Here is a 70,204-nt window from a genome sequence, read left to right as displayed (position 1 = left end):
TACACAAAGAAGTCTTGTCTTAAAAGAGGAGGAGAAGAAGAAGAAGAAGAAGGAGAAGAAGAAGAAGAAGAAGAAGAAGAAGAAGAAGAAGAAGAAGAAGAAGAAGAGGAGGAGGAGGAGGAGGAGGAGGAGGAGGAGGAGGAGGAGGAGGAGGAGGAGGAGGAGGGGAGGAGGAGGAGGAAGAGGAAGAAGAAGAAGAAGAAGAAGAAGAAGAAGAAGAAGAAGAAGAAGAAGAAGAAGAAGAAGAAGAAGAAGAAGAAGAAGAAGAAGAAGAAGAAGAATCTGGTGTCCACACGAATGTGGTGGCACATGCCACTCACTTCACTTAACAAAAACAAAGAGGGAAGGGGACGGGGACACAAAGTAAGAGGAGAGAAAAGAAAAGACAAACAGAGGGAAGGGTGGCGCTTGGCTCAGGTGGTAGAGGACTCCCAGAGTATTCACATGGCCCTGGGGTCCACCACCAGCATCCCATAAACCAGGTTTGGTTCTGAACACCTATAATATAATGCCAGCACTCAGGAGGTAGCTGTGGGAAAACCAGGTATTCAAAGCCATCCTTTGTTACCTAATAAATTCAAATATAGCTTGAGCTACATGGAACCCTGTCTCAAAAAAAAAAAAGGCTTTTTTTCCCCCCTCTTGATTTTTTTGGGAGAGGGGCTTATGGTTCCCAGGCTGGTCTTTTAATCACTGCATAGCTGAGGTTGACTTTGAACTCGGGATTTTTCTCCTGCCTCTACCTCCCAAGCAAATGAGAGCCCTAAAGATGCCATCCCACAGAGTGGTGCCATCCACTGTGATGACACTGGTCACTCCCTGAAGTACTGAGGCTGGAGGGGCAGAAGCTTCTCTCCTGTGCCCCTCAGTGACCCACTGAGCAGCAGTGAGGCCGTAGGCATGGTGGTCAAGAACAGTCCGAGAGTCTTCTTGTGCCTCTCCTTCCTCCTCCCCGGTGACCTGGTTCTCCTTTGCGGTACCAAATCTGGGCCTTTGGCACAAACTGGATTAGGCAGCTGCCCCAGGAGACCTGGCCGGGTCATGGCCCCTGGCCGATGCTTGCCACACCCAGCCCAATGCCCAAACAGGGCCCCAGATCTTCTGTGACTCGATCCCTCCAAATTCCGGCGATCCGCCCCGATTCCAAATTGCCGAACGATCCCAGGTCCAGTTGCAGACGGAGCCAAGCCTCAACCAGGAAAGGGCCTCTGAGACCGGGACGCCATCACCACCAACCATCTCCGGCATCAACCTGGGGTGAAAGATGGCATTGGCCTGGTGCAGCTGGTTTTTCCTCAGTGGTGAGCAAGAAGGGTTTCCCACCCCACCCCCCAGGTCCTCAGCCCACTCCCTGGACCACCAAGGACCTGAAGACAGAGAGAGGAACCCCCTGCCCCGGGAGGGAACGTGTGAGCCGGAAGCCCAGCTTGCACTGTGTGGGAGCAGCTTTGTTTCAGGCTTGAGAGGGGGGACTGGAGACCGCCCCTGAGAGATGTCAGCAGTGGGGTGGAGGCTTAGAGAGTCCCAGAGCCAGAGAAAAGCGAGGTGACTAGTGGCAGGATTTCCAGACTCTTGTTTGGACTTGGTTTAGGTGTTTTTGAGGTGAAGTCTCCTATAGCCCAGGTTGGCCTGAAACTTACTTTGTAGTTGAGGGTGACTTTGAACTTCTGATACTCCTACCTTCAACTCCCTAGCGTTGGGATTACAGGTATGTGCCATCATGCCAAGTTTATACACTGGAGATTGAACTCAGGGCTTCATGCTTGCTAAGCAAACACTCTACAAACTGAGTTACATGCCCAGCTAATTTATGTTGTCTTTTGTTTTTGAGATAGGGTCTCACTGTTTCCCTGGCTAACCTGGGCTAAACTTGCAATGTTGACCAGGTTGGCCTTGAACTCACAGAGATCCACCTACCTCTGCCTCCTGAGTGCCGGGATTAAGTGTGTGTCACCAAGCCCAGCACTAGTGAAGTCTGTGTTGCTGTTATTGAGACAGGGTCTCACTATATAGCCCAGGCTGGCCTCAGACTTGAGACAGTCCTCATGCCTCAGCTTCCAGAGTGTGACCACTGAGCCTGGTTTGTGTTGCTCTTCCCTCAGCCTCAGTTACTCAGCCGTGAATAGGCCTAGCTGGCAGGATCACTCTAAGGTCCTTAGAAGCAGGACTAATTAACGTCTGCTGTTTACCGACTTGGAATCCTTTTCGCTTGCTAGCATCCACTCTGAGAGGGACATTCGCCTGTGGTGCCAACTTCCTAGGGAGGAAAACCAGGCCTTGAAGAGATGACTTGAAGAGATGGCCAGGGTCTCACCACACAAAGTGGCAGAGCTGTGCCCTAAACCCAGAGCCTGTCACTACCACGCACTTCCTTCCAATCAGGAAGGGGCTGCAGACCAAGCCAGGCCTGCAAGTGTGTGTCATATGAGAAGTGCCAGGGACACCTTGTGAGCCATGCACAGAGGAGAAGGAAGCAGCAGGGACCGGCCCTACTGGTTGAGACTTGTCTGTTTGCCCAGGATGGGGTGGAGGAGGCTGGGGTGTGGCTCAGAGGGTAGAGTGCTTGCCTAACACTGTGAGGCACTAGGTTTGCTTCCAGCACAGTGTAACTGGGTGTGGTGATACGTGCCCAGAGTCCCAGCACTCAGGAGGTGAAGGCAGGGAGATCAGAAGTTCAAGGTCATCCTCAGCTAGAGTTGTGACCAGCACAGAATCCCTGAGTCCTGGATAGAGGAGAAACTAAAGAAAGGAGAGAGAAAGGGAGGGAGAGACTCCACATATCCTGCTCTCTATGTGGGGCCCTCGTGCACACAGAGCGAGTGCCCCTGGATCGGGCGACAGACTTAGGCAGTTCCTGGCGTTCCTACGAGGTCACAGACTCACTGAGTCTCAGCCCAGTGCCTCTCATGGGAAATGTCCTGAGCCCCACGTTGCTCTGCAGAGACACAGTCTGTGTGTGCACAGTGTCAGGTCAGGTGGCCCAGAACACAGAAATCCCCTTTGTATCATCAACCTTGAGAAGATGGAGGTGTGTGCAGAAAGAGGCATCGCCGTGCACAGTGTGCAGACTCTATGAACGCTCAGGTGTTAGAGCCTGACTTGTTGGTGCAGGCCTGCAAACCCTAGCACCGAGGAGACCAAGACTTCCAGATAAGACTTCTCTCCTCCCTGCCTCAAAATTAGGTGATTGAGGGCCAGAAGTTGGATCTGTGTGTCAGTAGCAGAGTATTTGCCTAGAATCCCCCAGTGAGGGGCATGGATGAGGTCCTGGGTTTTATTCCAGGAGGAAGTGGGGTTGTGGGATGCACACATCTTGCTTGTGTCTGATCTTGCAGACACTGGGGATGTCACCTCTGAGTCAATCCTATCCCATCCAACCTGCCCCTTCTGTTCTTCTTCAGTCTGGATGCTGAACACTAGGGCTGAGATCTCCATCACTCCTGATCCCGCCCAACCTGCAGAAGGAGACAATATCACCTTGGTGGTCCATGGGCTTTCCGGGGAATTGCTTGCCTACAATTGGTATGCAGGGCCTACACTCAGCCTGACCTTCCTGGTGGCCAGCTACATTGTCAGCACTGGTGATGAGACCCCTGGACCAGCCCACACAGGGCGGGAAGCTGTGCGCCCCGATGGCAGTCTTGCTATCCATGGTGCCCTGCCTGGGCACACGGGCACCTATATCCTACAGACCCTTAACAGGCAGTTTCAGACGGAGGTGGGCTACGGACACATGCAGGTCTATGGTGAGCCATCCCTTGCAACAATCCGGGACTTTCCACCCTCTTCCTTCACCCCTCCCTTGAAAAGAGAAGCGGAAAAAAAATTCTTTATAATTGCATTTATTGAATGTGTTTATGTGTGTGCGTGTGCGTGTGTGTGTGAATCTGAACGTTCATGTATTTTAAATAAACACATGGAGGTCAGAGGACAGCTTTCAAGAGTCAGTTCCTTCCTTCTACCATGTGGAACCCAGGGATCGAACTCAGGTTGCCAGGTTTGGTAGCAAGTGCTTTTACCCACTGTACCATCTTGACAGCCCCTTAAAACAGGGTGTGGGGGTGCCTAAAATAACACTAAAATGCTCACCTTCTCCATTCTGGCTTCCAGGATAATGTCTGTCTTCTTTGTCACTGTGGCTGGGGGTACAGAAGCACAGCTTGGCGGTGCTTCTTGCCCCGGGGACAGGAGGTGCCCCTCCCCTCCCCCTCTGTCTCTTGCTCCCCCTCATAGAGATCCTGGCCTCTCCCACGGTCATGGCCAACGACACGGCGCTGGTGGAGCGTAGGGACACCCTTCGTCTAGTGTGCAGCAGCCCCAGCCCCGCTGAGGTCCGCTGGTTCTTCAATGGCGACGCTCTGCCTGTTGCTGTCCGCTTGGGCCTCTCTCCCGATGGCAGAATGTTGACCCGGCATGGCGTCCGCAGGGAGGAGGCAGGCGCCTACCAGTGTGAGGTGTGGAACCCTGTCAGCGTCAGCCGCAGCGAACCCCTGAACTTGACCGTATATTGTGAGTCTTCCAAGGCACCCGGTATCCCCATCTCATAGATGGAAACAGAGGCCAAAAGAAGGAGTTCACAGTCACACAGAAAGCAAGTTGGGAAGGTGCATGGTCCCTTTTAAAATACAACTTGACTTGTTGGCCACTCTATGAAGTACACAGATTGTAGCTAATAATGTCAGGTCGATGTAGATGAGTGACGGAACAGGTGTTCCTTATCAGGGTGTCCAGAGGTAGAGGAAGAAGGCTCACCATTAAGGCCAGCTCGGTTAGAAAGATTTGTCTCAAAAAAAAAAAAAAAAAAAAAAAAAAAAAAAAAAAAAAAGCTGGGCAGCTGGGCGATGGTGGCACACGCCTTTAATCCCAGCACTTGGGAGGCAGAGGCAGGCGGATCTCTGTGAGTTCGAGACCAGCCTGGTCTACAGAGCTAGTTCCAGGACAGGCTCCAAAGCCACAGAGAAACCCTGTCTCGAAAAAACAAAAAAAAAAAAAGAAAAAGAAAAAGAAAACAAAAAAAAAAGAGCTGGGCAGTGGTGGCACACGCCTTTAATCCCAGCACTAGAGAAGGAGAGGCAGGCGGATCTCTGTGAGTTCAAGGCCTGGTCTACACAGTGAGTTCCAGGACAGCCAGGAATGTTACACAGAGAAACCCTGTCTTGGAAAAAAGTGGGGGGGATATGTGGCTGGGGAAGCTGGGATATAACTGAGCTGGCAAGACATTTGTCTGGCATGTGTCAAAGCCCTGGTTTCCATCTGAAGAACTCTAAAGTGTTCATGTCAGTATAGATCTACAGTCCTAACACAGGGAAGTGGGGGCAGGATCCTGAACTTCAGCCTTGTCAGCTGTGTATTGTTCAAGGCCAGCCTGGGCTACAGGAGGCCCTGTCAGAAAAGAAAAACATCCCTAAATAAGATGTCCAACAGGGATGTTTGGATTTGACAGGGTGGAGGATAACGTCACCAGGATTTAGGGCTCAGAGGGGACAACACAAAGGCTCATCACAGAAGCACATAGTAGTACCTGGGTAGCAGCTTGGTGGTGTGGAATCCTGAGAAAATGAATCACTACTGTGCCCAGCTTTGATGGAGCAGTCCCTTTAATCCAGGAGGCAGAGGCAGGAGAATCGCTGTGAGTTCAAGACCAGCCGGGGCTACATCATTATGTTAAAAAAAAATCAGGCTGGTGTATAAAACCTGAAGTCCTGGAGCCCTAACCAGAGGATGACAAATGCCAGCACCCTAGCAGAAGAGGCGAGGCTGTGGAGTCTAGACGGCAAAGCCTAGAAACAACCCTAGCAGCAGAGACGAGGCTGCGGAGTCTAGACGGCAAAGCCTAGAAACAACCCTAGCAGCAGAGGCGGGGTTCCGGAGTCTAGACAACAAAGTCTAGAAACAACCCTAGCAGCAGAGACGAGGCTGCGGAATCTAGACGGCAAAGCCCAGAAACAACCCTAGCAGCAGAGGCGGGGATCCGGAGTCTAGACGGCAAAGCCTAGAAACACCGCCAGCTGAAGCGGCATCCTAGCACCAAGTCATGACACCAAAGCGTGTAGACCAGCGGGTCTCAACTTGTGAGTGGTACCTCATTAGGGTTGAACGACCTTTGACAGGGGCCACCTAAGATCATTAGAAAACACACTTATTTACATTATAATTCATAACAGTAGCAAAATTGCAGTTATGAAACAGCAATGAAAATAATTTCATGGTTGAGGGTCACCACAGCTTAAGGAACTGTATTAAAGGGTCGCAGCGTTAGGAAGGCTGAGAGCCACAGCTCTAGAATCTTAGACACACAGATTTCTGGGGTCTGACATAGAATGTAGATTTGTTTCATTTTGTTTTTCGAGACAGGGTTTCTCTGTGTGGCCCTGGCTGTCCTGGAACTCGCTCTGTAGACCAGGCTGGGCTCGAACTCACAGAGATCCACCTGCCTCTGACTCTTCTCGCTGAGATCAAAGGGGTTCACCACCACTGCCCAGCTCCACACATTCTTTTTCACAAATGAGAAAAAAACCTGAGTTCTGAGTTCTTGTGGGAGGGGAAGTGAGTCTCAAGATTCCACAGTGGGTTAGAGATCAAGATGCCACCAAGAGAGGCGCAAGTCCTTTCTCCCTGTACTCAGGCCTGCCAGCCCCAGGGACCCAATCTAGTAGACAAGAAGAGGTGCATGCTTCTGTCCCCTCCCAGCCCACCACCCCGCCCCTCCTGTGTCTCTCCCTCCTGCCCTACAGTTGGCCCTGAACGAGTGGCTATCCTCCAAGATTCCACCACCCGTACGGGCTGCACCATTAAAGTGGACTTCAACACGTCCCTCACCCTGTGGTGTGTGTCCCGGTCCTGTCCTGAGCCAGAGTATGTGTGGGCCTTCAACGGGAAGGCTTTGAAGAATGGCCTGGATCACCTGAACATCAGCAGCATGACGGCAGCCCACGAGGGCACGTACACATGCATTGCTAAGAACTCCAAGACTCTACTCTCCGGCTCTGCCTCTGTGGTGGTCAAGCTGTCCGGTGAGTCAGCCCCAGCCTAATGACCAGATGCTCTCCACAGAGGCCCAGCAGGCCTTTGATGACTGGACCACCATTTTCCCAGAAGAGAATTAGATTCCCAGCACATGCACTGAGCGGTTGGGATAAGGTGGCAGGCATATTGGATTGTCCCCCTCTTGTCTAGGTGTAAAAAGAGTCAGGCAAAATCTGTCACATCAGAAAATAAATGGTGACTCATATCCTGTGCCTTGAGGTTAGAGTGAGTGACATGTGAGCCCAGTGTCCCCTTCGGGGGGTGGCAGAGTGGGACCCTGGGGTCCATGTCCTTCCGTGTAATTATCCCTGTTGGTGGAAAAGGCAGCAACAGCTGGGAGCCCTGCCCAGCCCAGGACACGCAGGCCTGAACTGCACACTCTCACACACCACAGCTGGAAACCCTCGGTTCTACATAAGTGTGTGGGGTATGGGAGGAGGTGTTGGGCATTGAGAAACCTCAGAGAACACTGCCCATGCCCCAAGGACGGTGGCTTTGAACATCAAGTTCTCATCTAAAATCACAGTGTTTGAAAGGTGAAGGCAGGAGGATCAGGAGTTTGAGGCCATCATTGGACACAGACAGTTCGGAGTCAGCTTGGGCTACATGAGACCTTGTCTCAAAAGAAAATAAAAGCATCAATAATTCTACCTGGGTTTCTTTTCAAGCGGCCATTGTCCCCTAGGGACAGTGGGAATCGTCCTCCGCCTCCTCCCTCCCTTCTTCCTCCACTAACAGGCTGGGTCTCATGAAAAGGGTGGGGATGGACCCCTCTTTCACGCAGAACAAAGATGGAAGTCCCAAAGGTAAGTGAGCCTCCTGTATTACCTGTGAGGGCCCTTGGCTGGAGACAAGGTGGACCAGAGGACTTCGGGGACAGCATGGGGGGTGTCCAGGGTCTGCAGGTACGTGTAGGGTGTACCTAATGCAACACCCCGAGTTTGCTTCCTCCCAAGCTGCCAGAAATTGTGTGGCAGATGCTGGGAGTAAGATAGAGGCCAGAGAGACATAACTGTTACCCTGCCTGGGAAACAAGCTGATCTGATGGAGGAGGCACAGTCTTTCTCTGATCTCAGGGGAATCAGGGAGGGGAGCTGCCAGTCAAAGAGAGGAGGCACAGCCTGAAAGAATTTCCAGGTCATTATGAGATACTGCTTTACTTTAAAATTCATAGTCTGATGGGGGAGACACAGGTCCCACTATAACTGTTATAGAAATTTTCTGATACAATTGACATAATTGCTCCCAACTCTTGGGGGGGCAGGTCTCTAACTTGATCAGAGTGTTCCACTTTGATAATTCCCATTTCTCAGTCTGATGGAGGAGACGGGGGCTTCCACCTTGGAGAGAATTTCAAACCAATGGGGTAGTCTTCCCAGCTTCTAGGGTCCCAAACCTGATTAGAAAAAATCTAGACTTTCCCAATCTGATGGAGGAGACATAACCCACACCTTGTGAGGATTTTGAATGCAATACAGGATGCATGGCTTCTTCCCTCTAGAGGCTTCTGATCTGATGGAGGAACTGTCAGCCCATATTCTCGGGTCTGCTACTTTCACAGAAAAGACATGCAATGGGAAGAGAAGTTCCAGACATCCTATGGGGGAGACACAGCCACATTTTCTGGGATTCTCAACCTGATAGGAGTGTTTGGAAGTTTCCACTCTGATGGAGGAGACATGGCCAGATTCTCTAGGGTCTCCTGATTTTTAGGAGGGACAACCTGCACCGTCACCCAAGGCTGAAATCTAGAGAGGGAGATGTGTCCCTGGCAAGCACCACTGAGAGAGTCTATGTGATCACCCATGAAGTCACCTCCATCCTTGGTCTCCCCAGCACCTCATGAGGAGCACTTTCCCTGGAGGAGTTGGCCAAGGGAGGGGGAGGACTCCACCCCACACCCAAAGCAGACCTGGCTGACAGTGGTGGTGGCTCTCTCTCCAGCCGCAGCCATGGCCATGATGATTGTGCCTGTACCGACTAAACCAATGGAGGGCCAGGATGTGACCCTGACCGTCCAGGGCTACCCCAAGGACCTGCTAGTCTATGCCTGGTACCGTGGACCCGCTTCAGAGCCCAACCGATTGCTCAGCCAGCTGCCGTCGGGGAACTGGATCGCCGGCCCTGCACACACGGGCCGGGAGGTGGGCTTTGCCAATTGCTCACTGCTGGTGCAAAAGCTGAACCTCACGGACGCCGGGCGCTACACACTCAAGACCGTCACACTGCAGGGCAAGACTGACACGCTGGAGGTGGAGCTACAGGTGGCCCGTGAGTGAGCGGCGTGGGGGGGGCACAGTCCCACAGGTGGCCTTCTCCTCCCTCACAAGCCTGAGGGACACGGGCATGTGCCTCTCCCATCTAACCTGAGTGTCCCCATGTGTGGCACTTGCCTTGCCTCTCAAACGATGATGAGCACCAAGGGTGGAGGGGCCTCCATCAGACTGAGGTCTCCTTGTCCATGTAAGGTATATGTCAGATGGAAGGCTATAAATAGGGGTGTCATGTGAGGGTGGGCATCTTTTCTTCTCAGGTGAGTGGAAACTAAACCACAGGGATGCAGCTTCTTCACCACACTGGGGAGTTGGGGTGAATGCAGGTATTTTCCTTCCCCATGAGACGTGCTATGAGGGCAAGCCGTTTCCACCTTCTGACACGAGAGCTCCCCCAACCTGAAATGCACAATGTGCATTAGGATGCAGGATGCAGGCTGCTAGGTGTGTCTCCTCCGTCAGACAGTGTTCTCGATGGGAACGACCTCTCCCACAGTGGAGAACCATGTCTCTTCCATCAGACTCAAACCTGTGTTCTCCATCAGACAGGGAGTTCCCAGAGTCAGGGACAGCGTCTCCTCCATCAGACTGGGAAAGTCCCAGAGTCAGGAACTGTCTCCTTCATCAGATTGGGAAACTCGAGTCAGGAAATCAGACTGGGAGCTCCCAGAGTCATGGACAGCATCTCCTCCATCAGACTAGGAGTTCCCAGAGTCAGGGACTGTGTCTCCTCCATCAGACTGGGAACTCCCAGAGTCAGGGACTGTGTCTCCTCCATCAAACTGGGCGCTCCCAGAATCAAGGGCCATATTTCCTCCACCAGAGTCAGGAACCATGTCTCCTCCATCAGACTGGGAGCTTCCAGAGTCAGGGACATGTCTCCTCCATCAGAGACAGGGACCTTGTCTCTTCCGTCAGACCAGAAGCTGCCAGTCAAGAACCATACTCTCACAATTAAAGGCCATGTCTCCTCCATCAGACTAAGAATTCACAGAGATCTTCAAGGCCATGTTACTAGGGCAGGTGCGCTGGACAGGTGCCCTTGACAGAGAATAACAATCTGTAGTCTTGCCTGTCCCAAACCTAGACACCCAGATGTCAAGATCCTGAGCCAGGACCAGTCAGGACCCAGCCACTGGCTATCTGGGTTCGCGCAGGCGCACTCCCAAGCCCGGGAATTCCTTTGCAGCCTCCTTTGTCACAGTCCAGCTGGAGGATCAGTCTACCTTCCTGCACCACCAGACCCCAGATCCTGGCACAGGCTGAGCGGGGCGGAGGGGTCCGCGGGAGGCGCGGTGGGCGGGGCTGCGGGAGGATCCTCCTGCTGACTGACAACCTCCTCGTCCCCGCCCCCGGTCCTCTTGCACAGCCCTGGAGTAGCCGCAGCAGCAGCAACAACAGCAGCAGCAGCAGCACCCACACCGCAGGCCATTGAGACCTGGAGAGAAACGCGCTCTCGCAGCATCTACCCTCATCCACCCCTCAGCCCAGGACCGCTCACCTGTAGTAGGGATGCAGACCGCGGTCCCGCCATCCTGCCTCCATCTAGATTTAGCACCTAGCTGTGGGAGAGCTACCCAGTCCATAAACGTCAGGATGAATGCACGCACGTGGTTGTCAGCCTCTCCTTCCACCGCCGCCAGTTGGGTCAAGTGCAGCTAGGCCCCCCTGCTTTTGGTTGTCACCCCGAGCATGGGCGCATGAGCACCTAAGGATGCTTGACCCACGCCCCCTCTGCTCCAGGGTAGGACCTGGAGCTTTCGCAAAAGTCTGCAGCTCACATGGAGGGGTGCCCTGCTCCCCAGAGGGATAAAGACCAGACCTCTATGGGTACAAATAGAAAGAGTGGAGTAGGGAGGACCCTGTTTGCTGGGTAGCTCCTGCCCTCACCCTTGCCCTAAGGCAGGGCTACTTCCCCTCGGAGAACGTTATTTCTCAAGGGACTGTCCAGCACCTTCTAGATCTCAGCCATTACATCAAGAATGCAACAATCATGGTGGTGCATGCTCGTAATGCCAGCAGAGCTGGTGACAGGAGGATCAGGGGTTCAAAGCACAGGGCAGTCTGTGCAACGAGGTTCAAGACCAACTTGGTTTACATGAGACCTTATCTCAAAAAACATTTAAGGGGCAGAGAGATAAAAGAGGGTTGATACAAGTAGATTGTATGGACATAGAATTACTTCTCTCACACATTTTTTAAAAAATTCTAAGAAGTACATTGTTGAATGGAATCCCCACACAGTCTTCAGTAACAGAACCTTCTGTCTTCCTGCTGCTTCTTTAGCTTAGGGCTTCCAGTTTCTCAGTCACCTCAAGGGCCCTACTGGCTTTAGGTTTCCTAGTTGCAGGGGACTCTGGGAAATGTAGTCTTACCCTTGGGAGTGTTGACGCCTCCAAATGATGTCATCACTGGTCAAAGAGAATTGTTCCCAGGTGGGAAGCAAGCAGCCTCAGCTATGCTGGGTTGAAAATTCTGCCTCTCACGCTGTACAAAATGACCTATTTTACCTATACCCAAGAAGGTAAGAGGCAGCCAATTACCAGGTCTCAGAAAGCTTAGGGAACCACGATGCCAGCTGCGGCTGTGTGGACTGGGCATTGTGTGAGGGGTAGACGCTTAATTAGGCCAGCAGGAGGGGGAGGCAGAGAGGGAGAAGGAAAGGGAGGCCTCTAAAGTTTCTAGGTCAAGCTTGGTTCTGTATCCCTGGTACAGGAAGGCTCAGGTGTCCCCATGACCGAGTCATACCTCCCTCTGGGCATCTCTAGGCGCCATCTCAAGCCGGTACAGTGTCCTCCATTTACAGTCCACGAACAAAAACGACAACCACCATGAGATAGGCTTTGTGGTGAAGGGCACTTAGCTCTGGGTTCCAAACCTGCAAAAGAATAGTAAATGAGCCGGGCGATGGTGGCGCACGCCTTTAATCCCAGCACTCGGGAGGCACAAGCAGGCGGATCTCTGTGAGTTCGAGACCAGCCTGGTCTACAGAGCTAGTTCCAGGACAGGCTCCAAAGTCACAGAGAAACCCTGTCTCGGAAAAAAAAAAAAAAAAAAAAAAAAAAAGAATAGTAAATAGTAAATGAGAATAATGTGGCTAGTTTTATTTTTCATTGCTGAGGAATGAATCTAAGACCTTGTGAAGACTAGACAAGCTCTACCACTGAGCCACACCCCAGCCCCTCACTGGGGGATTCTAGGCAGGGGCTCTACCACTGAGCCACACCCCAGCCCCTCACTGGGGGATTCTAGGCAGGGGCTCTACCACTGAGCCACACCCTCAGCCCCTCACTGGGGGATTCTGGGCAGGGGCTCTACCACTGAGCTACACCCCAGCCGCTCACTGGGGGATTCTAGGCAGGGGCTCTACTACTGGGCCACACCCCAGCCCCTCACTGGGGGATTCTAGGCAGGGACTCTACCACGGAGCCACACCCCCGACACAGTCCACCATTTTATTTGTTTTCCTTGAGACAGGTTCTTACCATCTAGACCAAAATGACATAGAACTTTTGAACCTGCCACTTTAATCTCCCAAGTTTTGAGAGTCTGGGTCTTTTATGCCACCTGGCCAGGTTACTTTTGACCTTTTAGCTCACCAGTTCCTATGACATCTCTTATGTATTGCTGCTGTCAACTCTGTATGTCACAAGAGAGGAAACCAAGGGTCTGTAGTACTGTATACCTTGCTCCAGCTTTTGTAGTTCCCACAGCCGCCGGAAGGAAGCGCAGTCAGTATAACCAGTTCCTCCCAAGGCAGCGCGGAGTGATGGAGCTGACGGACAGATAAACACAGAAACTCCTCTCTGCTGGGGAAATCGACTCTGTATTTCTTCATCCATAAAACAAACATCATCATAGCTCTTCCCTCATAAGACTGAGGATGCTATAAATGTACAAAAAGAAACCCTTGAGTATTGCCAGTAATGTTCGCAACCCTCAGGCAGATAGAAAACAAACACATTTGTCTAAGGCTGAGGGTGTAGCTTCCAGTGTTAGAGCCCCTACTTACAATCCCCCAATGAAGGGTCATGGGATATAGCCCAGTGATAGAGCTCCGACCTAGAATCCCACAGTGAGGGACTGGGGTGTGGCACAGTGGTAGAGCCCCTGCCTAGAATCCCCCAGTGAGAGACTAGGGGTGTGGCTCAGTGGTAGAGCCTCTGTCTAGAATCCCCAGTGAGGGGCTGAGGGTGTGGCTCAGTGGTAGAGCCCCTGCCTAGAATCCCCCAGTGAGGGGCTGAGGGTGTGGCTCCTACCCAGGATGAGTCCTAGGTTCCATCCCCAGTAGAGGGAGAAAAATAATATGTGTTTCTTCCATGCATCTTCCCACATACGTAAGTCTGCCTCATTTTGTGTAGTGCTTAGTAGACTTGTCATGAAAATCACTCATTCTGCCTTCCAAGACAATAATAACCCTAAGCACCGGGCGGTGGTGGCGCACGCCTTTAATCCCAGCACTCGGGAGGCAGAGGCAGGTGGATCTCTGTGAGTTCGAGACCAGCCTGGTCTACAAGAGCTAGCTCCAGGACAGGCTCCAAAGCTACAGAGAAACCCTGTCTCGAAAAACCAATAATAATAATAATAATAACAACAACAACCCTAAGCCAGTCTAAGTCTTGGAACTACACTATTACTCCCAGCAACTTCTGAGACCTGTGATCTCGATGAAGATTCTGACTCCACCATCCAAGCTTCAATTTGAAAGGGGCTCCACTTCCCAAAGCTCCTAAATATGTGTTAAAAAAAAATACAGTCATCAGGGCTAGAGAGGTGGCTCAGTAGTTAAGAGTACTGGGTTGCTCTTCCAGTGGACCAGAGTTCAATTCTCAGCACCCACATGGCAGCTCACAACTGTCTGTAACTCCAAGATCTGACACCCTCACACAGACGTACATGCAGGCAAAACGCCAATACACATAGAATAAAAGTAAACAAATAAATAATTTAAAAATACATCGTAGCTGGATGTGATAGGTAATCCCAACTCTCAAAATGCTGAGGCAGGGGCTTTGCTCTAAGTTTGAGGCCAGCCAGAACTGCATCCTGTATCAGAGAAACAAAAAGAGGGGCTGGAGATGTATTGTGTTAGTGGAATGCTTGCCTACCTTGCCTGAAGCCCTGGGTTCAATCTCCAGCACTGCAGAAACCCAGTGAGGCAACACACACCCTGGAGGTGGAGGCAAGAGAGTTAGAAGTTCAAGGTCACTCTCAGCTCTATATCACAATCCAAGCCAACTTGAGGTACAGAAGACCCTGTGATTGGCTGGGTACCGTGGCACACGCTTTTATTCCTAGAACCTGGGAGGTAGAGGCAGGAGGATCTCTGTGAGTTCCAAGCCAGCCTGGTATACTTAGGTGGGTTCTAGGCCAGCCAGAACTACACAGTGAGAGTCTGTCTAAACCAAGACAAGAGAGAGAGAAATAGAGATGGGGGGGGGGGGTAACTGTCCAGATTTCAGCTCAGAGAGGAGTATGATTCACACAGGAGACAAAGGCAGAGGCCTCTGACCAGAGAGCTCACTGGTTCACCACCACCACCAAAGCTACCAAGCCTAGGTGTCCCTTGGAGCTCTTGGATTCCACCATCCCAGGAGGAGAGGTGGAAATCACCTCCAAGACACCTCTACCTCCTTCAGCCCCATCCCCAGATGCCTTTTTCTGAAGTAACTGACAGAGATGGGTTGGACAGGGAATGACCTCGCGGCCACACACACAGTGACCCAGTTGCCTGTGGAACCCAGCAAAGAAAAGGGAGGAAGCCTGACCCCATTTTTTCTCTATGAACTGGAATGACAATGTGGGGAGGAAATGGGATGGGAGGCAGAGGGTGCCGGGCGTCAGATGACTGCGCTGTCCACCTTTAGAACCAAGGGAAGCATCTCATTCTGGCACACGGTGCTCCCAGAGGGAGTCACAGCAGCCGCTGCCAGTCACTGTTTGGAGCTCTCGGTGCCCCCACCACCACCATAGCGTGTTTTAGAGGCAGGGATCAAAGCCCCTAGAGCTGTGATTTCTTCTCTCTTGGATTGACAGCCTCGGGCATTCTTTGGGTTTCGGATGGTTTGTTTTGTGCTTGGAGGCAGGGTTTTGCTACAAACCCCAGGCTGACCTGGAAGCCAAGTGCCTCCTTCCTCCGTCTCCTGAATGCCGGCAGGACAGGGACACCCAGCCGCACCCAGCCGCACCCAGCTACAGAATTCTTCCCAAGGCATAAATGGCTCCTCACTCTTCATATTCCATTTCCTCTCGTCCATGGCCTTCTCTATGTTCCGGAAACCCAGAGGAGTAAAATAAATACATAAATACATATACATATATATGAGAATTGAGCTGGTGGAGGCGGGGGGTGGGGGCGGTGTGTGGCCAGATGACTCATGGGTAAATGCATTTGCTGTCAAACCCGATGTCCTGACTTCCGTCTCCAGGGTCCACATGGTAGGAGGGGAACTGATTCACAAAACTGTCTCTGACTTCCACATACATGCCCTGTCATACGCACACATGCGCACACACACACACAAACAAAGTTCAAGAACTGAGCTGGGGTGTAGCCCAGCTTGTAGAGTGCCTGCCTCTGCACAAAGCCAGCCCCACATAAACCACGCAGGGCTGTGTACAGCTGTCATCCCCCAGAGGAGGCAGAAGCACTCCAAGTACATATGTTCCAGGCCAACCTGGGCTACAGAGTGACACCCTGAAACAAAAGAACCAGTCTCCTTGACTGGTTGTCATGGTGCACACCTGTAACCGCAGCACTCCAGAGGTGAAGTAGGAGAACCATCAATTCAAAGTCCGTCCTAGGCAACAAAGCCAGTTTGAGGCCAGTCTGGGCTACCAAAGACCCTGTCTCCGGAAAGCGAGAATCAACAGCGTGGCTGAGAGGACCATTTGAATGCCCATAGCTAAAGATAGCTGGCTTGGGCATTTCAAGGCTCTGAACTGCATGACAGGGTCTAGGATGCCAGAAGTCCAAGGCCAAGGGCTAGTTAGGGAGCTCACTCTGTGAGGACCCCTATCTGGGCTGGTAGGGGGCCATCTTGTTTTGGCCTCCCAGGGCCTCTTTCCTGAGAAGGACAGAGAGGCAGAAGAAGATGGGCAAGAGTCCAAGATCCCTAATAAAGGTACTAGTCCCATCAAACCAGGGTCCCATCTTTCTTGAGTTTTATTATTTGTTTATTAATTAATTCATTTTTGGTTTTCAAGACAGGGTTTCTCTGTGTAGCCCTGACTGTCCTGGAACTCACTCTGTAGACTGGGTTGACCTAGAACTTAGAGAGCCGGGATTAAAGGCATGTGCCACAATGAGGGCAGAACCCCACTTTTATGGGGTCTCTGACCCCACCCTTGACCAGTGGTAGAGCCCCTGCCTAGAATCCCCCAGTGAGGGACTGGGGGTGTGGCCCAGTGTTAGACCCCTGCCTAGAATCCCCCAGTGAGGGGCTGGGGTGTGGCTCAGTGGTAGAGCCCCTGCCTAGAATCCCCCAGTGAGGGGCTGGGGTGTGGCTCAGTGGTAGAGCCCCTGCCTAGAATCCCCCAGTGAGGGCCTGGGGTGTGGCTCAGTGGTAGAGCTCCTGCCTAGAATCCCCCAGTGAGGGCCTGAGGGTGTGGCTCAGTGGTTGAGCCCCTGCCTAGAATCCCCCAGTGAGGGGCTGGGGTGTGGCTCAGTGGTAGACCCTGGGTTCAATCTCCAGCACTGAAGTAAAATGAATAAATTAAAAATAGGAATGGCAAGATGGCACAGCTGGTAAAGATGCTTGCAGCAAAAGCCGGAGGACCGGAGTTCAATCCCTGGAGCCTACATGGTAGAATGAGACAACCAAATCCTGAAAGTTTTCCTCTGACCTCCCACAGGGGTGTTTTGGCATACAAAGCAACACACACGTACACACACACATACCCCACATAAATAAAATAAGGTGTGCACAGGTTTCTGCTGTAACATACAGCCACAAGCATGGTGGCTTAAAATAAGTCTCCAAAAGCTAAAATGAAGCTGTTCCAAGACTCCAGAGAAGAATCCATCCCTCCTCTCATTCCATTCATGCAGGCTGTCAGTGATCTCAAACCTGGTCCTCTAAGATCAGAGGTGAGAGAGAAGGAAGGGCATTCCCGACAGAAGGGAACAGCACGAGCAAAGGCTAGGAGGCGCCCAGGAGGAGAAAGCAAGTGGAATATCGAGGAGATGAAATAGCTGTGGGAGTCAGAACACTTGGCTAATCGCCTGGAAGGTGGGAACTGCGGCAGAGGACGCACAGGCTCTGAAGTTGGATGCCACCAGCACCCCTTCGGCTGCCTCTGAAAAACAAGCCTCATTGTAAGGGAAGAAAAGAGGCAGGGACATGCCAAGTGTTGGGGCCCAGAAGCTGCTAGACAAAGCGGGGGGGGGGGGGGGGGCAGAGAATACGGTGAGAGAATACGTTGTTCTGGCCAGCCCTGCCCGGACCCTGAGACACAGGGGCTCTGGAGGGAAGTGGGTGATAAGTGCGGGCTGTGGTTTTTCACCCATCTGCAAAGAAGCCTCGTCCTCTCCCCGACTTCCCCTCCCGCCCCACAGGCTGCCTTGTTTGTTCCCCCATCATTCGTTTATGATGGGAAAGGCTGGATTTCCCCTAACCCAGCAGACTCCTCTTCCCTCTGCCTAGCCCGACCCTCCCACCTCGGGAAGCCCCGTGCGGCCTCCCAGAATGTCCCAGAAGGATGAAACTGCTGGTACCTTCTGTTACCCATTCATCCAGTCAGAGGGGTCTCCAAAAGAGGAAGGAGGTCACCCGCAGTCACCCAGCATGTGGTCAGCTTGGGACACTGGGACTTCATCGCCCTACTGTCCTCCCAACACCCCAAAAGACTGTCTTTGATATGAGGAACAAGTTTGTAGAGGAGGTTCTGCAGGAGAGGGGGTCTGGATTCACACCCAGGTCTCTGAAGGATGACTTTACTGTTAGCTTAGAGGCGAAGGAGACAGGACCTGGCCCTGTCTTCTCACTTCTGTTGGGGAGAAAGAAAGACGTATCCCCAGACAGACAGGCATGGCCCAGCAGACAGGAGAGTTCAGGAGGCTGTAGGAGCTAAGAAGAACCATTGAGGACTTCCTGGAGGAGGGGAACAGCTGCCTGTACCCTAGAGACAGAACAGTGTACAAAGGTGCAGCGCAAACGGGAAGCGCGAGGCCTTGAGAATATGTCCATTGCCCTCTCCGGGTAAACAGTATGCCTCACTAAACAGTTAGGCACAACAAATATTCACTCGTTCATTGAATAAACACTTCCCGGAGTTCGGAGGGACGTGGAGACACCGCGGCGACTACCACGGTCCCACTTGGATTGCGACCTTGACCTAGGAGTCAAGGAGCCAAGCAGAAGGAAGAAGAGGGAAAAAGCAGAAAGAATGTTCCAGGCAGAGGGGACAGCCTATGAAAGGAGGTCGTTTCTCAGGGCGACGTTTTACCAATGGGTCGCCGTTCCTCTGAAGCCTGGGGGTGCTCAGAGAGGCCTGATAACACTGACCCATTGGCAATTCCTCCCTAAGGCACTGGAAGCCACAGAATAGCGAACACAGAAGGAAAGATTGGGCTTGTGTTTCGGAAATAAGCCTCCTCGATGCCCCCGGGGGATGAGCACAGAGAAGCCACAGAACCACAGTAGCAGAGGTGGTCAGAATTTGCACCCGGTGCCAGGGAATGCGTGCAGAGACCTTTCTCAGTTCCCTGGCCGTAGGTGAGACGTTGGCTCGTAGCAGTCTCCAGGTGGCGCCAGTGAGCCGCCCTCCGAGCTTCTCCAGTATCAAAGGTGGGTGGACCCTGAGCAAAACACTGAGGTCCCCCTGTCGCCAGCCCATGCTCCCTGACCCTAGTTAGAGGACCCCAGAGTAGATTCCTGATCGTTCCCTTCTGCCTGGGGCACCTTTCTCCCCTTCAGACTATAGGAAGTCCACGGTGCCACCACCAGACCGCCCCACACTCCTGTGAAACTGTCCAGGCTGGGGTTGTCGGTGTGGAATAGGGATTTGGAGTGGACTGTCACTTCTCACATCAAGAGAAGGAGGCACACCTGTTTCGTTATAGAGAGGGAAACTGAGGTACAGCGAAGCCCTGGCACTCCGCGGTGCTTCAGAGAAAGCCGCAGACGCCTCTGCGCTCACTTGGCCCCCTGTCTGCACCTGCCCCCCAACCCTGCTCCCTGGGTAACTTCCCTGGCACAAGGACCAGGGGAATTTCTGCCCCGCCGGCCTCTGGGCCACTCGCCTGCCCTTCCCGGCGCCAGCCACAGCTTGGGGTTAAAGTCCAGAGCCCTGCCCGGGCTCCTGGCTAATCGGAAGGGAGATGAGGCCCCACTTCCTGCGGGGACTCCCCTGCTACCAGAGGTCTCACACCATCCAGAAAATTATTCTCCCGTTACTGATTTTGTAGCCTAAGCCTGGAGCTCCCCTCCCCACAGCCTCAGTTTCCTCTCGCAGTGAGCTCCAGGGCGCAGGAGAGTGAGATTTCAGCGTGGATGTGGGGTCCCGAGAACTGCTGTGTGAGATCCCGAACCAGCTAGCCGTTGCTCCTTTGTTATGTTTATTTGTGTTGTTGTTGTTGTTTTTCCCATTCTGTGAGAGTGTCTCACTATGTACCCTGACTGGCCCAGAGATCCCCCTGCCTCTGCTTCCTGAGTAGGTTCTGTTGCGGTACTGGGACTTGAGTCCAGGCCCTCTGGCTTACTCTGGGAGGGTTCTAGTATCCAGCCCCTCATTGGTGGATTCTGGAAAAGCCCTGTACCACCAAACTACACTGCAGTATCCGAGATATTCAGGAAACTGAGGCAGGAGGAGCAAAACCCAGGCCAGCGAGGGTATGCTGGGGAGCCTGTCACAAAATGAACACTGCGGAGATGACCCAGTGGGTAAAAGGCATTCCGGATCCCCAGCGTCTACAAAAGGCAGGGCACTGTAGTATACACGTGGGACACAGCAGGATGGATCCCCAGAGCGAACTGGCCAGCCAGTCTGGCAGAAACGACTCCAAGTTTAGCAAGAGTCTCAAAATAAAAAGTGAAAACCAGCAGTGTTGGCGGAAGCCTTGAATCCCAGCACTCAGGAGGAGCAGGTCGATGAATCTCTGTGAGTTCAAGGCCAGCCTGGTCTACATAGCAAGTTCCACCACAGTTGAAGCTAGGAAGAAATATGAACCAAGTTCAAAGGCAGGAGGGAACATGAGGAGACATGAGGGGCTTCTTTCTTTCTCTTCCCATGGCCCTTTAGCCTTCCCTTTTTTATTTTTGGAGGGAGGTTTTGAGGCAGGTTTCTCTGCATAGCCCTGGGTATTTTAGAATTCACTCTATAGAGCAGGCTGGCCTCAAACTCACAGAGATGCGCCTGCCTCTGCCTCCCAAGTGCAGGGATTAAAGGTATGCGCCACTGCATTCCTGTTTATTGTTATTTTATTTTATTTTGAGACAAAGTCTTATGTAGTCCACGCTGGCCTCAAACTCACTGCACCCTCAAGGGTAGCTTTGAACCTATGACCTTCCTGTCTCTCCAGGGCCGGCACCGGATGTGCACCACCACATTACTTCTTGGGTTGCTGGGGACTGAACTCCATGTGTTACCTGTCTAGGTGAATGCTCTACGGATGAACTACATCCCAGCCTTGTTTCTGGCTTTCTGAACTCAAACTCACTATGTAGCCAGGGCTAGCCTTCGATTCTTAATCCAGTTAACTCCACCTCTCAACTTCTGGGGTCACTGCTGTGCCTTGCCATACCCAGCTCAAGTTTGCCTAAATTTATTTTTACTTATCAATTTTTATTATTTTTTCATTCACAGGGTCTGGAGTCTGGAGCATCACACAAACACGCTACCCTGAGCCCCAGCCCCAGAGTGGATATGTCAAATATCTGCCTCTCCCATCAGGACTGTGTGATCTTTCGATACATCTTTAGCCTCTCTGAACCTTGACCAAGGACATAGGGTAAAGCTGACACCTCAGGTGTCCCCGTAGATCTGCCCAGGACATATGTCCAAACCAAACAGGAGAGCCTTATGAGTTTTTAGGGTGGAACTGGCCACAAAGCCCAAAGTAGCTGCCAACATGTCTGTGTTGCAAGGGGTGGGGCTTGTGCCCGGCACTGCCAGGCCCCAGCAGCTTCCTTTCAACCTGATCCTTCTTTGGTGACCTGGGAAAGTGAGCAGAGCCATCCCTGGGTTACACAGGGTATCATCAGGCTACATTTAAGAGTTTTAGTTTGTAAACCAAGCATGGTAGCACACTCTTTTAATCCTAGCACCTGCCAAGGGACAGGTGGATCTCTGTGAGTTCAAGGTCAGCCTGGTCTGCAGAGTGAGGCCCAGAACAGATGGTACCACACAGAGAAACCCTGTCTGTAAAAAACAAACAGAAAAAAAAGGATCATTGTGTGTTTTTGCTTGGGGAATTTTTTAAACATTTACTTAATGGGTGGAAGAGATAGTTTGAGGGAGTCCATGTTCTCCTATTGTACCAGGTCCAGGAATCGAACTCAGATCCTTAGCCTTGGCAGTCAGCTTCTTTACCTACTGAACAATCTCACTGGCCTAGTTCAGAGCACTTAGGAAGGTTTAATAGTCCAACACCATAGCTACATCTCTTATGTTTTGTTTTGTTTTGTTTTCTGTTTGTGGTTTGTTTTTTTTGTTTTTTTTTTGTTTGTTTGTTTTTTCAAGACAGGGTTTCTCTGTGGCTTTGGAGCCTGTCCCAGAACTAGCTCTTGTAGACCAGGCTGGTCTCGAACTCACAGAGATCCGCCTGCCTCTGCCTCCCGAGTGCTGGGATTAAAGGCATGCGCCACCACCGCCCGGCCTCCGTTTGTGTTTTGATTGGGTTTTTTTTTTTTTTTTTTTTTTTTTTTTCTCAATCAAGACAGGGTTTGTCTGTGTAGTCTGGTTATCCTGGAACTCTGTGTAGACCAGGCTGGCCTCGAACTCAAGAGATCCTCCTGCCTCTGGCTCCCAAGTGCTGAGATTAAAGGTGTGCACCACCACCACCTAGCATTGTTTGGCTTTGTTTGACATAGGGTCTAATATAGACAAGACTGATTTCAAAGTACCTTGAACTCCTGATCCTCCAGACACCTGAGAGCTGGCATTACAGGCTAGCACTGCCACACCCGGTTCATGGGGTGCTAAGGGTGGATTCCAGGGGTTTGTGCCTGCTAGGCAAACCCTCTACCTGCTGAGCCACATGCCTGTGCTTTGAAGCTGAGCTCCGCTTAGAGACCATGCAGAAGTAGGAGAGACCTGGCGCTGCAACGCTGCTGGGAGCCTGGACTCTCTCCTGCTGTCTATCCAGGCCCAGAGCAACTACCTAGGAATCCATCCACATGGGCAGGGAAGTCAAGGCAGGCAGGGGCCAGGAGGGTGAGGCCAGGACCTGGGAGGACTCTGTGGGGAGAGTGGAAGCAAGAGTTGCTCCAGGCACAAGAGGAACATGAACCGGAAGTCTAGTCTGTCTCCTCACTTCTCAGTCCCCATGTCCACCCAGGAGGCCAGACCTTCATATTTCCTTGTTTCTCAGGTTCAAGATCATGATGAGGCTGATGCTCACACATAAGACACTTGGGTCATTCCTTCCTTCTAGAGGTCCTCCCCCCAGTCTTTCAGTGCCAGGGAAGAAACCCAGGCACTCTATTACACTAAGCAAGAAGCCAGACCCCAGCCCCTCACTGGGGGATTCTAGGCAGGGGCTCTACCACTGAGCCACACCCCTAGCCCCTCACTGAGGGGTTCTAGGCAGGGGCTCTACCACTGAGCCACACCCCTAGCCCCTCACTGAGGGGTTCTAGGCAGGGGCTCTTCCTAGAGCCATGCCTCCCATCTTCCCATCTGCACTATTCCCCTGTGCAATAACAACTTTCTATGAGCCCTGCTTTCAGGAATGCATTCATTCATCTTCATCCTGTTTCATTCTAAGGAGCAAATGTTGTGGAAAGCAAACCCTCAGCACTCAAGGGCACTGTGACGTAGAGGGGTCTCCAAGCCAGCACTCCCACTCGTAGTCCTACGTAAGTGTCAATCTGAGGCTGGTTCTACCTAAGTATCTGAGGCTATCCCTTAACACCTCAAAGAAAGCAGAGACCCAAGATGTTTGGGATGCTGGAATTCTTTGTCTTAAGAATGTCTTATGCAGGGCTGGAGAGATGGCTCATTGGTTGAGAATGAGGATGCTCTTACATAGAACCAGAGTTGGATATCCAGCACCCACTTCAGGCAGCTCACAGCTATCTCTAGCTCTAGTTCCAGGGGTTCAATGCCCTCTTCTGGCCTCTGTTGACACCCACACATGCAACAAGCCATACACAGAGATACAGATACAGGAACACGTACTAAGACATGAATCTTACTTTAAAAAAATATATATATATTAGGCCTGGCCAGGTGCAGTGGTACAGGCCTGTTATCCCAGTGACTCCAAAGGCTGAGACAAGAGTATCAAAAAGAGCAAGGCCTTCCTGGGCTACAGAGTAACATCGTACGCTAAATTAGAATCAATGAAGAGAATCCCCTGCCTAGAATCCCCCATTGAGGAGGGGCTGGGAGCTTGGCTCAGTGGTAGAGCCCCTGCCTAGAATCCCCCAGTGAGGGGCTGGGAGCTTGGCTCAGTGGTAGAGCCCCTGCTTAGAATCCCCCAGTGAGGGGCTGGGGTGTGGCTCAGTGGTAGAGCCCCTGCCTAGAATCCCCCAGTGAGGGGCTGGGGGTGTGTCTCATTGGTAAAGCTCCTGCCAATTATGCCCAAGGCTCTAAATTCACTCCCTATTGCCTAGCTTCCTGTTGGCTTTGATTTAACTGGACATACTGGAAAAGGTGTTCAATGCCCTCAGTGATCTAGGAAACGCTCCTTATACCTGTGGGAAATTCTGACATACATACTCATACACTAACACTAAGATGACTCACAGATCAGAAGCATCTAGACCTAGCAAGGATGTGAAGCAATTGGAAGTCCCAGCAGACACTGGAGATCAAAGTAGAGACTGACTCCACCCCATGAGAAGACTGGCAGATAAGTCAGTCGCTTGACAGAGCAGCGCCCAGCAAGCTCAGTGATAGCAATGACCCACATGATGGAGGAAGAGAGCAACTCCTGTCCTTTGTGTTCTGACCTCCACGTGAGGGCCACAGAGCACACATGCCCACAGACACACACATATTACCCACAAATACAAATATTCTTTTTTTTTAAATTAATTAATTTATTTATTATGTACACAGTGTTCAGCCTCCATGTATGCCTGCAGACCAGAAGAGGGCACCAGATCTCATTACAGATGGTTGTGAGCCACCATGTGGTTGCTGGGAATTGAACTCAGAACCTCCGGAAGAGCAGTCAGTGCTCTTAACCTCTGAGCCATCTCTCCAGCCCCCACAAATATTCTTTAAAAACTGTGTGGGCTCCAGGAAACAAACGCCCTGGTCAAAATCCAGGAACTAGAAATGGTCCATAAGCCCAACAGCAAAAAAAAAAAAAAAAAAAAAAAAGCAACCAATGAATATTCGCATGTCTCTGTGTAAGGGGCTACTACACTTCAGGAAAGGGGTGATTTGCTGGCAATTGATGATAGAAGATGAGGAACCTGAGGGCTGGAGAGAGGGCTCAGTGCTTAGGAGCCAAACACAGGTTGCCCGGTGAAGAGGGAGCTCCAGGCTCGGAGGGGGACTGTGTACTGTAGAGCCTAACCAAAGCAGGCAACCCTGATTCTAAACTGATTGCTCCTATCATATTTTTGAAATGGTTATGTTGCATTAAAAATATTTGTCTACTTAATAATTTCAGGATTTTGTTGTTGTTGTTGTTGTTTCTCTGTGTTGCCCTGGCTATCTTAGAACTCTCTCTATAGTCTGGGCTAGCCTTGAACTCAGAGATTTGCCTTCCTCTGCCACCTGGGATTAAAGGTGTGTGCTACCTCCACCTGGCTATAAAAATATTTTTTAATTCAAAACTTTGTTTTCAGCCGGGCAGTGGTGGCGCATGCCTTTAATCCCAACACTCGGGAGGCAGAGGCAGGCAGATCTCTGTGAGTTCGAGGCCAGCCTGATCTACAAGAGCTAGTTCCAGGGCAGGCCCCAAAGTTACAGAGAAACCCTGTCTCGCAAAAACAACAACAACAAAAAAAAAAACCTAAATAAACAAGAATCTTCTACTGTTCTAAATCTCCTTTCTTGAACTTCTGGGATATTCAGGACACAAGATCTTTGAGAACATAAGGGCATCTGTAGCCCACAAAAATGCTAATTTGGCATCAGAGACACATAAAAGATTTAATATTCCCAGAAGTGACTTAAGGTGTGTAACTCCACGTGAACACAGGGGCAGACGTGATAAGTTCAAGATTGAGTGATGTGCGAAAGCACCGGCAGCAGCCTGCAGCTGCCACCTCCTGCAAGGTGGGACAATAACCAAGCTCATGAGGTCCCACCTTCTCCGTTCCTCCCCAGCCAGCGCAAAGCCAAGCACTGCCCAGGCAGTACGTATTGTCAGCCATGCCCCAGCCAGTGTCTCCTGTGATGTGCGGACCTGTGGTGGCTCGGCCGAGAAGCTGCTAAACAAATCGCTGCTGCCTACTGGAGACTGGAGTCCACAGAAGCGAGGTAACTCAGCCACACCAGCAGGGTCCCAACCCCACAGTAGTGTGTCGGAGGAGTGTGACCCACAGTCCTGCGTCAGAAAGAGGGGACAACGAGCGTGCTTGCCCTGCCACAGGTGCCAATGAGGAAGAGTTCTGTGTGACCTTGGCTTTCCCAGAAGCCCGGGGAACTTTGGCTTCTGTACTCTGGGGCCCTATGGGGAAGGGGGAGTCTAACTTCTAGGGAAAAGGTGGATGACTAGAAATAGCTCTTCCTCCTGTAAAGGCTCCCACGGGGGTTCTGAGGGATCAGTAAGACGGCTCTACAGATAGAGGTGCTTGCCTTCAAACCTACGAACCTAAATGCCAAGCGAGGGCTCCACACAGTGGAAGGAGAGAATGAACCCCCACAGTTTGTCCTCTGACCCCCACATTTGCTCTAAGGCATGCACAGACACAGACAGACCCTAAATAAGTAATACACGTTATTGAAAACACACACTTAAAAGGGGGCCTCCTTATGACCGGAAGGATGACTCGGCAGTTAAGAGCACTTGCTGCTCTTGAAGAGGACCCAGGTTCAAGTCCCAGCACCCACAAAGCAGCTTGCAACCATCCACAAGTCCAGTTCCAAGGGATCTTGCGCCCCCTTCTGCCCTCAAAGGGCTCTGCACACATGTGGTGTACATCTGTTGATGCAGGCAAAAACACTCATACACATAAACTAAAAATAAATCTAGAAGGAAGGAAAGGGGGCTCCTAGTCTAATGGTGGAGGCTTGCCTGACTCCAAAAACGGCTAGACTGGTGGCAGACACATTTCTTCACGCCAAGGCGTAAGTTGTAGCCACTGGACTGCAGAAAGTAGGTAGAGTTTGTTCAGCATCACGGAGCCGACGGTTCCCTCCCCAGCACCTGCCTAAATGGGCCAGCCGTGCTCGCCGAAGCGCGTTATCTCAGCACTAAGGATTTGAAGATAGGACGACCGGAAGTTCAAGGATCCTCAGATCTTTGCCCAATGCTGAGAATAAAACTTTGCCACGTCACCACAGGCTCTGATAGAGGATTGAGGAGGTCCTGGCTGGTGAGTTCCAGTCTGAGGAAGGAGGCAGGAGCAGACTGCCTTCCTGGGAGGCGTCCTCACTCTCGTCTGGATCTGACCTTCCAGTCACCTGCATGTTCCCTGGGAAGGCATGGAAAGCTTCTCTCTCTCTCTCTCTCCTTTCCTTCTCCATTCCCTCTTTTTTTTTCTTTTCAAATAGCCTCACTTTGTAGCTAAAACTGTCTCATCACCCACTTTGTAGTCCAGGCTGGCATTAAAGTATGGCAATCCTACCTCAATTTCTCCTGTGCTAGGCTTACTGGTACAAGCCCGCACACCCAGTTCCTCATTCTTTCTCTCTCCCTGCTTCCATTCCTTTCTTCCTTTTCATAGGCTTTAACTGTAGCCCAGGTTAGCCTCAGACTCACCATGTCTATTCCTACCTCACCTCCCCAAGTACTGGGATTGCAGGTGGCTACCACCACCCCTGGCTGTAGTTCTTTGGGGGTGGGTGGGCTAGCCTCAGACTGCTAGAAATCCTCCTTAACCTCTTGAGAGCATCAATGGCATGTACCCAAAGAAGGCCACAGCCAACTTTCCTTTTTCATAAAGATTTATTTTTATTTACGTGTGTGTATGTGTGTATGTGTGTGTTATGTATGCAAGTTCATTTCAAGGCCAGAAGAGGGCATCAGATCCCCAGGAGCTGGAGTTACAGGCAGTTATGAGCCAGTTAATATATGAGCTGGGAATGGAACCCAGGTCATCCAGAAGAATAGTGCTCTAACCAATGGGCTGTCTCTCTAGTTCCTCCTTATTTTTTAATTAATTGTGTGTGTGTGTGTGTGTGTGTGTGAGAGAGAGAGAGAGAGAGAGAGAGAGAGAGAGAGAGAGAGAGAGAGAGAGAAACTCATGCCTCATGAACACGGAAGTCAGAGGATATTTGGGGGAATCTTTTCTCTCTGCCATGTGTGTTTTCAGAAGTAAACAAACTCGGGCTGGAGAGATGGATCAGTGGTTAAGAGCATTGCCTGCTCTTCCAAAGGTCCTGAGTTCAATTCCCAGCAACCATATGGTGGCTCACAACCATCTGTAATAAGATCTGGTGCCCTCTTCTTGACTGCAGGCATACACACAGATAGACTACTGTATACATAACAAATAAATAAATTTTTTTAAAAAAAAAAAGAATTAAACAAACTCAGGTCTTAGACTTCATAGCAAGAGCCTTTATCCACTGAGACATCTTGCTGGCCTTGAACTGGCTTTGCGGACAGGGACGACCTAGATCCTCTGCCTCCACAAGCTAAGTGCTGCTGGGATTAAAGCATTCTCCGCCATGCCTGGATTGTGTGGTTCTGAGGACAGAAGCCAGGATTCACGCATGTTAGGCCGGTGATCCACCAAATGAGGCCCAGCCCTGGAACCAGAGCCTCCCTTCTTGTCCTCACTGACAGGATGAACCAGAGTGGTGGCTTCCCTTCCCACCTTTGTGGAGAATCCTAGAATCAGGAACCTTCTATAGAAGCATCCCATGACTCCCAACCTTGGACGTCCCATGTTCATCCCAACCCCAGTCTCCCTGGGGGCACAGCCCTGATTGCCTATCACCCTCGGGTGCCATGACACCATCCGGCTACGGACTGTCCCTGAAAGTGGAGCGTGGCAGGCTCCTAGGGGGTTTCCACTTCCAATCTCATGCCTTACCCAGGAAGGAGGAGTCACCTCACCTTCCAGACAAACTGGGAGGGACAGGACAGGGTGCTGCGGAGGCCACAGTGCCACGTGACACTGGAGCCATGGATCTTCCCACAGGAGGATGAAGATGCTCTCTGGAGGCGTCCTGCTGTCAGGCAGCTCTGCCAGAGGCTTAACTGCTGAATCACTCACCTCGCAGACATCACACACCACTCTCAGTGTCATCATGCTAGTATGCGATGACTCAGGGGGAAACTGAGGCCCAGAATGATCAGATGCCTAGAAGGCAGAGCCCTGCTTCCAAAGGCCACACAGTAGCTTGTGTTCTCCTGGTGTCTGGTACTTTTATGGATCCGAACAGACAAAAGACTGAGTGCCAGTGAACTGGCTCGGCAGGGGAAGGTGTGCCTGTCAAGACTGAAGACCTGAGTTCCATCCCAAGGACCCACCTGGGAAGGAAGAACTGACTCCAAAAGCCATTTTCTCACTTCCAAATGTGTACTGTGACAAGCAGAGACCTGTACACACACAGAAGAAATAAATGCAGTCAGCCAGGCAGTGGTGGTGCACAACTTTATCCCAGCATTCGGGAGGCAGAGGCAGGCGGATCTCCGAATTTGAGGCCAGCCTGGTCTACAGAGTGAGTTCCAGGGCATCCAGGGCTACACAAAGAAATCCTACCTAAAAAAAATAATTTAAACAAAAGAGAGACAAGAAAGGAAGGAAGGAAAAGAAAAGGAAGAAGAGAAAAAAGAAAGAAAAAGAAAGACCAAAAACAAAACTTGAAAAGATGCAGATGTGGGGGTGGGGAGCCACTGGGCAGCAGCAAAGCCTTTTCTCCAAAGAAGCCCCACAGGAGTGGGAAGAGTCACACACCCCTCTCCCCCAGGCACAGCCACAGCGAGAGGCCACAAAGACTGTGCCCTGAGCCAGCCTAGGTGGAACTTTGAAGGAGCCATCATTAGAGTTTCTCATGGACATGTATGTCAAGAATGGTCACAGGTCCTTTTTCTTTCTTTTAGTTTGGTTTTGGTTTTTAGAGACAGCATCTCTTTGCATAGCCCTGGCTGTCCTGGAACTTGTTCTGTAGACCAGGCTGGCCTCAAAGTCACAGAGATCCTCCTGCCTCTGCCTCCTGAGTGCTGGGATTAGCATGCTCCACCACTATCCAGCTCGCTCTCTCTCTCTCTCTCTCTCTCTCTCTCTCTCTCTCAAAGATATATTTATTTATTATGTATACAACATTCTGCCTTCATGTATGCCCGCACGCCAGAGGAGGGCACCAGATCTCATTACAGATGGTTATGAGCCACCATGTGGTTGCTGGGATTTGAACTCAGGACCTCTGGAAGAGCAGCCAGTGATCTTAACCACTGAGCCATCTCTCCAGCCCCTCCAGCTCTCTTTTTTATTGTCTTATGGTGCTAAGAATCCAAACCAGAGTCTGGCTGAGCATGATGGTACACCCCTTTAATCCTAGCACTCAGGAACCAAAGGTAGGTGGATCTCTGGGAGTTGGAGGACAGCCTGGTCTGCATAGCCAGACCCTGTCTCAAAATAAAGCTCTTGAAAACAACCTATATAATAGGCAGTCTATCACTGAGACACTCCCCCAGCCCCTCACTGGGGGATTCTGGGCAGGGGCTCTACCACTGAGCCACACCTCAGCCCCTCACTGGGGGACTCTAGGCAGGGGCTCTACCACTGAGCCACACCCCCAGCCTCTCACTGGGGGATTCTAGGCAGGGGCTCTACCACTGAGCCACACCCCCAGCCTCTCACTGGGGGATTCTAGGCAGGGGTTCTACCACTGAGCCACACCCCCAGCCTCTCACTGGGGGATTCTAGGAAGGTGCTCTTACCACTGAGCCACACCTCAGCCCCTCACTGGGGGACTCTAGGCAGGGGCTCTACCACTGAGCCACACCCCAGCCCCTCACTGGGGGATTCTAGGCAGGGGCTCTACCACTGAGTCACGGCCCCAGCCTCCCACTGGGGGATTCTAGGCAGGTGCTCTACCACTGAGCCACACCCCAGCCCCTCACTGGGGATTCTAGGCAGGGGCTCTACATCTTAGCCATGTCCCCAGATCCCTTTTTGAAATGAGTGTCCCTGTTGTAGCTCCTACCTCTGCCTTCCAAGTGCTGGGATAAGGGGAGTTTCCCACTGCAACCCAGCACTTTCTTACTGGAATTCATACTGTGCCAGACCTGTTCTGAGAGGGGCTGAACTCTGTTGACCCTCATAACCATCTGATAAGGCATGTGCATCACCCCACTGTGCAAAGGAGGAAGCTGAGGTTCGCAGCAGGAGTCACTTACCCAGGAGCAGAGACGGTCGCTTTGGTTTTTGTCTTGTTTTGCCCCCCACTTTTTTTCAAATAAGCTCTTACTATGTGGTCCACACTGACCTCAAACCCATGACCCTCCTGCCTCAACCTCCAAGTGCTGGGGTGACAGGTATCCTCACCAGCATGCCTGGCTCAACCTGATTTGACAGTGTGTCATCCACAGATGAGGGCCTGATGTCCCACATTCATTCCATAGCTTGTCCGTTCACTCTCTGTATCCATCTGATCTGTGCCCATCCCTCGGAGACACCCAGCCACCCACCGAGGGGCAGGTGCCAACCTCCCCACATCCTGATCCCATCCTTCCAGGCTGGTCAGAGTGGTTGGGGGAGGGGCGCATAGGGTGTCACTCTCCCAGGCAGCAGAAAGAACAAACCAGATGTCGCAATGCCTTGACTCAGCTCCTGCGTGCAGACCCAAGAGAGAGAGAGAAGAAAGATAAAGCCTTGGCCGAGCCCCAAGGGGCTGACTCTGCCCAGTGCCAGGGAGTCAGGCGGCTGCCAAGGCCCAAGGGGAGGAGCCGGAGGTCCAGACCTTGCTCCAGGAAGCTGGCCTGCTTCACCTCTGGGGGCAGGGCATCCTGGTGGACGCCAGGAGCCCAGAGAGAAGGCTGCTGGAGATCTCTTCATCTAGGTTCCGGCTTGTCGTGCGACTGAAGTCTAACTCCATTCCTTCTTGTCGCGGTGGACGGTCTCTGTCCACCTGCTCGCCCCTCCCTGTTGCAAGCTGCAGGGTATGGGTTGGGCTGTCAAATCCCTGTAGATGACCCTAAACCCACAGCTTCTCCCTTCCAAGCCTCAGTTTCTCCACCCAAACCAGTCCTTCCTTGGGAGTAGGGACTGAGAATGAAAACCGATTTGCACCCTCTGGGGCTGAGGGCTACCTGGCCAAATCAGCAGGTTGGAGATGGTACCGGGACCGTGGGAACCAGCGCTTACAGCCCAGCTCCTTTCAGTTCCGTGTGGTGTGAGCTGGGGAAGCCGCTTCAGCTGGGAATCTGCTGTGCTTTCCTCTCATCTTGAGACAGGGTCTCGTGTAGCCCAGGCTAGTCTGGGACTTCACAGTGTTGCTGAGGATGACCCTGACCATCTGGCTCTGCTGTGTCCACCCCAGGAAAGCTGCTATGGCAGGCCTGTGTCACCTTGACAGGTTTATATGGTTCTGGGAAAGCACCGTGCCAACACAGCTACGGCCCAGCTCAGGTAGAAATAGTAGCTGAATTTCCTCACAAGGTGTGGCAGAGATTAAGTGGGCTGACCCCAGTGGGAACTTGACCAGAAGGAGCAACCCCTTTCTGTCTCGTTTGTGTGTGTAAAAGGTGACAAGGAGGCCTGACACCTCGGGGGGACAGTTAAGGCAAGCAAGCAGTGTGGCCAGGCAGAGAGACACACACACAGGTAATCCCAGCATTTAGGAGGCACGGTTTGGGTTCAGTCTGGACTACATAGTGAGTTCAGCTACAACTACATAGTGACTTTCATCAGAAGAACAGGAAAGGAGCAGGAGGTGTGGCTCAGCATTTGGGTTCAATTCCCAGCACCCACATGGCGGTTCACAACCATGTCACTCCAGTTCCAGGGGATCTGACACCCTCTTCTGACCTCCATAGGCACCAGGCATGTGCATGGAGCATAGACACACACGTAGCCAAAGCACTCATACACATAAACACAAAACAAATACATCTATAAACTAAATACAATTGGAAAAGCCCAGCATAGCCCAGCATGGTGGCTCAGCCCACAATCCCAGCACACAGAAAGCTTCAGAGGAAGGAGAGGTTGAGGCTAGCCTGAACTACAAAGCAAGACTCTGCCTCAAACAAACAGGCAGATGAAGTAGAGGCCAACCGAGGAAGGAGAAAGCACTGTCAGTAACGTGTTTGCATGGTGGCTCAGGCCTTTAATCCCAGAGCTCAGGAGGCAGAGGCAGGCTGATCTCTGTGAGTTCAAGGCCAGCCTGGTCTACAGAGAGAGTTCCAGGACAGCCTGAGTTACACATAGCAAACTGCTTGCACTGCCAAGCATAGGACCTGAGTTGAAGGTAAATAGATAGGTAGGTAGGTAGGTAGGTAGGTAGGTAGGTAGGTAGGTAGGTAGGTAGATAAATAAGTAGGTAGATAGATAGATAGATAGATAGATAGATAGATAGATAGATAGATAGATAGATAGATACATAGATAGATAGATACATAGATAGATAGATAAGTAGATAGATAAGTAGATAGATAGGTAGATAGATAGATAGATAGATAGATAGATAGATAGATAGATAGATACATAGATAGATAGATAGATAGATAGAACCACTACAAACTCGCGTCATGCTGTGGCACCGTGTATTCCCCCATGAGGAAATATTGACAAGCACATCCCTGGGGCTCGCTGTCCTCTGCTCTGCTAACCCATCCCAATCAAGGGGTCACAGATCAGCGAGACCGTGTCATAAAAAAAGGCGGTGACATCGATGCCGAGGACCAGCACCTGAGGCTGCCATCCGCAGGCACGGGAATGCCAGAACTGTACGCACATTTTAAAAGTGAGGGTGGGGGGAGGGTGTGTTTTCTTGAACTGGTCCACTTAGCAAATAAGAGAATCGAGGCTGAGTGAGGTCAACTCTGGAAGTCACAAATTTTAAAGGTTGGTAAGATTTGCACCTAGGCCTCCAAGAAACAAAATGGAACAAAACTCAGAAACTGAGGTGGACGAGAGAGAATGAGGATGTAATTCACCCTAACTCCCCTTCCAGAAGGGGAATCGAGGTCCAGGTCCCCTTTGGTTCTCCCTCCTTCCTGCTCCCAAGGAGAAATTAAGGATGTATCAGGAGAGAGGAAGAAAAGATCTGAAGAGAGACAAAGAGCTTTGTGTGAGGGAAAGTGGTTAGACAGCAGGCAGGACTTCCCAGTCCTCTCTGGGAAGGTTTTGGGACTCATCCAGGGGCGGCCCCTGCCAGTGGGTGAGGCCTCTAGAGCTGCAGAGCCCTAGAGGAGAGACCCTAGTCCTCCCCGCCTGGGGTTTGAAAAGCCAGGGGGGAAACAGGGGGTTGGCCATCCTGGTTCCGCATCCTCCATTCCCGACACTGGAGGAGAGGCTGTTGTGGGAGCTGGGACTTTCCTAAGCGGCCGAACATTCTGGGAAATCAGAGACAGCTGCAGGGCGGGGCTCGTTCCAGGCCTCTCTCCCTTTCCCTCCCCTCTGTCCCCACAGGGTCCCCAGGCTCAGTACCTTCCAATTTGCCCCAAGGGTAGTCCTCAAAAATTGCTCCCTTGGGCCAGTGAGATGGCTTGGTGGGCAAAGGGGCTTGCTGCCAAGCCTGGCCGCTTGAGTTCGATCCTGAGACCCAGTGGTGGGAGGGGAGACTGCCTTCTGCCCCTTGTCCCCTACACTTGTCCACTCGTGGGCACACACGGTAAGTTAGTAAGCAAATGCGAACACCAGATTTGTAAACACACAAAGGCCTCCTTCCTTAGGCTTCTACCTTCAGAACTGACCTCCATTGCCAGATGCCTCCCAAATACACCCTCACCTCCCCCTCAGACCCTCACCTCCTCCCTCTGACTCTCACCTCCTCCCTCGGATCCTCACCTCCTCCTTCAGACCCTCACCTCCTCCTTCAGACCCTCACCTCCTCCCTCAGACCCTCACCTCCTCCCTCTGACTCTCACCTCCTCCCTCGGACCCTCACCTCCTCCCTCAGACCCTCACCTCCTCCCTCAGACCCTCACCTCCTCCCTCAGACCCTCACCTCCTTTCTCAGACCCTCACCTCCTCCCTCTGACCCTGCTTTTCTTCCACAGATCCTTCTCCCCAGGCTCTTTTGTTCCCTCCTCCATCTTTACACACATACCAGCACCAAACACCAACTCCCCCAGCATCATGCTGCCCCCAAGTGTGACACACACACTTTGTGTCACCCACTCCAATCTTGTGAAAGTCAAGCTGCCACCTTACCTGTCCCAAATCATGCCCCTAAGCCCTGTCCCCAGCTTCCGTTTAGTGGTCAGAGCTCCTCAACTTTCTCTTGGGCCTGGGAAACACAGAGGAGTGGGTTAGCAGATGCTAAATCCACCCTGCTCCTTCCCAGGGTGATCCCTCTTCTCACTTTACGGCCTCCCCCACCCACACGGTGGCAGGCAGAGGTGACGTTGCCTTGCTGAGTCTCGAGATGATGACTTCTCTCGGCTCACACAGAGGGACAGTCGTTGGGGACAGGACCCCAGCACTATGTTTGTGCCATATTTATAACAATTATTTGTCTCATGTGTGTTTGTGTGTGCATACAAGGCAGGGCATGGAGAGGACATGTCTCACGAGGACAGCTTGTGAGAGTCAGCTCTCTCCTTCGACCACGTGGATTCTGAATACAACCCGAGTTGTTCAGCTTGGTGGCTAGCAACTTACTGGCCGCTTGTTCATTTTGGGGATCATGTAGCCCCGGCTGGCCTCAAACCTTCTCTGTAGGTAGCTAAGGCTGGTCTTTGAACTCCTGGCCTTCCTGCCTCAGCCTCCATGGTGGTGGTTACTGATTCATTTTGTTGAGATAGTCTCCACAGGTTTTTCCAGGCTGGTCTTCAACTCATTCTGTAGCCCAGGCTAACCCAAACCTTTCTATGCTCTTGCCCCTCAGCTCTTGAGTAGTTAGAATTACAGACAAACACAACTCCTTGGGGTGGCTTGGAGGTGAGATTTGAACCCAGGTCCGGTCCTCTCCACTGATTCACCTTAATGGCAGGCACACTGTGGGGTGGGGGTGGGGGGTAAGGGGAGACAGCCAGAGAGAGACAAAAGCAGTGGGAACAGGTAAGGTCATCTGGCTCCTCAAATCCCACAGACGAGGTTAACCATCCACTTGGGTGCGGCCCCAGCCGGCCAAAGTCCCCTCACAGGCTCCACACCCACGTTCATGGTTCCAGGACCACGGAGGGTGCAGAGACAAAAAGGGACAGAAAAATGGAGAAGGTGGCTCACACTTGTTATCTCAGCACTCTGGAGGCCCAGGCAGGAGGATTGTCCCTAGTCCGTGGCCAGCCTGCGCTACAGAGACCCTAAAAGAGTGAGGAAACAGGACATGGGACAAGGGACCCAAGGATAGGTTTGTAGAAACGCATGAACATCCGGAGAGAGAACCAGGGGACCTCGTGAATCCTCTGGGCAGGTTCGCAGCGCAGTGCCCATGTCTCTGCCTCCCTAAATCTCCAACCGCCTCCCCCCATCCGCCTCCCAGTGACTCAGTGACCTGGACTCAACCCCAGTGGCCGCTCCACCTCCAGGGATGTCCGGGAAAGCCCCGAACTGCGGCCCCGCCCCGGGGCGGACCCTGAGGAGGCTGAGAGCTTCTGCCCCGCCTCCCCAGCTCCTGTACCTTTGAGTCAGGGCCCCAACCAGCCGGGCCTGTTCCCCACCCGCCAGCCCCTCCTCAGGGTGGGAAGGGAAGTGGGGGAAGCTGAGCGAGTCAGCCTGCACCCCCAAGCTCCACAAGTGACTGGCCTTGAGCCATAACTGCGGCCTGTTGGCCCAACCTCTATCTGCACTTTTCATCTGGCAGGATCTGTCTCCAGGTCTCTTCCCTCTGCATCTGGGATTCATCGGCACTAACTTCTCCTTTGAGATCTCTGGCAGGCAGGGACCGGGCAGACACACACACACACACACACACACGCACACACACACACACACAGACACGCTTGTCCACCCTGTGGCCTGCGAGCCCTGAGGCACAAGGAAGACAGAGGGTGGCTAGGGCCTGGGCTGGGCTTTCCATTCGCACCCTGATGGTGCAGGCTGTCACCCCACCTCCTCAAGAGGCAGCAGAAAGGTTCCAAGTTCAAAGTCATCCTGGGCTACCGAGCAAATCCAAGGCCAGCTTGGGCAGATTGGAAAGCAAAAGGAAGGCTGGGCCATAGCTCAGTGCTAGGACAGTTGCTTGCTGTGCACAAGTTCCTAGGCTCCAGTATTGCAAAAAGTGGGGAGGAGGACGAGCAACTCAGGGGGGAAGTGCATGGTCAAGGTCACCCAAGAGGAAGTAGGAATCAGGATTCGAACCCACGTCCTAGCAACCCTGTGGCCTCCAAGAATTGCACGGTTGGGGTCAGAGGAGGTGGCTGGAAGACTCAGAAACACTAAAGGAAAGATGGGGCCTGTGACAATAGAGTCAAAAAAGGGAGGCTGCTCTTTATAAACGTAGACTCTGATAACCAGACACGCCATGAAACTCAGAGACAGGGACCACAGAAAGGGCTGAGTGGCTGGATCCCAGGCATGCAGGAGGTCCCTGCTCAAACAACAGAAAATTTTGTCGGTTAACGGTGTCCAGATCCACAGCCTCGGCTCCTGGGAGGGAAGATAGGAGGCAGAGGCAGGAGGATTGGGAGTTCAAGGTCATTCTTTGCTACTGCAGCAAATTCCAAGGCTAGCCTGGGCTACTTTATTCCTGATCTAAGAAAAGGAAAGAAAAATCAAGACCCCTTGGAGCAGGTGTCTTCTCAGCACTCGAGGTGAAAACCGGAGGGATCAGTAGGTCAAGACCACCCTCTGCTTCATAGCCAGGTCGAGGCTAGCCTAGGCTACATAAGCTTCAGTCTAAGAAAACAAGGAAGGAGAGAGAGAGAGAGAGAGAGAGAGAGAGAGAGAGAGAGAGAGAGAGAGAGAGACTATCTCTCTAGGACTAGACCCAGCTCCGGGCCAGAGGCAGCTGTGCAGAGCAGCGGGTGGGGACCAGCAGCCCCGGCTCCGCCTCCCAGACGCGGGTCCAGGAAACCCCTGGGGCGGACGGGTGGCCCTGGGGGCCCGGGGGCGGGGAGGCGGGAGGCGGGCGCCGCCCCGGCTGACAAAAGTCCCTTCAGTTCAGTCGGCAGCAGGGGAAGTCCCGCAGCCCGGCGAGACCGCCTTCCCGTGCCGAGCTTGCCGCGCGTCCCGGCGTCTCCGGGCGGCCCGATGCCCCGATGCCCCGCGGGGGCCATGGACGAGGGGCCCGTGGACCTGCGCACCCGGCCCAAGGGCGCCCCGGGCGCCGCGCTGCCGCTCCGCAAACGCCCACTGCGCCCCACGTCTCCGGAGCCCACAGCCCCGCGCACCCTCGCTGGACCCCAGGACCCCCTGCGCAGCAGCTGCGACACCCTGGCTGTCCTTGGGCCCCCTCACGGCGTGGCCAGGCCGGAGGCGCTTTACTACCAGGGTGAGTAGCCTCCCCCGCGAGTGTCAGAGCCGGGTGGGGGCCACCTGAGGTCAGCAGAGCACAGGACACAAATAGATGGGATTCCTGGTAGCTGGGACTCTAGGATGGTGTCTAGGACTCTAAGCTAGTGTCTCAGAGACAGCTCCGAAACAGGCTGCAAAGCTCAACCATGAGGGTGCCAAGAGGTCAGAGGGGTGCCCAAGGGTCAAATGTCTTATGGGGGGCTGTCAGGCGACAGTGTCCAGTGGCGCAGATGTGGGGTCCCATGGTATCCCAGAGGCACAGAATTTCAGACTGGGAGGGACCAGATGTTAAGGACTATGAACAATTAATTGCCACTCAGACCTTGGAAACTGGGTTTCTGGCATGCAGATATGTGGGGGTCCATAGAAACAGAACAGGGATCTAAAGAGACTGATTTAACCTTAGGTTAAATCTTGAGAACCGAGATTTCACGGGGCATAGGGGTTGAGAGAAAGGCACTAGGGTTCTGAGCACCCCGCGTGTTTAGATCACAGGCCTAAGTGATAACACGACACGCAGAGCCTCCAATACCCCAATATTGCAGGTTAGGAGGAATTAGCAAACAGAGCTAGCATTCTACACAGACAGTTGTGTGTGCTCACAAGGGTCAGGTGGCCCTAGGGGCCGACTTGGGGACTGAGGGTTCTAGGAAGGGGAACACAGCTAAGGAATTCGGAAACTGAAGGACTTGGGTCGGAGGGAAGGGATTCAGGGGCCTGGAAAGGTGGGACTGCGGAAAGGGAACGCCAAAGCTGGTCAGATGGCAGAAAGCCAGGTACCCTTCTCCCCAAGCTTTATATCAAGGAAGGGGCATCCCCCTGCAGTAACCCAGAGCTGCCGACCCCCGCTTCCTTGGGCCCTCTAGCTTCTGCAGCTTCTAGCATACCCATGCGTCAGCAGGAGGATGTCAAGCTGCAGAACAGGAGGCCTTCCTCTGCCTGATGAGAACCCTGGCCTCTGTTTTTCCCATCTTTGCGATGGTCCTTCCCAACAGTTCCATCTAAAAGGACTCTGGGGCCAAGTTCCCTGACTGTCCTGTGTTTACCGGGCACCCAACACCAGATCTTTAGTCCACCAGCTACGGAATTACTCACAGTGTAACTTTGCAACTGGGGTACCGCTGCTGGGTGGTGACAGGTCTCTCTCTGCCCTTAAAGGTGTCTTCTGTAGATGGATGGAGGCCAGACATTTGTGAGAGAAGACAATGCATCATACGAGGGAATGGGGATGAGGGATAGGGGTGAGGGACGGAGGGTGCAGGAGCTGGGGAAGAGACGGGAATGAGAACGTCTTTGGGCCTTGAGGAACAAGTTTGAAGAGTTAACAGAACCTGGGGTAGCCAAACATGGTGATGCATGCCTGTAATCCCAGCACTTGGGAAGCTGAGGCAGGAGGATCTCCATGAGTCTGAGACCAGTCTGGGCTAAAAACACAGTGACACAGTGTTTCAATTGAGGGGTGAGGGCTAAAGAGATGGCTGAGTGGTTAAGAGCACTTGCTGCTCTTGCAGAGGACCTAGCTGTGTTCCCAGCATCCAGGTCTGACAGCCCACAAAACCATCTGTAACTTCAGTCTTAGGAGTGCAAGGCCGTCTTCTAGTCTCTGACAGCTAAAGGCAGGCCTGTGGTGCACATGCATACATGCAGGCAAAACATTCATATGCATTAAAAAATAATACAACTTTTAAAGGTAAAGGCTAGAAATAGATCTTTAAAAGAAAAGGGACCTTGGGGCAGGAGAGATGGCTCAGCAATTGAGAGGACTTAGTGTTCTTGTAGTGGATTTGACTTCAGAGCTCTGCATCCATATTGTGGGAACCTATAACTCCCTATACCTCCAGTTTCAGGGCATCTGGCGCCCTCTACTGGCCCCCATGGGCACGTGCACAAATGTGGTGCACATAAATACATAAATACACTCAGGCACACGCACATACAGAGAAAAAATTTTAAATGATTGTATATGGAGGTAATATAGTAAGTGAAGTGATGCAGGTCGATAATTCCAGCACTGAAGAGACAGAGGCAGGGGATCAGGGGTGTGAGGTTCAAGATCAGCCTGGGTTACATGGGAATGGGAGCAGGGGATTTGGGAGGATGCCAAGGCTTGAAGGGAGAAAACCCTAGCCAAGAGTCTGTGGTTGGCTTCACCTGACTCTTCCTTTTTTGTTTCTGCTGTCTTCAGGACCTTTGGTGCCCATTTACCCTACCCCAACGGTGGGACCCCCCTTTCCGCTGCTGAACCTGCCCACGCACCTCTACCCCAGGATGTGCCCCGTGGAACACCCCCTTTCCGCTGACATCGCCCTGGCCACCGGTGCAGATGAGGATGGAGACACGTAAGTGATGGAGTGTGGGGACAATAGGTTCTGACCCCCCCGTTAGAATGTGCCTCCATGGCTCGCTGACACTGAACAATCTGTCCCCCTGAGCTTCGGTTCCCTCCTATGGAAAATGGGCGCTGAAGAGCTATCATTGGCTAGGGCTGCTGTGGGGGTTGGAGACTGAGCCTCGTGCACGCTCCTCGTTTGCTCTAACAGGAAGCCACACCCCCAACCTCTCAATTTTTATCATAATCCAAAAAACAAGAACTGTATCTTTCTTTGTTTTCATTTTTTAAAATTTTATTTATATACATGGATGTTTTGTCTGTGTGAATATCTGTGCATCGTGTGCGTGCCTGGTGCCTGAGGAGACAAGAAGAGGTCACAGGTCCCCTGGAAATGGAGCGAAAGATGGTTGTGAGCTTCTATGGGTCTCCCATTGCTTTTTTGTTGGTTGGTTGGTTGGTTGGTTGGTTGGTTGGTTGGTTTTCCAAAGCAGGGTTTCCCTCTGTAGACCTGGCTGGCTTCGAACTCACAGAGAGCCTCCTGAGTGCTGGCCACTCTGTGGCCCTAACTGGCCTGGAACTCACTCACAGAGTGAGCCCAGGCTCCCTCAAACTTGCATAGATCTGCCTTCATCCACCTCCTGAGTGTTGGGTTCAAAGGTGTGTGTCACCATGCCCAGCTCTGGGAACTGCATTTTATCTGCTGATTTTTTTTTTTGGAGGTATCACACACATATGGGAGGTTTGAGTCTAGTGTGTCATAGGTCATGTGTTGGTAAACTTTGGCTAGAGCTCAGGGTGCCGATGCACATGATAAGCCTTGTTCTGGGGAAGCTAAGGGTAAAGCTGGAGAATCCATGAGTTCAAAGCCAACCTGAGGTTGGGGATGAAGCTCAGTGGGGAGAGTGCTTGCTTGCCTAGCGCAAGCACACACACACACACACACACACACACACGAAGCCCAGGTTCCTCCCCCAGCACCAAAGAAGCCCTTGGCAGCTGTTTTGCGTGCCTGTCACTGTATGGCGAACCCATAGTGCCTGTTTTCAGGGTGGATGCAGAGTAAAGCAGCCCTCACCCTGGCCTCCTCCCAGTCTTGGATCGTTTCTCTTCTAGTCCACGTCATTCTTTCACGGCCATAGCCCACTGAGCTGATTTCCCAACAGTCTGGTTTATCTCTCGGATCAGAGGGCAGTCTAGGCCTGGGCAGAGCATATAATGAACACCCCATGCAGTTGACAGCTGCTCAATTAACCTGGGTGTGAATCCCAGCTGTTTTTCCCTCCTCGGTACCTCAGTTTCCCTCTCTGTAAAAACAGGAATTGTAAGTATGTCCCTCTTTGGAAAAGATGAACTGTTTTGTTTTGTTGAGTAAAGGCTACATGTAGTCCAGGCTAGCCCAGAACTCACTTCCTAGCCTAGGACTACTTAGATCCTGCTCCCAACCCCCAGTGCTAGGATTCCAGACCTGCACCACCATGTCCAGTTTTTTCGTTTACATTGACACAGAGTCTCGCTCTAGAAGTGAGTGGCCTGGAACTCACTATGTAGCCTACATCAGCTTATAACTCACAGCAACCCAATCCTCCTACCTCAGCCTCCCACATACTGGGATTATCATTCGACTGAAATGGAAAATATAAGGAGCCCTCATGTGGGAATTGGTTTGAGATCTGAACTCTCTAGCCAGAGATCAATTGGCCCATTTGTGTAGAGAAGGGTTGGACTGCTGGCTTGATGTTCTGGAGCCTCCGTTTCTGTTTGGAAACCAGGCTTCGTCATAGATCTTTACACAATGGTGTATACACCAGCGTACACAGACCAGGACTGGGCAAACAGTAAGCGCTCAATACTTGAGTAGGTAATGTTTGAACAGAGCTGCCCTGGGGAGGCTGTAGGCTACCGCGTGAGTTCAAGCAGGAGAAAGTGTCAGAGGTCCATTAAAGACTCAATAAAACTCTAGCTGCTTCCCACCCCAGGGGCCAAATGCGGAGGTTTAATTTGTAACAGTCCCCAGGGGTGAGCTGTCTGTGGTCTGGTGGCAAGGTGCAGTCTGCACTCACAGCCCCTCACCCCTCTTCCAGGCCTCTCCCCCACCCCACCCCCTCCTCCCGCCCCCAACGCAAACACTTCTGCCTCAGCTGCCGGCTGGGGAAATCCCTTCCCGCAGAACCTGACCGCAGCCCAGCTGCTCTGCCTTCCCCACGTCAGCACCCTTCACTCCCTCCGGCGCTCCCTCCAACCTTAACCCCTTCCGCTGGGGCCGAGACTTACCGGAATGGGCAGCCGGCCAAACTCTGGCAGCTTGCCTGCGCCACCAACCCCACTTCACACAGGCTGGGGGAGGGCAGGGCAGGAAGGCTGGCCAGGGACCCTAAGTCTAAATCCTAGAGAACCAGAAGCCTGTTGTCCAGACTTCACCTCTTTCAGGGAAACAAGAATCTTAGGAAAAGCCAGCGTGGTGGTTAAGCTTCGAATATTCCCAGCAAGTTCAGGGAGAGTCCTCTCCAGCTTGAGGTTAGCCTGGGCTACAGAGTAAGGCCATCTGGAGTTGGAATCTTTCTGCAAGAAACATGGGGTACATGCCTTAAGTCTCAGGGAGGAACTGGGAATAAAGAAAGAGATGGGGGGGGCGTAGTTTGGGGACCTGACATTTACACAGGTCTCAAAGGAAGGACCAACTGCCCAAGTTTTCAGTCCTTTGTTGAAGAAAGTGAGTATTTCAGCCAGTGGTGTGCACACGCACACTTGTAATCGCGGCACTGGAAAGGCAGGCGGAGGGCTGAGGGTGGTGAGACCTTGTCTCAAAACATGATAGCGGTTCCATGCATTTTAAAGAAAATGGAAGAATTTCAAAACAATAGCAGGTTACAATGGGGGAGGGGCTCAGGAGTCATAGCCCTCGGTTAGGCCCCCATGCACCAGAAATCAAGCAAACTTTATATAAACTAAACCCCGACCCGCTGTAAAAATGTGGTCCCATATTTTAATGAAGCTGCCTGTCTTAGGGTGTGTGTGCCCCCCCCCCCAAAGATGTAAAGATTGGAGTATTGCAGTTCCATGGCTTTCAAGGAACGCGGAAGAAAGAGAAGCCACTTGGGGCGGGGTTGGGGGGTCGTTGCTCAGTAAATTTATGTGTGTTTCTGAAGTCCAAGAAAGACCTTGGTGTGAATGCGGGAATACCGGAAACAGAAGCCAGCTGAGGCTGGGCACAGTAAAGCTGCAAGAGGGGCCCCAAGGCTGGAGGACTCGGGTTCTGTTTCCTCCCCCACTGGGAGAGTGGAAGTTGGGGTGCCAGGGTATGGCCGGGTAGATCCCCAGCTGGCCAGGCTTCCCTCCCCCGGGAGCAGGAAGCCCAGCCCCGCCCCGCAGACCTGTTACTGGAAGTCCGAGGGCTGGGCCGCCCCTCCCGTCCCCACTTCCTCCAGCCCCGCCCCACCCCCTGTGGCCCGCGCATTTATGGGAACTACAGCCTGGACCGTTTCTCTGAAATCATTCGCTCTCTGCCCTCGCTTAACCCCGCCCGCGCCGGGAGGGACCCTGGCTGGCTGCGTCCAGGGAGAAGCTGCAGAGGGACGAAGGGAAGCCAAACTGGGAGGGGATTCAGGGCCCGCCTCTCCCCCAGCATTTTCGATTTCAATCTGCTTCACAACATCTGGATCCAGATTCAGGGATTCGCCGATTGTAATCTGACCTGGTCTGTGGCGCTATAGTGGGAGGGAAAGTCAGGCTCACGCAAGAGGTATTTTGCCCCAGGCATCCGCTGGGGAGCTCTGATGTCCAGTGTGCATTCCTGGTGGAATGTGCCCCTCCTCACACAAGCCCCTCGGACCCCGAGATTTCAGCGCTCCCTCAGAATAATGTGGGGAGATAATTTGAACTGTGGATTCTGGATGCTCACTGTACTTTTCTGCCTTGACAAAGATCTGGTTAGTGAAAGGCAGTTGGCACGTGAGAAAGTAGATGCTTCATTAATGGACTTTTTGCTTTTTTTTTTTTGTAATGGTGAGAATAGAACCCAGAGCCTTGCACGTCCTAGCCTCTACCAGTCACACTCTCAGCCCCTCACTGGGGATTCTGGGTAGGGGTTCTTTTGTACTGCATCCAAAAACCTTTTTGTTGTTGTTGTTGTTGTTGTGCTTATTGTTGTTTTATTTTGTTTGTTTGTTTTTTTAACTTTCGAGACAGGGCTTCACTGTAGCTTTTGGTGCCTGACCTGAAACTAGCTCTTGTAGACCAGACTGGCCTCAATCGCACAGAGATCTGCCTGCCTCCGCCTCCCAAGTGCTGAGATTAAAGGCGTGCACCACCACCACTGGCTCCAAAGGCATTGTTTTGATGATGGAATCTCACTCTGCAGCCCAAGTAGTCTCAAACTTCCCGTCCCCCTTTCAGATGTGCAGCCTCTGTGATTGGCTAGTAAATAGGTTCAATGAAGGTCAGCCAGGGATGGAGAGGTTGCTCCGTGGATAAAGCACCTGTTGCTCAAGCCTAGAGGATCTGAGCTTGGAACCACAGCACACACACAGTGAAAAGCTCAGGCTGCTGATCTCAGCTGGGAGAAAAGGCAGGAAGATCCTGGAGGCTCACCCAGTGAGTGAGTTCAAGGAGAGACCCTGTCTGAAAAAGTAAGGTGGAAGGGGGAGGGAGGACAGTTTCTGACATCACCACGCATGTGTGTGCACACACGTGCACTCACACAAGTGCAAAAACATACCTGCACACCACACTCACAGGAAAAGCAGGAAAAAAAAGAAAATAGTGAAATCAATATGGTAGAGGGATAGGTGAGGTGGCTCAGAAAGAAGAGAGGCCGCAAGCAAGCCTAACAACCTGAGACTGATCCCCGAAACCCGCATGGTGGGTAAGGAGTCCTGACCTCCGCAGGTCCTCTGTCCTCCTCATGTGTGCTGTGGCACATATGCACCTGCTTGTGCATACACAATAAACGCATGCACGCATGAATAATAAAACAAAAGCCAGGTATAGTGGGATGCACCTTTAATCCCAGCACTGGAGATGCAGAGGCAGGGGGATCTCTGAGTTCGAGGCCAGCCTGGTTTCCACAGTGAGTTCCATGTTAGTCAGGAACTGACATACTGAGACCTGGTATCAGAAATTAAAAACTTGAAAGTAAGGTGGAGAGCACAGAGGGAGACACCTGGTGTGTGCACACGCAGCTGCACACGAGGGAACACATACACATGCATGCACCACATTCACACACATGTGAAATAAAGGCCGTGCAGCAGGAGGACATGCAGTCTACCCGACACTGCTCTCCCTCCCTCCCCAGCACCAACAGATGCAAAGCTCCCTCTGAATGGCAGTCTGTGATCCCTGGGAAAGGGGCAAGTGCTTCGGTGGGGAGCACAGTTGAGTCTGAAGGGAGCTTTGGGAAGGGGGTAATTGGGACACTGACAGAATGGCGGTCCTCACACCTCTGCTTTGCAGCTGCTCCCACGGCCAAAGTGAGCAGCAGAGAAAATTGTCAGGTTGTGGGAAACGGAAGGCTTCCTGAGCTGGTGAATGGGTCCTTCACTCTATCAGGACATTCTACACTGCCTGACGAACAGCTACAGAGCCATGACCCATAACCCACGTGGCTCCTTCTTCCTCATTTTATTCTCTTTTGTTTGTTTTTTGCCTTTTTGGGATTTTGTTTTGTTATTGTTTTTTGATTTTTCAAGATAGCTTTTCTCTGTAGCTTTGGAGCCTAGCTCTTGTAGACCAGGCTGGCCTTGAACTCACAGAGATCCACCAGCCTCTGCCTCCTGAGTCCTGGGATCAAACGTATACACCGCCATGCCTGGCCTTGCCCGCTTTTAGTCAAAGCCTTTACTCCTCGGACAGCCCTGGGATGTCTCTGGGTGGAGGCTGAACCCAATGTATGACCAAGACGTGCCTACTTCTCAGATGAGGAAGCTGTGGCTTGGGGAAGGTAGTCACTGCACACCTGTTCTCTGTCAGGTACATCCTCTGGGCAGGGAAAGTCAACCTGCTCAGTACAGCAGACTCTGTCATGGAGAGACTCAGACAGGATGTGACTGCAAAGTGGACGATGAGCCCGGAAGACATGGAGGCAAATATGGCAGGGGAGAGGAGAGGGCATGTGAGTCTGCCATGGTATCTCGGCAGAGGCAGGGGTGAGGGTGGCTAGCCCTATGGATATGTCTCGGGTGCACAGCATGGAGGCCAGTGTGTCCAGAGCGGAGGGAAGAGAGAGCACCGAGATGCTGTCAAAGGAAATGGGAGACGAGAACAAAACAACTTAGTGTTGGGAGGCTGAGGCAGGAGGACTGCCAGTTTGATGCCACTCTGAGCTGCACAGGTAGACACCCACTCACATAGGGTCTATCCATGTGTGATGGTCAAGCCTGTAATCCTAGCATTCAGGAGACGGGAGGATTGTCATGAAGTTGAGGACAGCCTGGACCATTTAGTGAGATCAGGGACATCCTGAGTTATATAGTAACACCTGTCAGGAAAAAAATCATGTGAAGGGGCTGGAGTGATGGCTCAGCGGTGAAGAGCATTGCCTGCTCTTCCAAAGGTCCTGAGTTAAATTCCCAGAAACCACATGGTGACTCACAGCCATCTGTAATGAGGTCTGGTGCCCTCTTCTGGCCTGCAGGCATACAAGCAGACAGAATATTGTATACATAATTAATAAATAAATATTTTTTAAAAATCATGTGAAGACTGGGGGCATGGCTCAGCAGCAATATGCTTGCCTAGAATCCCCCAATGAAGGGCTGGGGGCATGGTTCGGTGGTAGAGCTCCTGCCTAGAATCCCCCAGTGAGGGGCTGAGGTGTGGCTCAGTGGTAGAGCCCCTGCCTAGAATCCCCAGTGAGGGCTGGGGGTGTGGCTCAGTAGTAGAGCCCCTGCTTAGAATCCCCCTGTGAGGGGCTGGGGTGAGGCTCAGTAATAGAGGCTGCACTTATCCAGTAGAAGGGTTTGTTCCTAGCACCCCTAAAGCCAAAAATTATCCAATTTTTTAATAACTCACATGGGACCTTTGATCAAGTGAGGACTAGAGGAGAAGGCATATTTGAAAATATTTCTCTGGCTATGATGTGAGGGACTGCCAGGGCAGGTGGAAGCCAGAGAGCTGGGGAGGGGGTGGAGGCTGTCATGCCAGAGGAAGCCTATTCAGGCTGTCTGTCCCAGGATGGTTATAAATGACTGTACTCAGCCAGGCGGTGGTGTCTCATACCTTTAATCCCAACACTCAGGAGGCAGAGGCTGGCGGATCTCTGTGAGTTCAAGGCCAGCCTGGACTACAGAGTGAGTTCCAAAACAGCCAGGGCTACACAGAGAAATCCTGTCTCGGAAAACAAACAAAGAAGCATCCCACACAGCCCTTTCAGCAGCCTAGTGATCAGTCCCTAATGCCAGCAACTGCTCCTGTGTCCCCTCAGGCCTCTCCACATCGCAGTGGTCCAGAACAACAAGGCAATTGCCCTCAGGTTGGTTATCCTTTTCCAGCAGGGAGGCCGGGAGCTGGACGTCCACAACAACCTGCGGCAGGTGAGGTCGCCCTGGGGCTTTGGGGGGGTTCCTGCTCCTGGGAAGGAGGAGTCCCAGAGAAGAGGTGGAGCAGGGAGCCAACATCCGGGTGGATCTGGGCATGGTAGCATGTATCTGTCACCTAGCATTTGGGAGACTGGACAGGAACTGAGCATGGAAGATAGCTTGAGGCCAGCTTGGGACATACAACAGGCACTGCCTTTTCTTGGGAGCTGGAGAGATGGCTCAGAGGTTAAGAGCACTGGCTGCTCTTCCAAAGGACCTGAGTCCAATTCCCAACAGCCACATGGTGGCTCACAACCATCTATAATGAGATCTGGTGCCCTTTCTGGGGACACATGCAGGCAGAACACTATGCACATAATAGAAATCTTTATAAAAACAAAACAAAACAAAAGTCTGGCCCAGTAAAGGTCCTTACCTCCAGGCCTGACAACTTGAGGTCAAAAACTCACTACCGCGAGTTGCCAATTGACCTCCACCAGTGCGCTGGGGCACACACATACCACATGCACAGAAAGTAAATACTTAAAATGTTTAGAACCGAAGCAAGAATACAAAAGCCATCACGGACTATGATCTCAGCAGTTGGAGGTGGAGGCAAGAACACCAACAATCAGGTCATCCTCATCTGTAGAGCAAGTCTGGTCAGCATGGGCTCCCTGACACCCTGTTTATCTCACATCGCCCCCCACCAAAGAAAGTTCTGTCGAGGTAGACTTTCTGGGTTTTGAGGTAATCGCAGGGGTCTCCGACTCTTGAACTGGGAGAGATGTCAAAGGCTTCCATCAATAGACTCAGAAAACCCGATGTGCATGCGCGGAAAGATTCTGATCTCTCGCGGTCACTGTTCCCCAGACCCCTCTACACCTGGCTGTGATCACCGCATTACCTGATATGGTCCGGCTCCTGGTGACAGCTGGTGCCAGTCCCATGGCCCTGGACCGCCACGGCCAGACTGCAGTCCACCTAGCGTGCGAGCACCGAAGCCCCAGCTGCCTGCAGGCCCTGCTGGACCATGCAACCCCGGGCTCCGTGGACCTGGAGGCTCGCAATTACGAAGGTGAGTCCCCAGAGAGGACAGGGTGAGATTGCCACGACCCAAACACAAGCCGAGGCTTGACTGAAGTTTTCCCTTCCCTCAGGGCTCACTGCCCTGCACGTAGCGGTGAACACCGGGTGCCAGGAGGCTGTTCTGATGCTCCTGGAGCGCGGTGCCGACATCGATGCAGTGGTGAGCCAGGGTGGCCGGCGGTCAAGGGTGTGGCCTTGCGTGCGGGGGAGTGTGGTCTAGGAGGCGGAGCTAGCGAAGGGCGCCAGGGTCGCTGAGGGTTCCAGGATCTAAAGCGCTGGAGACCAGTTCAAAGGGAGGGATGCTCAGAGCCTACTAAGAGGGGGTGACTGAGAAACCTGCCCTCCCGCAGGACATCAAGAGCGGCCGCTCCCCACTCATACATGCCGTGGAGAACAACAGCCTCAGCATGGTGCAGCTATTGCTGCTGGTTCGTACCCACCCTCCCCCTCCCCGTCCTGCCTCTGACTCCAGTCCAGCTGTCACCTCCACCCCTGGCCAGGACCCTGTTTTCCAGTTCAGACTCTAGTTAACTGCTTCATCCCAGGCTCTGACTCTCCCTTCAACATCTTATTTGCAAATTCAAGTTTGCTTTCTTTTCTCTTCTTTCTTTCTTTCTTTCTTTCTTTCTTTCTTTCTTTCTTTCTTTCTTTCAGAAAGGGTCTCACTATATAGAGTTGGCCTCAAACTCAGCGATCTGCCTGCTTCTGCCTCCAGAGTTCTGGGATTAAAAGCATGTGCTACTTCCTTGGTTTTTTTCCTTTTATTGTACATGGTTGGTTTATCTGCTTCCAGATGTGCACCCTGTGTGTGCAGTGTCCTCTGAGGCCAGAAGAGGGCATCAGATAGCCTAGAACTGTCCTTACAGATGGTTGTGAGCTGCCGTGTGGGTGCCTATAATCAAACCCCGTCCTCTGGAAGAGTCGGTAATGCTCTTAACCAATGAGTCATTCCTTCATTCCTTAAGCTTATTTTTTATTTTTTATTTTATCATGTTTTGTTTTGTTTTGTTTTGTTTTTGAGATAGGGTCTCACTACATTCTCCTGGCTATCCCAGAACTCACTCTGTAGACCAGTCTGTCCTTGGACTCAGAGATCTGGCTGCCTTTGCTTCCAAGTACTGGAACTGGAGAGTGTGCCACCATGCCCTACCCCTTTTTAAAATTAGATTTGGTCAGCCACATTGTGGAGATCTGAGGACAGCAAATGTCGCCCAACCCAGCCTAGGCTTTACCTGGGATGACCTTGTTGACCCTGCTTCTGGCTTTTATCTTGTCCTTCTGTCCTTCTGCACTCATTCCATCCACTCTCCAGAACCTTTCCTTAATGATTTCTCCCTTGAATGACTGGACCACAGTGTCCAGCTCTCCTAGCCTCCCTCCTTGGAGTCTCGTGTAGCTGAGGCTGGACTTGAACTTACTTTGTAGCTCAGGTTAACCTTGAACTCTTGATCTTCCTGCACCCACTCTCCAGGCTTACTGGCCTTTGCTGTCTTTGACGCCAGCCCCCTGTCAAGACTCTGGTTGCCAGGTTCTGGTCACCCGTGTGAGCCCCAGTTGTGATCACCTGTCCCCTTCCCCCAGCTGACCCAGGCCAGGTGAGGCCACTAGCTCCTGACCGGAATGTCCTATCCCACAGCATGGCGCCAATGTGAACGCTCAGATGTACTCCGGCAGCTCCGCTCTGCATTCTGCGTCTGGCCGAGGGCTCTTGCCTCTGGTGCGCACGCTGGTGCGCAGCGGGGCTGACAGTGGCCTCAAGAATTGTCACAATGACACGCCCCTCATGGTGGCTCGTAGCCGCAGGGTGAGTGTGGGGGCCTGGGGAGGGGAATTTAGGCAAGAGAGGTAACAGTGCCTGGAAGGGAGGCGGTGAGGGGAAGCTGAGTCACAAAGAAAGGAAGTGCCTGCGGGGCCCTCACCTGGATGCCTTACAGGAGGGGGACCGAAAAAAGGAAGGAGAAACAGACGGAGGGAGGGCTGGGAAGAGAGAGGGAAAGAGAATGAATAAAGATTGGAAAAACCTCACGTGACCCTCATTTTCCCACAGGTCATTGATATCCTAAGGGGGAAGGCCTCTCGGGCCGCCTCAGGGTCACAACCCGACCCATCCCCAGACCAAAGTGTCATCGCTTCCCCTGAGAGCAACAGTCGTCTGAGCTCCAATGGTGAGAGTCTGCACTGGGGGCCTTCAGGACCCTGGAGATGGCTCAGCGGGCACCTCCCCGCCCTAAACCGCATCTCATTCGCTCCACAGGTCTCCTGTCCTCACCGTGCTCCTCACCCCCACTATCTCCCTCGAAGGATCCTCCTGGCTTCCCAGTGACCCCCCAAAACTTCTTCCTTCCTACTGCATCTCCACCTGCCTTCCTGCCCTTCCCAGGAGTCCTCCGAACCCCGGGCCAACCCGTGCCCCCATCCCCAGCTCCAGGAAGCAGCTGAGAGGGATGGGGGGGCAGACCCGGACTCATGAGAAGAGGCCTCCCTGCCCTGTGGGGACCACTTCTCTGGAACCTGTGAGGACCTTGTTCTGCTTCCCCCCAATCTCCAGGATCAGGTTTTGCACCTAAGCACATGCACCTACTACTGAGCACAGATAGCCCTAATCTCACCCCTTGCCAAGGACTCGTAGCCCCACTTCTTCTCAGGCACCAGGTACCCAGTCTGGAATCCACTAGCTGATCAATTCTTTGTTCAGTCCCAGAAGTGGAGGAACCCAAGGACAATCCCTTCTCCTCCCCCATCCTCCACCCTGAGGAACCAGGAGCACCTGGGGCAGCACTGATCACAATGTAAATTATTAGGTTTGGGTCAGATTTCTTTTGTAATAAAGTATTTTTGTACCATATCCCTTGCTTCGGATCTGTCACAACCAGGTGGGTCAGAAGTGTGCTTGTGACATCTTCCCTGGGGATGCTGTAGGGTTCCAGAATGTTCTAGTTGTGGGAGTTTTTGAGGGACTCTGCAATTTGTGGGCCACTGTGGGAACCTCAGCTGATTGGTGTTTGGGCTTTAAAGAAACACTTACATGCATATAAATATATGTGTATATAATTTATGTACATAATATATGATTATAATATATTTGTATTTTATATAATAATATATGTAATGTAATATATACTTATATGTTATAATATATTTTAAACAATATATTATAATATGTAAAGTATATAATATGTAGTAAGTCTTTTCTGTCCTGCCAGCCAGCATCCAAATAATGACATGGAGTCTTCTTATTAATTATAAAAGCACATCTTATAACTGACCAGGCAGTGGTGGCACACGCCTTTAATTCCAGCATTTGGGAGGCAGAGGCAGGCAGATCTCTGTGAGTTTGAGGCCATCCTGGTCTACAAAGAGCTAGTTCCAAGATAGGCTCCAGAGCGACAGAGAAACCCTGTCTTGAAAAAACAAACAAGCAAAAAAGCAGATCTTATAGCTTAGGCTTGTTCCTAACTAGCTCTTATTGCTTAAATTAGTCCATTTATATTAATCTGCACTCTATCATGTGGCATTATCTTTCTTGCTTAGCTGTTGGTAGTTCAACTTTTTATTGCACCAATCACAGCAATACGTCTTCACACAGTGTACAAATATCCCACAACATTTCCTCCCTTTTGTCAAATAAAAAGAAAAGGTTTTAACTGTAACATAGGAAAACTATATACAATAGGAACAATTATCAAGCAAGAATTATGTTCATAATGTTTAGTCCTTATGTATATGACAAACTCGAAGAAAGTACTGTATTATCTATCCTATCTTAGCGAGTCCAACGTTTTATACCTAAACCATTTTCTTTCATAACTTGTATTACCCTCCTAAAAATATCTTTTTAGATAAACAACTTAAGCTTTGATGTTTCTCAACCTTATAAACTTTGTATTGCTTATATGAGTTTTTTTTTCTAAATTTGGTAACAGGGAAAGCTGTAATTATCTAATCTTCAATCCCCATCAAATACCCAAGAAGGATATACTATTACCTGAGTAAGCAGGAAGTGCAGAGCAAGTGTCTTCCCAAAAATGTGAGAAATGACAGAAACAGCTGGCTACCTAAACAGTCACCCAAGGTTTTTCTGCAATGTTGGGCCATCTTAGGCCTACAGGTCTATAACATTCAACAGACTTTCTGTGAAGCAGGAATTTTGAAGGACTGTCCTATCTTGTCTTGGCAAAGTTTATAAGTCACCTTTTTTGTGTCCTGTTTGTCCAGTGTGTACAATATTCTGTTAGCTGTTAAGGCAAGGGCAGTTTCTTTACCCAGTGGCTAAAGTGGCTAACTTTGCCACAAATAAAAGCAAACTCCATATGGAGGTTCTTTGATGCCTGTCATCATCTTTTAAAATAAATTGGTGCTGCCAGGAACAGACATGTCTCACTGTCATGAAAAACTTTTTATTAAAACACCTTAAATGTTACATTCTGTAGGTCGCTGAAGTGTTTGAAGACCATCTGTCTATGTAAAATATATCTGTTTGACCTTGAAAATATACCTAATATGATTGCAAGTTTGACTGTTATAGATAGCTAACTACTATTCTACATTTCTTAACTATCTTAAACAGTTTTTAATAATAGCCTTTAAAGACTAGAACTATATACATTACATTTTAAAATGAGCTGCATAGGTAAAATACCTTAAACAAGAGTGGAAACATATATACAGTATGTTTAAAAATAACCTTAAATTTGTATCAATATACAAAAATCTATACCAATGTGAAAGTTTTAAAACTAGTAGACGCTGCTTTAGTTTGAAAGCAGGCTCAATAATCTACCAAAATAACCTCAATTTTGTATTTGTCTCAATATGCAAAAATCTCTTAAACAAGAAGAGAACATATATATATATATATATATATATATATATATATATATATATATATATGTTAAAACAAAATCCCTTAAATTTGTATCAATACACAAAAATTCATACCAACACAAAATATTTTAAACTAGTAGTTGCTTTTTGGTTTCAAAGTAGACTCAATAATCTACCAAAAATAACCTTAAATTCGTATCAATATATAAAAATACCTTAAACAAGAGTGGAAAATAAATGTCATATAACAAAAATAAGCTTAAATTTATATCAATATACAAAAATCCATACTACTGTAAAGTATTTGAGACTAGTAGTTGCTTTAGTTTCAAAGTAGATTCAATTCAATAATGTGCCCTTCTATCCTGTCATTTCTATATTCTCTCATTTTCTTTTCAAAATGAGATCCCTGAATTTAAAATTTCCTTTGCTTAGCTTTTTCCCTGATCATGACCAACAACAACTTACAACAAATGCCCCTAAAAGATGATAAACTTACATAATCCATTGAAAACCAAAACCCACCCTCCCCACCTCTTGGGAATGTGATGCACGATTAATAAAAACTCTCAGAGACTGATGTTTGGGTTCAGCCTGAAGATCAGAAAAGCAAAATAGCCAGCCACTGGCTCTTACCTCTATCTCAGTCCAAAATGGTGATCCTGCCTCCAGGAATCTCAGGATGAGACTGTGTCTGTGAACTGTCTTCTGTTTTATATTCCTCTATAGAACTGGGATTAAAGGCATGCACCTCTGGGATTAAAAGCATGCACTGCCTGGTTTCTATGGCAACTAGTGTGACTACTGGGATTAAAGATGTGTGTTACCACTGCCTGGTCTGTAAGGCTGACCAGGGAAGCTATTTCGCTCTCTGATCTTCAGGCAAGCTTTATTAAAATACAAATGAAATACCACTACAGGAGTGTGAGGTTGTGTTCTCTAGACTGCTTCCTGTTCTCAGGGGGTGACAACATCTTTAGGGACCCTGAGAAAACTGAGATAATGGTCAAGCCCTGGAGGACCTAGCTGTGCCATTTGTTGTACAGTTTCTGTATAATGGGAAAATGCAGAGCCTACCTGAAGACCTGCTTAGAGTAGTGTGTGAGGTTGGACCATTTCGGCTAGCAGCTTTCAAGTTGTTCTGGATAAGAATTTTGAGGGAACTGCAACAGAGGCATTCTGAGAGGCTGGATCATCTGGACTACTTGTTTTCATGAGTGTTTAGTCCCTCTTTTTTTCATAAAAACACAAATTTTCAATCACTAGTGCCCCGCCCTCCCCGCCCCTACTGCTCCCCTTCCCTGTAAACCCCATTCAAGTGCTCAGTAGCAGGACCTCTTAAAAGAGCCATGCCTCTGTACACCTCAAGCACCAAAACCACTAAGAACTTCTTTTTTTGCTTTTTCAGGTCCTATGTGCTTTACATGCCCTACATTGGGTGCCATATGTAGTAAGTTATTTTCTGTCCCATCAGACAGCTTTCAAATAATGGCATGGAGATTTCTTATTAATTATAAAAGCTAGGCTGATAGCTTAGACTTGTTCCTAACTAGCTCTTATGGCTTAAATTAGCTTATTTCCTTTTTTTTTTTTACATTTTTAATTGATATTTATTGAGCTCTACATTTTTCTCTGCTTCCCTCCTTGCTACTCCCCTCCCCCCTTCAACCCTCCCCTAAGGTCCCTATGCTTCCAATTTACTCAGGAGATCTTGTTTTTTTATACTTTGTACTCCCCGTGTAGATTAGATCTATGTAAGTCTCTCTTAGTGTCCACATTGTTGTCTAAGTTCTCTGGGATTGTGCTTTGTAGGATGGCTTTCTTTGCTTTATGTTTAGAAAACACCTATGAGTGAGTACATGTGATAATTGTCTTTCTGTGTCTGGGTTACCTCACTCAAAATAATGTTTTCTAGCTCCATCCATTTGGCTGCAAAATTCAAGATGTTATTTTTTCTGCTGTGTAGTACTCCATTGTGTAAATGTACCACATTTCCCTTATCCATTCTTCAGTCAAGGGGCATTCAGGTTGTTTCTAGGTTCTGGCTATGACAAACAAAGCTGCTATGAAAATAGTTAAGCAAGTGTCTTTGTGGTACAATTGAGCATCCTTTGGATCTATACACAAAAGTAGTATTACTGGGTCTTGAGAAAACTTGTTTCCTAATTTTCTGAGAAATCGCCACACTGACAGTCAATGGGGTTGTACCAGCTTGCATTCCCACTAGCAATACAGAAGTGCTCCCTTTTCCCCACAACCTCTCCAGCATAAGGTGTCATCAGTGTTTTTGATCTTGGCCATTCTTACAGGTGTGAGATGGAATCTCAGAGTTGTTTTGATTTGCATTTCTCTGATGACTAAGGATGTTGAACATTTCCTTAAGTGTCTTTCAGCCATTTTAGATTCCTCTGTTGAGAGTTCTCTGTTTAGGTCTGTACGCCATTTTTTTTTTTATTGGATTATGTGATCTTTTGGTGTCCAATTTCTTGAGTTCTTTGTGTATTTTGAAGATCAGACCTCTGTCTGATGTGGGGTTAGTGAAGATCTTTTCCCATTCTGTAGGCTGTTGTTTTGTCTTGTTGACCATGTCCTTTGTTTTACAGAAGCTTTTCAGTTTCAGGAGGTCCCATTTATTAATTGTTTCTCTCAGTGTCTGTGCTGCTGGGGTTATATTTAGGACGTGGCTCCCTGTGCCAATGCATTCAAGTGTACTTCCCACTTTCTCTTTTATAAGGTTCAGTGTGGCTGGCTTTATGTTGAGGTCTTTGATCCATTTGGACTTGAGTTTTGTGCATGGTGATAGATATGGGTCTATTTTCATTCTTCTACATGTTGATATCTGGTTATGCCAGCACCATTTGTTAAATATGCTTTCTTTTTTCCATTTGATATTTTTTGCTTCTTTATCAAAGATCAGGTGTTTGAAGATGTGTGGATTGATATCCGGGTCTTCTATTTGGTTCCATTGGTCCTCCTGTCTGTTCTTATGCCAAATTAGCTTATTTCTATTAATCTATGTTCTATCGTGTGGCATTACCTCTCTTCTATCTTGCACCTCTTGTTTCCTCTCCCTGTCTCCTGGCATCCCCAGCAAGTCTAGATTCCCCTTCCTCTTCCTTTCTCTCCCTGAAAATCCTGCCTATACCTCCTGCCGGGCTACTGGCTGGTCAGCTTTTTATTACACCAATCAGCCACACAACTTTACATGGTGTACAAATTCCCATAACAATAATTTTGGTTTTGTTTTTGTTTTGTTTTGTTTCTGAGACGTGGCTTTTCTGTGTAACCACTCTGACTGTCCTGGAACTCATTCTGCAAACCAAGTTTGTCTCGAACTCACAGAGATCCACCTACCTCTCTCTCCTGAGTGCTGGGATTAAAGGCATGTGCCACCACCACTCAACTTTCCACAATAATGATCTATGAATATTATATACTTGTAATTATATATTAATGTAATTATATAATTATAGGTATATATTATATACTATGTAATTATACAATATAATGACAACTATGTATCATATACAATATACCATGCACACAATAAAATGTATATAATAACAGATATATTAATATGTATAGTGTGTGTGCATATGAATGTTGACGTTAGAGAGAAGCTTGCAGGAGTCAGCTCCTTCTTTCCATCAAGTGGATTCTAGGGCTGAACTTAGGGCCTTAGTCTTGGCAACAAATGTCTTTACCCAGTGAACCATCTCACCACTTGCAGTAAACCCCAGTCTTGTTTTGTTTTTTGTTTTTGTTTTTGATTGAGACAGGGTTTCTCTGTGTAACCCTGGCTGTCCTGGAACTCTGGCCTCAAACTCAGAGATCCATTGTCTCTGTCTCTCAAGAACTGGGATTATAGGTTTGTGCCACCACTGTCCAACTTTTTGTTTGATGTTTGTTAAATTTGGTTCTTTTTAAGACAGGGTCTCATGTAGCACAGGCTAGCCTCTAGCTATAAGAACAAGGATGAACATGAACTCTTGATCCTCCAATGCCCGAGTCAAAGAATTACAGACTTGCAGACATATGCCACACACCTGCCTTTGATTTCCATTTACTTTTATTTATGTGTACGTGTGTGCCTGCATGAGTTTACTCATACCATGTGAGGCCTGAGGTGTCGTATCCCCTAACACTGGAGTTACAGGCAGAGGTGTTGTGTCGTGTCCCCTGAATTCTGTTCAAGAGCAGTAAGTGCTCCCAACCACTCAAGTCTCTCCGGCTCCTTCATTGCTGCTTCGGGGGGAGTGTTGAGACAATGTCTCCCCATGTAGTCCTGGCTAGAACTCACAAGTAGACCAGGATGGCTTTGAACTCACACAGATCCTCCTGCCTCTGTCTCACAAGTGCTGGAATTAAAGGCATGAACCACCATGCCCCCAGTTCTTTGTTTTGGGATAGAGGAGGTCTCACTATATAGCCCAGGTTGGCGGGAAGTCTCGGCCCTCCTGAGTGCTGATATTACAGACACAAGCCTCCACACCCGACCAAGGATTTGGATGTTTGAGGGATCTCTATTCAGCCTGCCATAATCAGAGACACACGGGCTTGCAGGTGACTCTGGGTGATGGCACGCACCCAGCCCCCAGGGGGTGACAGGTGTCTTTGCATATGCTTAGACCCCCTATGCCAGTGTTTCTGGCCCTGCAATGTCCAGTAGTCATTTAACTTAAAGGGCAGATTATTCCCTGCAGTTATTATAACAAATAAGACATAGATCAGGGGACTGAAGAGATGGCTCAGAGGTTAAGAGCACTGACTGCTCTTCCAGAGATCTTGAGTTCAATTCCCAGCAACCACATGGTAGCTCACAACCATCCATAATGAGATCTGGTGCCCTCTTCTGGCCTCTTATGTATATCCTGCCAACAGACCACTGTATACATAATAAATAAGTAGGAAAAAAAAAAAGACCATCACGGTGTCAGGCACCTTTAATGCCAGCACTCTGGAGTTGGAAGCAGGAAGAAGAAGGTGATTGTTGACTCCACTCTGAGCTCAAGACAAGCCTGGGCTACAGGAGACCCCCATCTCAGAAGAGTGGAGACGCCCAACGTGTCACACCACCAAAGCAAGTTCCACAAAGGACTCCTCCACCGTGGCCAATGTGAGTTCAAACTCGCCAGACCTTCCTTCCTTCCTTTGTCTCTGCTATGAGACCAGCATCTTCTTCTCAGGGTTGCCACTAGAGTTCTGCACAGTGCTGGCCTGTGTGTTCTGGAAGCTTCTACAGTCTGTATGTGGGTGATGTGCCCATGAGAACCTGGAGTTCAATAGCTGACCTTAGCAAACTAGTTCCCTAAAACAAAGGATCTGGCTTCTCCGTGCATGGAAATCCCCTTTCTGGCCTCTCTGACCTTGGGACTATGTGCGTGTCCTTCCATGTGCCCTGAAGATAGGCAAAGCCAGAGGGGATGGGGCCCTATGCAGGGGTCTGCAGATCAATAGCCTCACTATTCTCTCCAGTCATCGAGTATGAGTGATGGTCTCAGCAGGCTGTGGCCACATCCAGAGTCATGGCTTCAGCAAATTCCCCAGAACCACTGGGCATTGTTAGGAAATGTCACGTTCTCACCAGCCTGTGCACACCTGGACAAGTCACATTCTCACCAGCCTGTGCACACCTGGACAAGTCACGTTCTCACCAACCTGTGCACATCTGGACAAGTCACGTTCTCACCAGCCTGTGCACACCTGGACTAGTCACGTTCTCACCAACCTGTACACACCTGGACAAGTCACGTTCTCACCAGCTGTGCACACCTGGACAAGTAACGTTCTCACCAGCCTGTGCACACCTGGACAAGTGTGCTCCTGACCACCAAGTCCTATTATTAGATGGGATTTTAAAGATTTATTTTATTTTTATTTATGTGTATGTGTGGGTGTCCGAGTGTGTGCCCCATGTGTGCAGATGCCCAAGGAGCCATGAGTTTTAGGTGTGTTTGCACACAGTCTCGTAAACCCACCCCCCTTTCCACAGGCTGAGCTAGATGTGGTGGTACACACCTCTAACCCCAACACTCAGGAGGCTGAGGCAGGAGGATTTTGAGCTCAAGGTTAGCCTGGGCTACAAAGTGAGACCAAGAAGAAAAGCAGAGAACAGAGGGTTGGTCAGGATGGCTCAGCAGGCCCAAGTATTTCCTTTGCAAGCGTGGCAACTGAGCTCCAGTCCTAGAAGCCACATAAAAAAGTCAAATGCAGGGCCACTGAAATGGCTCATCACCAAAGGCACTTGCTACCAAGCCTGAGGATCAGATTTCAGTTTCCAGGACCCATGTGTGAGAAAGAGAACCAGTTCTTGTAAATTGTCCTCTGACCTCCACACAGGTACCGTGTGACATGTACACACAGACAGACATGTGGAGAGAAACATACATACATATGTACTTACATTATACATACATAGATACATACAGAGACAGACAAAAAGCAAATCTGTAATCCCAGCATTGCTAATGCAAGGTGGGAGACCTAGACAGAATCTCTCAGGAGCTCGGGAGCTCCACCTAGTGGCAGTACACAACACAGCGGGGCAAATAGGAGACCCGCCTCAAGGACATGTCCTCTGAGAACCGTCCTTTCTGACTTCCACTTTTACCACGGCTGGGCTGTGCCCACACCCACACACATGCATGCTCATGTGCCCACACACACACACGCATGCTCACGTGCGCACACACACATACACACACATGCTCACGTGCACACACACATAATAAATGAATTAATAAGAAAGGAAAAAGACAGAAAGAGTTGGGAGAGGAAAGTGAGGCACAGATAGGCAGATGCTGGCTTAATGAGGCCCACCATTCGTAAGGGTTTTTATTTGTTTGTTTTCTTAGTTGGTTTTTCTTAATGTGGGGCTCAGTGGAAAGTCCAGGGGTTTCTTGTTTTTTCTTTTCTTGGCTTTGTTTTGTTTTGGGGGTTTTGTTGTTTGTTTGTTTTCAAGACAGGGTTTCTCTGTGCAGCCCTGGCTGTCCTAGAACTTGCTCTGTAGATTAGGATGGCCTCGAACTCAGAGATCCACCTGCTAAGGGTGTGCACCACTATCATCTGGCTGTTTAATCAGAATTTTTAAATTAGGTCCAGGAAGATGGCTCCTGGAACTTGTCGTGAAGGTTAACGAAGTTCAGGTCCCCAGAACTCACGGTAAAGTCAGGTGCGATAGCATCCTGCCTTCACCTACATTAAGTCATCCACAACACGAGCATAAACTTAGTATGTTTTACAAGGATAAAAAAAAAGTCTAACTCTGTCTGCATCTGAGGCCATCTAGACCGTTAGAGCTGTGAGGCAAGGCACGGTGATGCATAAACACATCAGGCCAGCGCTTTGAAGACGGAAGCAGGAGGACAAGAGGTCAAGGCTAACCGGGCGGTGGTAGCACACACCCATAATCCCAGCACTCGGAAGGCTGAGGCTGGCGGATCTGAGTCTGAGCCCAGTTCCGTCCACAGAGTGAGCTCCAGCACAGCCAGGTCTACACAGAGAAACCCTGTCTCAAAACAAAAACAATAAAAAGAGATTGATGTGGTGGGTGTGAAGGTAGCCTGAGCTACATAAAGCAGAGAGGGGAGCCAGGTGGTAATGGCACTCGGGAGCCAGCCTGGTCTACAGAGCCAGTTCCAGGACAGCCAGAGCTACACAAAGAGACCCTCTCTTGAAAAAACAAACAAAAAAAAGGAGGGGTAAAGCATAGGAAAGAAAGACTGAATTGAGGGTGCAAGCAGGGCTTTATGGTTAAGGTTTAGGATTGGTGCCTGCAACTGCTCCAGAGTTTGTAGCCTCAGATCCCTAACCACAGAGGAGGGAAAGCTGTTCTCAGTGTGCCCTCTAGTGGTCAGGATCAATTTTTTTTCTTTTTTTGGTTTTTCGAGATAGGGTTTCTCTGTATCTTTGGAGCCTGTCATGGAACTAGATCTTGCAGATCAGGCTGGGCTCGAACTCACAGAGATCCGCCTGCCTCTACCTTCCGAGTGCTGGGATTAAAGGCGTGCGCCACCGTTGCCCAGAAGGATCAATTTTTGACCCACATTTAATCCCAATGGAGGTCTGAAGCCATAGGACACCCAAAACATGCTATTTCGTTCTCCTCTCAAACTTTCTCAGCACTGCAGAGACACACACCTGTCAGTCATCTCCACTGCAGAGACGCACACCTGTCAGTCATCTCAGCACTGCAGAGACGCACACCTGTCAGTCATCTCAGCACTGCAGAGACGCACACCTGTCAGTCATCTCCACTGCAGAGACGCACACCTGTCAGTCATCTCAGCACTGCAGAGACGCACACCTGTCAGTCATCTCCACTGCAGAGACGCACACCTGTCAGTCATCTCAGCACTGCAGAGACGCACACCTGTCAGTCATCTCAGTACTGCAGACACGCACACCTGTCAGTCATCTCAGCACTGCAGAGACACACACCTGTCTCTTCAGCACTGCAGAGACGCACACCTGTCAGTCATCTCAGCACTGCAGAGACGCACACCTGTCAGTCATCTCAGCACTGCAGACACGCACACCTGTCAGTCATCTCAGCACTGCAGACACGCACACCTGTCAGTCATCTCAGCACTGCAGACACGCACACCTGTCAGTCATCTCAGCACTGCAGAGACACACACCTGTCTCTTCAGCACTGCAGAGACGCACACCTGTCAGTCATCTCAGCACTGCAGAGACGCACACCTGTCAGTCATCTCAGCACTGCAGAGACGCACACCTGTCAGTCATCTCCACTGCAGAGACGCACACCTGTCAGTCATCTCAGCACTGCAGAGACGCACACCTGTCAGTCATCCCAGCACTGCAGACACGCACACCTGTCAGTCATCTCAGCACTGCAGAGACGCACACCTGTCTTTTCAGCACTCCCAATACCAAAAGGCATCAGAGAGAAACGTGAGGCTCAACTGGGCTCCAGTGAGAGCCTTAAAAACATAGGACTAGAGCAATGACCAGTGATCGAGAGCAATGGCTGCTCTTGAAGAGAACCTGGGTTCAATTCCCAGCAACTACATGGTGGCTCCCAACCACCTCCTGTTCCAGGTGATTCACAGACATACATGCAGGCAAAATATGCATATGTATAAAATAAATAAACTATAAAAGTAAGGAAAGAGGAAGATGGAGAGATGGCGCAGCAGGGAAGAGTGTTTCCTGCTCTGTAGAGGACTGGGCTTCAGTGTCCGCCTCTCAAGCTGCCTCCAGCTCCAAACTCTCTTCTCTGTCTCCCTTGGACACTCACACACAGATGTATATAACTCCAGACAGACACACAAGTAATTTAAAATAAAAATAAAATCTTAACGGAAAGGCCGAGGAAAAGATGAAAGTTTGAGGAGACCATTGGAACCTGACTTAGCTCTTGCAGGACACTTCCATGTGTGTGTCCCACTAATGTAATTTTTTTTAGCTGTTTTTGTTTTGTTTCGTTTCATTTTGTTTGTTTGGCTGGCTGGCTGGTTGGTTTCTCGAGACAGGGTTTTTCTGTGTAGCCCTGGCTGTCCTGTAATTCACTCTGTAAACCAGGCTGGCCTTGAACTCACAGAGATCCACCTGCCTTTGCCTCCCAAGTGCTGGGATTAAAGGCATGTGCCACCACAGCTAGCTTTATATTTTAATTTTTAAAAATAATTAACTGTACAACCAGACCACAATTTCCCCTCCCTCCTCCTTATCCTCCCCCTATCCTTACTCCCCAATCCAGTCTTCCTCTGTTTCTGCTCAGGAAAGGCCAACCTCCCATGAATATCAACAAGACATGGTGTAGCAAGTTGCAGTAAGACTAAGCTCCTTTCCATGTGTTAGGGCTGGGCAAAGTGACCCGGTATAAGGAACAGGGTCCCAAAAGCCAGTAAAGGAGTCAGAGGCAGCCCTGTTCCCACTATGAGGAGTCCCACAAGCTACTCAACTATAGCATGTGTGCAGAACAGCCTAGGCCAGTCCCGTGCAGGCTCTTGGTTGGTGGTTCAGTCTCGGTGTGCTCCTATAAGCCTGGGTTAGTTGATTCTATGAGTTTTTTGTGATATCCTTGACCCCACTGGCTCCTACAATCCTTTTCCCCTCTTCTGCAGGATTCCCCGAGCTCTGCCTAGTGCTTGGCAGTGGGTCTGCCTGTTTCCAGCAGTTGCTAGGTGAAGTCCCTGGCGACGCTGCTCTAGGCAGCAATCTCTGTGTATAGTAGAATATTACTAGGTATCATGACACCGACTTTTTCTTCCAGTCATGTTTGGTTCTATCCGAGGCATCTGAGTCATCCAGTCTGCAGGTCCTGGTGCTCCAGGCAGTGTCAGGGATGGGCTGACTCTCCTGGCATGGGTCTCAGGCTGGACCAGTGGTCAGCCACTCCCACAATCCCTGCACCACCTACCCCAGCATACCCCACAGGAAAGACATACTGTAGGCCGAAGATTATGTGGCTGGGTCGGTGTCCCAATCCCTGCACTTGAAGTCTTGCCTGGTCACAGGAGATGGCCAGTTCAGACTGTGTGTCTGCTATTTCTAGGAGTCTTTAATTTTAATTTTTATTTTTTTTTATTTTTTATTTTTTTGCTTCTTTAATTTTTAAAGTTACCTATGCCAGATGTCTCATATAAATGGAATCATATTATACATGGGATTTCTATTTTATTCCTTGGGGAGGGGGATGGATGAAGCAGGTGTGCACGTAGCCCAAAGCCACCTAGAATTTGGTATGCAAATGAAGGCGACTTTGAACTGGTAATCTTCCTGCCTTCACCTCCCAAGAACTGGCTCCGGGCACAGGTCACCACGTTTTGTTCATGTTTGTGTGATGCTGGGGTGGACCCCATGACTTCGTGAGTTCTAGACAAGCACTCACCAACTGAGCTACACCCCCTACTTCACCCCCAAACGCCAACCTTTCCCCAGGTTTCATTTGTGTATATGCATGGGGTGGGGGCTGGTAGAAGTTTTTGGTTTTTTTATGTGAATTTTATCTTATGTTTGGTATAGAATATTTATACGTACTTATTTATGTTTGTGCTTACGTGTGGACACAGGTGGAGGTCAGAGGGTAGCTCATAGTTCATGGGGGTCATTTCTCTCCTTCTACCCTGTGGGTTCTGAGGATCAAATTCAGGTTGTTAGTGTGGGCGGCAGACACCTTCACCCATTGAGCCAACTTGTCAACCCTGTCCCTTTGTTTATTTGCAGAGACAGAACCTTGTTTTGTAGCCCAGGTTGGACCGTAACTCAGTGTCATTTCCTCTTCCTTCGGGACAGTTAGGTTTACTGGTATCTGAACCCACATCCAGCTTCAATTTTCTTTTTCTGTTTTTGTTTTATTTTGAGTTTTTGAGACAGGGTTTCTCTGTGTATCCCTGGCTGTCCTGGAACTCATTCAGTAGATCAGACTGGCCTGGAACTCGCAGAGATTCACCTGCTTCTGCATCCTGAGAGCTGGGATTAAAGGCGTGCACTATCACCCGGCTCAATTTTAAAGGAAAATAATAGTTTTATTACACCCATTTATTCACTTGGGGAAAGCTTGTGTGGAGGCGAGAGGACAGCTTGTGGGAGTCGATTCTCTCCTACCACGCAGTCCTGGAGTTTCAGCTCAGGCCGTCAGGTAGAGTAGCAGGCGCCTTTACCACCAAGCTATCCCACAACTCCACCTTCTTCCTCCTGTTTATCATTGTTATTATTGTGGTTGTCTAAGTGAGAATGGCCCCGAAAGGCAAATATGAGGAATGTTTGGTCCCCAGTCGATCTGTTTGGGAAGAACTGGGAATTTGTTAAAGGAGGTGTGTGCTTATTGGAGAAGATGTGTCACGGAGGTGGGCTTTGAGGTTTCAAAAGCCCAGCAGGACCAGTGTCTCTCTGCCAGCTGTTAGAGGTCAGGATGCAAAACTCTCAGCTACTGCTTTCTGCCATGATGATCATGGACTAAACATCTGAAACTATAAGCAAACCCCCAATTAAATATTTTCTTCTATTAGAATTGCCTTGGTCGTGTACTGCTCTGTGTGTGTGTGTGTGTGCACGTGTGCGCTCACGCACATGTGTGCGCCTTCAGAGACCAGAGGCATCAGATCCTCCTGGAACTGAAGTTACAGGCATTGTGAGCCACCTGAAGCCTGACTTGGGTGCTGGGAATCAAACTTAAGTCCTATGGGAGAACAGTGGGCATTCTTTTTTTTCCTAAGATCTATTTATTATTTTATTCTATGCGTATGTGGTTTTATCTTCATGTGTGGCTGTGTACCATGTGTATGCAGAGCCCAAAGAGGCCAGAAGAAGGCACTGAAGTCCATGGAACTGGAGTTACAGATGGTGTGAGCTGCCTGTGGGTCCTGGGAACTGAACCTGGGTCTTCTGCATGAGGAGCCAATGCTCTTAACCGCTGAGCTGTCTCTCCAGCTCCTCAGTAGGAAGCTCTTAAGTGCCAGGTTGTCTGTTCCGTTCTGCAAACTCTACCACTGAACAACAGATCCAGCACTCTTTGTAAGTTTTTTAAGTGTAAGATGTATGTGTCTGCACCATGTGATATGTGTGCAGTGCACAAAGCAGCCAGAAGAGGGCACCGGATCCCCGGAACCGGAGCTACAGGTGTGAGCTGACATGTGGGTGTCCCTTGGGCGGAGAGGCCCATGTCCACGGCGCCCCCTGGCGGCTGCCTGAAGCACAGTCTGCGCGGACCCTACAGGTCTGACAGGTTGGAGTGTAAACCTGCCTGCAGCTCTGTGCATTCCTGAACTTCACTTTCCCCCACACCACTTTTACCTCTTGAAAATCTGGGTACTTAAACTGCAACCTAATTCCCCTTACTTGCCATGGGACCCAGAGCTCTGGGCGTTCTAGTACCTTCCCTCTGGGACACAGAGTAGGTACGTGACTTTCTGTTCTTAGGAGATTCCACTGCCTGAACTTTGATCCCACGCTACGAGCAAAGACTGAAACCTTCCTGAAATGATTCAGGAAGGGGTGTTGTGCCCCAGAGCCCCTCCCTGTGGGGTGTGGAGAACCAAGCTTCTAACACCCTCCTCCTTTGTCACCTCTTTCCACACACTAAGGAGTCCAAGCCCCAGCCCTCCTCCCTCAGACCCAGAGGTCCAGACCCTAGCCATCCTCCCCTAGACCCAGGGGGTCCAGGCCCCAGCCCTCCTCCCTCAGACTCTGTAGTCGGGCCCCTTTAGGGCAGCTGCCACCTGCAGTCCCCTTCCTTTTTCCAGAACCCGCCCTCTGCTTCCTCCTGGTTCCGCCCCTACCTGGAGCCTTTCCCCGCCTCACCCCTCCATTTCAGGCTAGCCGAGAGACCCACGGCTGCGATGGCATCCCCGCGAGGATGGCAGTGGGGAGAGCCACGAGCGTTCGGCCGGGCAGTGAAACTGCTACAGCGCTTGGAAGAGCAATGCAGGGACCCCAGACTGGTTATGGGGCCCCCGTCGCTGCGGGTCCTTCTGCCCCGCACCGCTCAACTACTTCGAGAAGTGGCAAAAGCCCGGCGCGAGGCTGAGGGAAACCCCGAGGGTCCCGGTGGCGCTGGGGATTATCTGGTCATCTACCTGGCCAATTTGGAGGCCAAAGGCAGGAAGGTGGCCGAGCTGCTGCCACCCCGAGGCAAAAAGGATGCGAACGAGGAGGTTTTCCGGGAGGGCTCCAGATTCAGGTGAGCACTGACCTGCCTCAGAAACAAGTCATGAACTAATGATTTTCGGATCATGCCTCCAGCCACCTCCTCCCTCAGACCCAGAGGTCCAGGCCCAGCCCTCCTCCCTCAGACACAGGGGTCCAGACCCCTCCTCCCTCAGACCCAGGGAAACTATGCCACCCCATTTTTTCTTCCCTTAAGCACCCATACCACCAATACCCCTTTCTTCCTTTTGTGGATCACCTTGCAGGTGGAGTCCAAACGTGAGTCTCTCCTGAGGGCCTTAGATACACACCGCCTTATGAATGTAGGGAACCCAGAGACTTCCTGTTGAGGGGGTGAGTGTGCTCACCTCTGGTGTCTGAACACTGGGTCAGTCCCGGACCTGCGTGAGTGCCATGGACTTCGGTTCCTGAAGCCTAGGCTCTCTCTCCTGAGGAACAGGTGCACGGGAGGACTGGAGCCTGGATGCCAGAGCAAGGTCTAAATCAGTGTTTGGCTTGGCTCCCACGCCCTAGCAGTGGCTTCCCTGGCTTATAGAATCGCCTCAGTTCATGAGGAAATGAAATCAATCGCCTGCCTGCCCATATTGTTTAAATTCTCATTATCCCCAATTATAACCCATGAAAGAAATACTACTCCAAATATATTTATATACACTACATGGAAAATGCACATTTTTTTTATTTCATCAATTTATTTCTGTGTGTGTGTGTGTGTGTGTGTGTGTGTGTGTGTGTGTGTGTGTGTCCCGGTCCCAGGTCAGAAGACAGCTGGAACAGTGTGCTTAACAAAATTGTTACGATTGTTGTTTTCTTTTGGCCTACCTTGTTGCAGGCTGGTGTAAACTCCAAGCACCTGCTGGCCGGGTGGCGGGGTGCTTAGAGGAGCTGTTCTCAACCTGTGGGTCGCCAGCCTGGGGTTGGTTGGTCTTTTTATGGGATTGCTATGACCATCCGAAAACACAAATGTTTACATTCTGATTCATAACTGTAGCAAAATTACAGTTATGAATTAGCAATGAAAATAATTTTATGGTTGTGGGTCACCACAACCTGAGGAGCTGTATTGAAGGGTCACAGCATTAGGAAGGTTGGGAACGACTAGCTGAGAAGTTAAGCGGGCTTATTCCTCCAGCAGAGGACACAGGTTTACAGCACCCAGGATGGATGGCTCACAGTCACCTGTAACTCCAGCTCCAAGGGATATGACAACTTCTGGCCTCCTCAGAAATCCACACTCATGTGCACATACCTACACACACACACACACAAATAAAAACAAGTCTTAAAAAAAGAAAAAAGAGGGGCTGGAGAGATGGCTCAGTTGTTAAGAGCATTGCCTGCTCTTCCAAAGGTCCTGAGTTCAATTCCCAGCAACCACATGGTGGCTCACAATCATCTGTAATGAGGTCTGGTGCCCTCTTCTGGCCTGCAGACATACACACAGACAGAATATTGTATGCATAATAAATAAATAAAATAAATATTTAAAAAAAAAGAAAAAAGAATCAGTTCCTTACTCTGGACTGATTGTGGTAGCAGAGACTTTTGACCCCAGTACTCAGGAGGCAGAGGCAGGTGGATCTCTGTGAGTTCAAGGCCAGCCTAGTCTACATAGTGAGTTCTAGGCCAGCTGAGACTACATAATGAGACCCTCTCTCAAAAAACAAAACAAAAAACAAAAAACAGGAGAACAAAAGAAAAGAGAAGTGTACCTTCCCGTATGAACCAGCCAGAGCTGTGGACGGCAACCTCACTGGGCTATACAGCTCTGCTTTCTGGGAAGCTAGGTTGCTAAGAAACTGCCAGAAGCCCTGCAGACCTGCCCAAGGAAGTTATTAATATAAATGAGAAATATAATAAAATCAGCATGCACTGAGTGTTAACCCAATATGATGTGCAGGTTTTGTTTGATTTTGAGATGCTGGGGATGGAAGCTAGGAACCCGAGCATTGTAAGCAGAGGCAGTACCACTGAGTCACGACCCCACAGATCACTGGGGGGATTCTAGGCAGGTGCTCTACCACTGAGCCACACCCCAGCTCCTCACTGGGGGATTCTAGGCAGGGGCTCTACCACTGAGCCACACCCCAGCCCCTCACTGGGGGATTCTAGGCAGGGGCTCTACCACTGAGCCACACCCCAGCCCCTCACTGGGGGATTCTAGGCAGGGGCTCTACCATTGAGCCACACCCCTAGCCCCCAACTGGGGGATTCTAGGCAGAGGCTGTTGTTCTGCTAAGTGATAGTTCCAGGTCCAGGGACCCCTTTGATGGTTCAAGGCTACTTTGGATATTAGCTTCCACTTTTCCTTCATAGATGAGGAAATTGAGGCTCAGAGAGGAGAGTCCTCAGGACAGAGACTGGCTCCTTTGGTGCACTGACTTATTAGAGGAAATCTGAGGACCTTGCACCTGTAGGAACTCTCCCTACGTCCGGTGTGATGCTCATAACCTTTTCCCGCAGGCGACAGCTGGCCAAGCTGGCCCTCATCTTCAGTCACATGCACGCAGAGCTGAGTGCACTCTTCCCTGGGGGGAGGTACTGCGGACACCTGTACCAGCTCACTAAGGGCTCTGCCCACACCTTCTGGAGGGAGCACTGTGGAATCCGGTGAGTGAACCTTCAAGGCCAGGGAATGGTGGGCTGCAA

General features: G+C 50.6%; 3 protein-coding genes across 3 annotated transcripts in view; all 3 read left to right on the top strand.

Annotated features, from left to right (window-relative positions):
- Window positions 1-1,264: 1,264 nt before the first annotated feature.
- Window positions 1,265-10,734, top strand: Ceacam16 (CEA cell adhesion molecule 16, tectorial membrane component). The gene is made up of 6 exons (XM_057760855.1): window positions 1,265-1,301; window positions 3,402-3,746; window positions 4,234-4,509; window positions 6,735-7,013; window positions 8,971-9,301; window positions 10,542-10,734. Exons 1-6 carry the CDS (start codon window positions 1,265-1,267, stop codon window positions 10,732-10,734), a joined length of 1,461 nt encoding a protein of 486 aa, XP_057616838.1.
- A 27,051-nt stretch (window positions 10,735-37,785) lies between these two features.
- On the top strand, window positions 37,786-52,105 carry Bcl3 (BCL3 transcription coactivator). Its single transcript, XM_057762329.1, has 9 exons — window positions 37,786-38,138; window positions 40,347-40,500; window positions 47,914-48,022; window positions 48,881-49,085; window positions 49,168-49,256; window positions 49,447-49,524; window positions 50,733-50,900; window positions 51,144-51,261; window positions 51,351-52,105. Exons 1-9 carry the CDS (start codon window positions 37,898-37,900, stop codon window positions 51,533-51,535), a joined length of 1,347 nt encoding a protein of 448 aa, XP_057618312.1. The 5' UTR covers window positions 37,786-37,897; the 3' UTR covers window positions 51,536-52,105.
- A 15,116-nt stretch (window positions 52,106-67,221) lies between these two features.
- The window catches only part of Cblc (Cbl proto-oncogene C), a 14,826-nt gene continuing 11,843 nt past the window's right edge, over window positions 67,222-70,204 (top strand). Inside the window, exons 1-2 of the mRNA XM_057762723.1 lie at window positions 67,222-67,568; window positions 70,019-70,165. Of these exons, the coding sequence (XP_057618706.1) occupies window positions 67,228-67,568; window positions 70,019-70,165 (488 nt within the window). The 5' untranslated portion in view covers window positions 67,222-67,227. The remainder of the gene's footprint in view (window positions 67,569-70,018; window positions 70,166-70,204) is intronic.

Source organism: Chionomys nivalis, chromosome 2 (genome assembly GCF_950005125.1).
Source record: "Chionomys nivalis chromosome 2, mChiNiv1.1, whole genome shotgun sequence".
Classification (NCBI taxonomy): domain Eukaryota; kingdom Metazoa; phylum Chordata; class Mammalia; order Rodentia; family Cricetidae; genus Chionomys; species Chionomys nivalis.
This window is presented reverse-complemented; position numbering and strand designations above follow the sequence as displayed.

Coding starts and splice junctions, on each gene's coding strand:
- Bcl3 (XM_057762329.1), top strand. CDS start 37,898: ATGCCCCGATGCCCCGCGGGGGCCATGGACGAGGGGCCCGTGGACCTG. Junction 38,139..40,346: donor GGAGGCGCTTTACTACCAGG/GTGAGTAGCCTC, acceptor TGCTGTCTTCAG/GACCTTTGGTGCCCATTTAC. Junction 48,023..48,880: donor TCCACAACAACCTGCGGCAG/GTGAGGTCGCCC, acceptor ACTGTTCCCCAG/ACCCCTCTACACCTGGCTGT.
- Ceacam16 (XM_057760855.1), top strand. CDS start 1,265: ATGGCATTGGCCTGGTGCAGCTGGTTTTTCCTCAGTG. Junction 1,302..3,401: donor CAGCTGGTTTTTCCTCAGTG/GTGAGCAAGAAG, acceptor GTTCTTCTTCAG/TCTGGATGCTGAACACTAGG. Junction 9,302..10,541: donor GAGCTACAGGTGGCCCGTGA/GTGAGCGGCGTG, acceptor CTGCACCACCAG/ACCCCAGATCCTGGCACAGG.